Source organism: Solanum lycopersicum, chromosome 10 (assembly GCF_036512215.1).
Source record: "Solanum lycopersicum chromosome 10, SLM_r2.1".
NCBI classification, from domain to species: domain Eukaryota; kingdom Viridiplantae; phylum Streptophyta; class Magnoliopsida; order Solanales; family Solanaceae; genus Solanum; species Solanum lycopersicum.
Window position 1 is genome coordinate 54996094 of NC_090809.1, and position 60948 is coordinate 55057041.

At 30.9% G+C, this 60948-nt stretch overlaps 4 protein-coding genes and 2 pseudogenes across 4 annotated transcripts; 4 read left to right on the top strand and 2 right to left on the bottom strand.

The window, feature by feature from the left end:
• The window catches only part of LOC138338929 (probable disease resistance protein At4g27220), a 40981-nt pseudogene extending 18880 nt beyond the window's left edge, over positions 1 to 22101 (top strand).
• LOC101267070 (mediator of RNA polymerase II transcription subunit 20a-like) lies at positions 15217 to 16491 on the bottom strand. The gene is made up of 5 exons (XM_019215866.1): positions 16478 to 16491; positions 16243 to 16385; positions 15766 to 15944; positions 15560 to 15649; positions 15217 to 15348 (listed from the first exon to the last, which is right to left on the bottom strand). Exons 1-5 carry the CDS (start codon positions 16489 to 16491, stop codon positions 15217 to 15219), a joined length of 558 nt encoding a protein of 185 aa, XP_019071411.1.
• A 7756-nt stretch (positions 22102 to 29857) lies between the features above and the next one.
• On the top strand, positions 29858 to 30588 carry LOC101250552 (dirigent protein 22-like). Its single transcript, XM_004248616.5, has one exon. It carries the CDS (start codon positions 29893 to 29895, stop codon positions 30460 to 30462), a length of 570 nt encoding a protein of 189 aa, XP_004248664.1. The 5' UTR covers positions 29858 to 29892; the 3' UTR covers positions 30463 to 30588.
• Positions 30589 to 34394: 3806 nt separating this feature from the next.
• LOC138338930 (uncharacterized) lies at positions 34395 to 35786 on the bottom strand. Its single transcript, XM_069290017.1, has 2 exons — positions 35057 to 35786; positions 34395 to 34891 (listed from the first exon to the last, which is right to left on the bottom strand). The coding sequence occupies exons 1-2, from the start codon at positions 35784 to 35786 to the stop codon at positions 34395 to 34397; spliced, it is 1227 nt and encodes a 408-aa protein (XP_069146118.1).
• An 18636-nt stretch (positions 35787 to 54422) lies between these two features.
• LOC101247421 (dirigent protein 22-like) lies at positions 54423 to 55209 on the top strand (annotated as a pseudogene).
• A 4239-nt stretch (positions 55210 to 59448) lies between these two features.
• On the top strand, positions 59449 to 60225 carry LOC138338989 (dirigent protein 22-like). Its single transcript, XM_069290154.1, has one exon. The coding sequence runs from the start codon at positions 59525 to 59527 to the stop codon at positions 60104 to 60106; it is 582 nt and encodes a 193-aa protein (XP_069146255.1). The 5' UTR covers positions 59449 to 59524; the 3' UTR covers positions 60107 to 60225.
• The last annotated feature ends 723 nt before the right edge of the window (positions 60226 to 60948 follow it).

A 60948-nucleotide genomic window follows, 5' to 3' on the forward strand; every position in this document is an offset into this window, starting at 1 on the left:
ACATCCCAAATAAACCATGTCCAGACCATTACCCAAAACATATATATACAACCCACATAATGTCCACAGACCTCTAAGAGTACAGTAGTGAAACTCGACGGGACAGGGTCCCGCCGTACCCATAGACGAGCAAAATACTACACAAAAAGTTATGTACCAAAACGACTGGGCATCGGAATAGTGGCACTCTCCCAATCAGAAGAGTAGATATCCTAGGCGGGAGGATCACCGAACTGCGCGTCTACACCTACGAGCATGAAACGCAGCCCCCCGAGGAAAGGGGTTCAGTACGGACAATGTACTGAGTATGTAAAGCATAAGGTAAAGATGACAGAATACCAATATGGCAAGTCGAAACAAAATATCGCTACACATATACCCTTTTAAGTGAAAATCATGCATATATTTAACATATAAGGTGCCCAGCTTCCCTAGTAAGGGGCTCGGCAAAATAATCATCGCGTGAGGAACTCGGTGACATATGCAAGAAACTCCGCACGAACATTACCCGGCCCGGGACTCGGTGAAATGATAAATGACTCTATACACCAGCAGAATATTATGAGCAACCATATGCAATTAAAATCATTTCGTATAACTCAATAGAACAATCAACGTGAACCAGCAAGGAGTATTACCAAAGATTAATGTTTTATCATGATTATGAACCTTTAATACGATATGAAAACGTAAAATCTCAATGACTCTAAGAAGCACTACCATAGATATTAGAGATTATCATAGCCTTAGACATATTCGATATGTAGAGGAATAATTGTGGAAGCAAGAATATACGTCACCTAGACGCTCTAGAGGTAAGTATCAAACCTGTCCGTTATTCGCTTATTTTTAAAAGTCATGCCAAACAAAGAAAGAAGGGACAGCGTTACATACCGTATAATCGAGCCGCACGTCCAATATTTACTGCTCAAGCTATTAATCTATAACAAGCAACAATCTGCCACAATTAGATAAACATCGCGCTTTACTTTCTTGCAAGCTAGCTAATAATCTAACGAAAATTCGGCAGCACTTCCCCTATTTTCCTTACTTCTTCCCAATCCGACAACAACCCAAATTATCCACAGCAATACCAATAACACATATAACCCAACGAATCGTATTAAATAGCCCCCTCCCCAAAACAGTTCCATCTCGGCAACCATAGCAGCGAAGTAACGACACACCGAGGATAAATAGTTTTATAATTCGCAACACATCTAGCTTATCGTATTCATCCTTCAGAGTGTATACTCATAATCACATTTAACATATACATAATGCCAAAACAGAATTTTCTCGCAGTTTGCTTTAATCAAAACAGCCCAATCACCAACACGACACCACTAATAATCCGATTATGGTTTCCGTTCATACTTAGCACATTCAATAACTAAAACAAACTTCCTAAGCTACTGGTCACGCCCCTTTCTTAAAATTAATGGATAATTAACAAAGGTATCCTAAATAATTAACACACCAAACAAGTAGGTTACTAACCAAATTATTTGCAGCTGCTGGCCAAGATTTGCAGGGTTGGCTTCTCCATTTCCATGGCTGCCTAAAACAAGTGGTGAAGAAGAAGATGATATGCAGCAATGCATTTCACCACTTTATATAGCATAGAGTGGATTTCTCCACCTCATTTAATAGTATGAAGTGGAGGCAGCCCCCCTCTACACCTGTCCACTAAGGCCAGCTCACAATCTGATCTTTTTTTAATTTTTGCCTTGAGTGTTGGGGTCCACTGGATTAAATTAATCCTAATCAGCCACCAATTATGAGTGGTGGGGCCCATTGGATTAAATTAATCCAAATCAGCCACTAATTAATCCCTCACTTAAAGTTAATGACACTTACATTAGCCAAATCATACTTAATATCACATTTGGAATTAACATCCTTGCTTAATATTTCTTTAATCACTTGGAACTTAAAATAAAATCTCATTCCCCGGACTTACGTCTACTAGATCATGATGCGCACTACGTAAAAAAAATACGATGCATAACACATATATACCATATTTCCTTTTCGGCAAAAAAGTTTAATCTCCAAAGCTTAAAAGTCCATATAATCTTAAATAATCAATTCTTCAAACAAAATAAATCATTTAATTTCCATATAACCCACTAAAAAAGAAAAGGAATTACATTGATCTGAAATCATACAGTAGCTTCAAGATTGCTTAAATTGATGTGCACATTCCCAATTTATTTATGAAAATAACGAACTCATTTATGAAGCTACGGAAAAATCTTATAAAGTCAACAAATATTCTAACTTCTTGTTGGTTGGGATTATTGAGTTGTTGTTGACATTTGAGCCAATATGCTAGCATATTGTACAACAGTATGTCGTGAAGTGTATTGATCAGAGAGGCCAAACTCTGAAAAGTTCAGTTCATCATGTACAAAATGACCTGGTAATGATTTTTTCCCAAGAGTTTCCTTCAATATGTCGAAGAATTCACTTATAATCAAATGTGATGTTTTCCATGAGGAAATCGTAGGATATTCCATCTACAAAAAAAACATCTGATGAGCCAAGCATTCTCAGAACAATAATTATTTTTTTTAATTAGGTAAAGTACAATAATTGAATTCCTCTTCATGAAGTGTAAAAAAACATAATATTTTACAACATAACTATTTCTTTTTAATTTTAAAAAAAATGTTTAACTACATTATAAAAATTTTCAACTGAGAATATATCTCTAAAAGTATTTGCATACCTCTATAACTATTCCCCTCAATTTCTCAGAATTTATTGGAACAACTTTGCCTACTCGCACTCGGAAGTCACCAAGTCGATATTGAAACCCCTATGTCATACGAATATTTTAATGAGTATTTATAAAGACAAGATTTTGATGGTGCTATATAAGAATATCATCCTCAATACAAATAATAATTTGCAGATCTCAATATAATACAAACCTCACAATTAAGTGCTAACTTTATTATGTAAGATTGTAAGTTCTCCATTATCGTTTGCATTGATGATTCTGCTTCTACAATCAGTCGTTGCCTACTAAGTGCCATGTAAAACTTGTCGGGTTGTTCTTGAAGTGAAGCCCCCAAAAAATGTTGGGGAAATGTGATGCATTTGCTTGTTCTAGTAAAAGAAAAAAAATCATCAACAATCAAATATCGTATATGGCTACAAATGTACTCTTAAAAATGACAGGATGTTTAAGTTAAAAATGCTAGATATATAGATTATCTTACATTTAGATTTATTCTTGATCCAAAAAATTTCAATACTTCTTCATTTTTCAATAGGGATAATGCCCAAGTACCCCCTTAACCTATGCCCGAAATCTTAGAGACATACTTATACTATACTAAGGTCCTATTACCCCCCTAAACTTATTTTATTAATAATTTTTACCCCCTTTTTATCCTACGTGGCACTATCTTGTGGGTCCAACGATGGTTGACTTTTTTTTCAAACTAGTGTCATATAAGCTATAAAGGAGTAGAAAAATACTTATTATCACCCCTAAAAAGTCGTAACTAGATCTATGGTGGCATGTGAGTTTCACGCGTTTGACATGTCATCAAATTATTACTATTTTCAAACTATTATCACGCGTGTCTTATCACCCAGTGAACAATTTAAAAATGAAATAATTTTACCCCTAAAAAGTCGTAACTAGATCTATGGTGGCATGTGAGATTCACGCGTTTGACATGTCATCAAATTATTACTATTTTCAATTTTTGTATTTCTTTACGCTTTTCTTCTATTTTCTTACCCAACACTTCAAACACCCATAATATTTTCACCATTTTCACCATCACTAGAACACCATAAGTCCATGAAATTGGGTCTTTAAGGAAGAAAGGTGAATAATGATTTCAAAGCTCGTTCAAAGATATTTAGGTTTTCTCATTTGAAACCTAAAAGTCAATTTTTTTAAAAAAAAAGTTTGAAGGGCGGGGGGGGGGGGGGGGGGGGGGGGGGAAGACGAATATGATGTAATATCGTCATGAATGGTGGTCACGTAAGATAAGTAATCCTCTAAAGAATGATGAGGAAAAGAGCCTACGATGTCTTCCATATCATCATCTATGTCAACGACAATTTCAAAGAGGAAGAGACTGATTCTACAACAGTTGATGGATTAACAAGATTAATAGCGACAATTTTTTAGATATAGGTAATTGATTGATATTTTATTTATAATTGAAGAATCTATTAGTATAAAAAATAATTGTTTCGGTTGTTCAATCGGATTTAAAGTAAACCCATATTGATTTTTCTCAAATCAAATCATGAGTATCTTGGTGTGATTTAGATATATGTAAATTTATCTCAATTGATTCAAGTTGATTGGTTCTGCAAGAGTTTTATATGAGGATGAAAATTTGTTTGAAATCAACAATAGTGAGTCAACTGAAGATGGTGGTGGCTGCAAGACTTAGAGGTGGTGAAATATTGAGAGATTTGTTTATATTGATGGAGAAGAAAGAAAAAAATAAGAAAAATAATTAATTAAAAATGCATATATTTATTGAAAGAGATATTAAAAATAAAGTTTTAATAATAGTGAAAATATTCAAATTGATATTTTTGAAAAATCTTTATGTTCAATGCAAAATAACAATACAATAATTAACTAATCGGATTAATTTAATTGACCTCATGTATTGTATGTAAGGCAGGCCTCCACGAGCGATGATGCAACTCTAGATCTTCAAAGACGTTCATCAACTTTGTCAATAGTTGATGTATCAATAGACCTTCACCTTCTATGTCTGCCATACTCATCAACTCTGATAATTGCTTCTTCGATGATCAGAATATTTATGAATGCTTGTAGCTTGGCAACCCATTGTACCATTATCCAATTCAATTATACTTATATTTATTACTTGACACAAAATTTAAAAAAAAATTAAATTAAATACATCGAAATTTCTTTCATGCGGTCTTAAACATAATGTGGAAAGTTCTAATTGAAGAAATATATATAACATAAAAGATTAAAAAAAGCTATGTAATTAGTCATGTAATGATCAATTTTATTTCATTACTCCTAAAATAATAAATACATTAATCTATTATCACGAGTGTATTATAACCCACTAAACAATTTAAAAATGAAATAATTTTGCCCCTAAAAAGTTGTAACCAGATCTATGGTGACATGTGAGTTTCACGCGTTTGACATATCATCAAATTATTATTATTTTCAATTTTTGTATTTCTTTACCCTTTTCTTCTATTTTCTTACCCAACCCTTCAAACACCCATAATATTTTCACCATTTTCACCATCACTAGAACCCCATAAGTCCATGAAATTGGGTCTTTAAGGAAGAAAGGTGAATAATGATTTCAAAGCTCGTTCAAAGATATTTAGGTTTTGCTCATTTGAAACCTAAAAATCAAATTTTTTTAAAAAAAGTTTGAAGGGGGGGGAGAGAAGACGAATATGATGCAATATCGTCATGAATGGTGGTCACGTAAGATAAGTAATCCTCTAAAAAATGGTAAGGAAGAGAGCCTACGATGTCTTCCATATCATCATCTATGTCAACGACCATTTCAAAGAGGAAGAGACTGATTCTACGACAATTGATGGATTAACAAGATTAATAGCGACAATTTTTTAGATATAGGTGATTGATTGAGATTTTATTGATAATTGAAGAATCTATAGTATAAAAAATAATTTTTTCGGTTGGTCAATCGGATTTAAAGTAAACTCATATTGATTTTTCTCAAATCAAATCCAAAGTATCTTGGGGTGATTTAAATATATGTAAATTTATCTCAATTGATTCAGGTTGATTGGTTTTGCAAGAGTTTTATATGAGGTTGAAAATTTATTTGAAATCAACAATAGTGAGTCAACTGAAGATGGTGGTGGCTGCAAGACTTAGAGGTGGTGAAATATTGAGAGATTTGTTTATATTGATGGAGAAGAAAGAAAAAAATAAGAAAAAAAATTAATTAAAAATGCATATATTTATTGAAGAGATATTACAAATAAAGTTTTAATAATAGTGAAAATATTCAAATTGATACTTTTGAAAAATCTTTATGTTCAATGCAAAATAACAATACAATAATTAACTAATCGGATTAATTTAATTGACCTCATGTATTGTATGTAAGGCAGGCCTCCACGAGGGATGATGAAACTCTAGATCTTCAAAGACGTTCATCAACTTTGTCAATAGTTGATGTATCAATAGACCTTCACCTTCTATGTCTGTCATACTCATCAACTCTGATAATTGCTTCTTCGATGATCAGAATATTTATGAATGTTTGTAGCTTGGCAACCCATTGTACCATTATCCAATTCAATTTTACTTATATTTATTACTTGACACAAAAAATTAAAAAAAATAAATAAATTAAATACATCGAAATGTCTTTCATGCGGTCTTAAACATAATGTGGAAAGTTCTAACTGAAGAAATATACATAACATAAAAGATTAAAAAAAAGACTATGTAATTAGTCATGTAATGATCAATTTTATTTCGTTACTCCTAAAATAATAAATACATTAATTTGATGTATCTATTATCACGGGAGTCTTATCACCCACTAAACAATTTAAAAATGAAACAATTTTACCCCTAGAAAGTCGTATCCAGATCTATGGTGACATGTGAGTTTCACGCGTTTGACATGTCATCAAATTATTATTATTTTCAATTTTTGTATTTCTTTACCCTTTTCTTCTATTTTCTTACCCAACCCTTCAAACACCCATAATATTTTCACCATTTTCACCATCACTAGAACACCATAAGTCCATGGAATTGGAGAAATATATATAAAATAAAGAGATGTGTCAAAAACACATCTAAACTATTTTTTTTAATTTCATAACTAAACTATTGAAAAAGTATTTATATGAAAAAATAATCACATGAACAAATAGTTATCTGATTAAACTCGATGTATTATTTATATAATTCTTAAAATATATCTAATATTATTTGTAACAACTAATTATCCTTCTTTTATCCTAATGACATCTTTGTATATGTAAGTTTAACATGAATTAACAAAAAGAAAGTGTATTGGAGGACAAGCAGGAGAAATAGGTCAAGTGTTGTTTCCCTAAACAAAGAGACGTAAATTGCATATATCAAATGCATTTACTTAAAGCATAGATGCAATCATGTGCGACTATCACAATTTATAAATTAGGAAATACAAGTCAATATAAATTATTATGTCACATAAATTAAAATTTAAATACACACCCTTTATAATTGTAAGAAGTTGAACTTTCCCATATAGTCACCCAAAAATAGTCTAATTACTCTTCACAACTATCGTTTGATGATTACAATTTGTAACTACATGTTATAGGGGGGGAGAGGCGAGCGAGATTGGGAGAGAGAGGAGAGAGACAACTGATAAACGGCTGAGAGTGGGAGAAAGGCGAATTGTGTATATATATTGGTTGGATAATTATATTTTATACATATGTATATGTATATGGCCAGCAATATTGGGAGAAGGAGAAGAGAGGCGAGCAAGATTAGGAGAGGGAGAAGAGAGGCGATCAAGATTGGGAGCGGGAGGAGAGAAGCGAGGGAGAGGGGGTAGAGAGATGAATTGTATATGTATATCGGTCAGATAACTGTATATATATATATATATATATATATATATATATATATATATGCATATGTATATATGTCAAGCGAGATTAAGAGAGGAAGGAGAAAAGTGAGTGAGAGAGGGAAGAAAGGTCAATTGTATATGTATATCGGTTAAATAACTAGCTCTGGGGCTTGAACTATATGAGTTGGGCCAACCCGTGGATCAAATTAAAAATTATAATAAAATAAAACATTAAAACTAACAACAAGAATCTAAACTTAAAGTCATAAACCATGCATATAAATATCACAAATAAAGTAATTTTAATAATGCATTACGTTTGACTTTAGGTAAATTTTGGTTGTATGAATTTAATTTGAAATTACTGTATTTTTTTTAAAGATCCTAGGTATTTCAACAACAACAACAACATGCTAGTGAAACTTTACTTGGTGAGGTCTATGGAGGGTAGAGTGTACGTAGACCTTATCACTATCTCATGGAGCTTGATAAATTTGTTTCTAAAAGACCCTCGCCTCAAGAACATCAAACTCAAGTAACAAGAAGAAAAAAGTAATGAAGAATCATTAAAAAAATATAAATTTTATGTGAGGATTTGAACTTTGTGCTATTTATACGCATGGTTTAAGACTTCGAGTTTAGATTAATGTTGTTAGTTTTAGTATTCTATTTTATTATAATTTTAAATAATTTTTAACGGAAATTTTTTAAAAATGTCAATATTTTAATATTTAAGAGGGCTCATTAGCAACACTTCAATATTTAGTAAAAATGTCAAAATTTTAGTTTGTTATGTATCTTATTTATGTTTTTATTGAAGTAATACAATTCTTATATAACAGATTGGACGAATTTAGGAGAGAGAATTTTTTTAAAAAAGGAACAAATGCTTAAGAGTCTCATCTGTTACAATTTATCAAAATACACCAACTTCCATCTCTTTATTCTTCTTTCATCATGTTCTAAAAACAAGCATTTCACATTGTTCTAAAAAAATTAAATATCCAATTTTCTTAATCTTTTTTGTTTCTAAACACTTTTATTTGCCAAGAAAAATATCCAATTTTCAGTAATTATTATTATGAAAATCACGGAATTAAACAAGTACTACATCTATAAATTTTTCAATATCCAATTTTCACTAATTATTGTTATGAAAATCACGGAATCAAAAAATTTAATATCCAATTTTCACTAATTATTATGAAACTTCATGATAATACATTATATTTTTATAATTTAAATTTAAATTTTTATAATTTAGAAATTTGTACACCTATAGTTTCATATTTTATTTGGCATATTTTTCTCAAAATGTATTTTATTTTATTCTTCAAAATTTTGTAACCTTGCTTAAATTGTATCCATTCCAACATGTATACCATTTGTATTTGTATTCATTCTAATTTTGGTGTTTTATTTTATATAATGAAACTTGTATCTCTTGATTAGTTTGTATTCATTCCAACATGTATGTCAAATAAATATGTAGCTATTTAATAAACATATTTGTATTTGTATATTTTTTCAGTATTTATTTCTCTTCAGAATTTTATTTCTTTTCCTAAATCGTATTCATTCAAATATGTATATTATTTGTATTTCTATTCATTCTAGTTTTTATATTGCATTTTGTATAATGGTGTATAAAATATAAAATATAAAATATAAAAATAATATGATGAAAAAGTGAGAATGAAAGATAAAATTAAAAAAGAATACGAGAATATTTGTTACAATCATTCTTAAATAAAATAAATAACTAGTTGGCTTACCTTCGAGATTAATATAATTAGGGAAAAAAAGATTCATAAACTATAAAACATGAGATTTTGAATAAATACAAATATTAATAGCATACATAGTAGTTTGAATACGAATTAAGAAAAGATACAAAAATTTGAAGAAAAAATTGTAAAAACAAGGGAAAATGTACAAGTACCCTCAACCTATGCCCGAAAATCCAGAGACACACTTATAATATACTAAGGTCCTATTACCCCCCCTGGACTTATTTTATAAGTTATTTTTTACCCTTTTTCGGCATACGTGGCACTAGCTTGAAAAAAATCAAACAGCAGTGGGCCCACAAGATAGTGTCATGTAGGCCGAAAAGGGCTAGAAAATTATCAATAAAATAAGTTTAGTGGGGTAATAAGACCTTAATATAGTATAAGTGTGTTTCTGAGATTTCGGGCATAGGTTAAGGGGGTACTTGTGCAGTACTCCTAAAAATAAAATAAACTAATAGAAAGTTGTTCTTTCTATAAATGAAATGCATACCTAACTGACATACATTAGGGATGAATACAAGTTAGAACAAATACAAGATTTATAAACTATGTAACATGGAATTTTTAATAAATATAAATATTGATAACATACATAGTGATTTGAATACAAACTGAGAAGGAATACAAAATTCTAAAAATGAACTATAAATACAAAACAAACTAATTGAAAATTGTTCTACCCTCAACTTGGCCTTCAACAAGTTTTCAAAATCTTCTACACCTAATTCTTTTTTCTTTTATTAATAGTGATATAAAAAGATGAAAACACTAATTCTATGATCATCTCTCTTTTGTTATTATAATAATGGATCCTACATCGTCCGTTATTTCTTGAGTAATATATATAATGAAAAACGAAAAGTAGTTAGAAAATTGTTGATTAAGTTATGCTCTCGTAATCCTCTTAGATTCAACCATTAGAGAGTGATTTTATGTTTTTCAAACCCTAAACAAAAGTTGGTCGATTTAATACTCAACTACACACAAAATTTTTGAAAAAATTAAATATAAAAGTAGTAAACAAACCTATAAATGGGATGATGCATACCTTAATCAAAAGGATTGTTGTGAATATCTTTAGAGATACATTTCCCAATTTAAGAAAAAAAAAACAAAATGAACGGAAAAGAGAAGTGAGAGTTAAAAAGATGAAGAAGAATTGGAAGAATATCAGTGTGAGAGAATATTTTTTTTAAAAAAAACATATGAGAGCGAATTAATTGGAAAAGGTATAATTCAGGTGAGATAAAATAGGGTTTAAATTAAGATACACAATATTTTCTAAAATAATGACATTTTGACATTTTTACTAAAATTTATAAAGTATGAATATTTTTAATAATTATGTTAAGATTTTTGACTAATTTGCTAATTCATCTTTTAATGCACGGGCTGACCTAACTCATATAGTTCAAGCCCCTAAGGCTAATGAGCTTATTTAAGTTGGGCTAAAAAGTCCTATTTGTAAATGGGCTCCAAAAATCATGGTCTAATCCAATAAAATCAGGAGTTGACCCAGACTGAACCTTTATTGACGGCTCTACTCACTATTGATATTTTCTTTACTTTTTAAGGATTAAACTCAAGTTAGTCATGAGTTTTTTTTTTGTAGATCAATTGTTTATTGATTTTTTTCTTTATTGCTTAAGTGATAGATTCAACTTAATTTCGGTATGAGCTTATCAATTTCTAATTGATTTTTTCTTTGCTATTCAAGTGAAAAATCAATTCATGTTAGATGTTTCTTAATAATCAATTTTTAATTGATTTTTCCTTTTGCTGCTCAAGTTACAAATTAAATTTAGGCTAAGTTTGAACTTTTCGCAAAAGATGAATATATTTTATTGATTTTCTTTTTCTGCTCAAATGACAGTTTAAAATTAGGTTAGGTTTGAGTTTCTCTGAATAGATTTTTAAAAATATTGATTTACCTTTTAGTGCTCAAGTGACACATTCAACTTAGTATGATGTAGTATTTTCTCAATAGATTAATTTATTAATAAATTTTTTCTTTGTTGCACAAGTGATAGATTCAACATAGGTTAGATTTGATCTTCTCTTATGTATAAAAAAATAATTATTTTTCTCCTTTTTTGTTCAAGCGACAGATAAACTCGGGTTAGTTTTGAGTTTTTCTACATAGTTCATTATTTTAAAAAAATATTTGTGTTAGGGTTAGTTTGTGCACACTTTAAATATTCCACAGAATACCTTCTATATCTCACCAACATAGTTACTGGGTAATTTTACTAACCAAGGTTCAACTTGTACTTTTTTCTCGCTGGGATTTCAACCTTAGTATCCACGCCCTTGGATGCGGATCATTCAATCATTTAGCACATTTCTTGGTGCTAGCAATATTATTTATATTATTGTTCAATTAAACCTATTGAGTATGGTTAGAATATCTTTGGTTCCAAAATATAAATTTCAGTGATGCACTTTTACTCTAACCTTAATTTTTTTCTAATTTATCATCAACTAAGTTAAATAATTACCCCAATAAGATTTGCAAAAATTATGAAACATGAGGACCCTAACCTTGTGTTATGAAAGAGTAACAATTAAAGATGCTTGCAAACTATATAGGAATCTATAATTACACGACAATAATAGGTATAAATATAAAGATACTCTAGGAATAGACAATCAAAGCGCATCTAGTTCATTTGCGGTACAAGAGCTACTCGATATCATGATATTGAAATGCAACTATTTCCTTTCCAAATGGTTATGAGATGGTTTAGACCATGTACAAACAATTTAGTCGAATATTTTTGTAATGAAATAATCCCTAACTTGGCCTCAACTTGCTATTGAACACTCAAACTTTGACGATGCACATCTAGACACCTCAACTCATCTCAAACTTCGTGTTCGGTTGTGTTCATACTTTTATGCATCTATGGTTTCTATTGTCTTCAACTTATTTACACCAACTTATTTTAATCTAGTCTCAAAGTAATCTCCGGAACAAAATTGATTTAGCAGGCAACACAACGGACAAAATCTCTAATGGATCATCACATGTCCTCAGAAGAAACCTATGTTTTCCCTTCAGCTGCGTCTGCACTTAAGGTAGTTGTCAGCTATTTTCCGTTCGACTGCGTAAATATATATTTTGCATAACCTCAAAATAAGAGTATGTGTCTTTTGAAGATGCCCCAACTTGCTTCATGCGTATCAACAACAAACGTTGAAATATGAAAGTCCATTATAGTCGACAATATTTAAGAGCATAAGAAGAAAAAGAGGAGCAAAAACAGAAGAACATGCATGAAAAAAAAAGTTACTAGACCCGAAGAAAGAGAGCCTTCAACACAAGAAAACCAAGCTTTGGATGAAAAATTGAGAGAGCTTTCCTCTTTCTAGTTTAAAACGGGGAGGCAAGTAAGTACCAATATACCAGGCACATCGCTCCGAAGGTTGTTGTCTCAATGATTTGACATAAATTTTTTCTTTTAGTCTTGGCAGGAAGGGACTTAGATTGCCTCCCCTTGACAGACTCAATATTTATCTCAAGTAAGTTTTTGCACACACAACATTGATTTGTCTGTAACATTAGTCGAAAGAAGTTCATTGCACAAAAGCTAAATTTGAATGATCATGCTGAAGTGATAATTTTATAAGCTAAATTCTGCATTTCTTTGAACTAGTTAGTTATATAAAATTTAAGAATTAGGAATTTAGAAAATTTCCCACTTGTTTGAATAGATATATTAATTCTTACTTAACAAAGATAAAGGAACTTAAACAATTGATGATCTCTCGGATTAAAAGACAAACAAATATAAATAGCTAGGACAGTGAAACAAATTTTTATTTTATACTACATGAAGTTATGTTGAAAATATCACTACACTACAGCTTTGCCATTGAATCGTCTTTATATCATTTTGTACAGGTGAATATTGTTTGTTCTGGTGAAAAGTTTAATAGAGAAATGATGCTCAAAGACATCCAACTTAGATGGAAGTCACAGCTTCCCAATTCTGGAAAGTGAAAGACAAAATGTGAGTTGGAGGAAGCTATGACTCCACTAGGATGCATCAGAAGCAAGAAGCTTCAAACTCCACCCTATAAATAACAAGTGTGTCGCTACTGAAATCATGTCTTAAAAGAAGTGAACTACCTATATCACAACAGACTTAAAGACTAATCAGTAGACACTTTTTGACGTGCATAATAATAGTCTCAGAGCTATTAGTACCTTAATTCTCTGCTTTATTAACGGCAAACAATCTATGCTTTCGACTTGTATTGTCTAGTTTCCAACGAAATATTATGCTATAGACTTCTATATTAGCAATTTTTGCAACATGCATCCTATAATAAATGGGGTTTTATGATTCTCACTAATTTGTATTCCTTTTTAGGGAGATGGAATTGAGACTATTTTACCTATCAAACTTTATTATAAGATTTAAGCATTTAATTAGTCTGAACAGGTCTTTAATCATCAAGATCTTGAACAAAGTCTTAGAATCATTAAGATGTATTCTTTTGTGGATAATATTCATTGTCACACTCACCAACCACGACCATTAATCACTTCTTTCATCACAATGACGCAAAGCATCTTCCTGAAATTTAACTCTGAATATGAAATTTTTTGTGAACTTGAGACTTTGTACATATCTTGGTGTTACATAATTATTTGATTTACCTTTTGTAGAATACAAGCTATTGTTTGCATTTCACCAAATAACATCTAACACTGAGTTTATCTCGTCAATATCGATTTGTCTCCTATATTTTTAAATCTCATACTCATCACCATGTAAAGTGAAATGACCGATTTTGGAACATTTTGCAACTTGAATCTGAATGATTTAGACCTTAGGTTATCAAGTGCATATATTATCATTAAGATTTAACCATAACCATTATTGTTATCAATCACCAAACACCTTTGTTATCACGACCACCATTGATATTCACACTTTATACAAGCTCATTCGAAGGAAATATCGTTACACATTCTATCATATAGAATACTTACTGAACTCGATGTTTGGTGCAAACTTATATTATACTTATTGGTTTCAACTTCTACAATATGTTTTGATAAATATACACTTTGAGTTCAAAAAAGATCGTGAGCTAGATTCGCATCGTCTAGCTTCATATTACCTATCCTCTAGGAAAAGGCCTTGTAACATTATACTTGTGGTGATTAGGAATATGAGTGGGGTTACAATGGTGTTTTATAACTTGCAACATTATACTTGGGGTAATCAGGAATACGGAGTTACAATGGTGCTTTATAACTTTAAACGTTATACTTGTGGTGATTTGCTTTTCACAAAAAAATGAAATAAATGGAAAATGAGATTATGTGGAGTCATGATAAAAGTTAATGTAGCCAAACAATTGCACTAACAAAATTTCTCTTTAAATAAATTATTTACATGCTTTGTTTCCTTTATAAATAATATTAATATATATGACATATTTCCTTTTGGGCAAAAAAGTTTAATCTCCAAAACATAAAAGTCCATATAATCTTAAAGAATCAATTCTTCAAACAAAAGAAATCATTTAATTTCCATATCACCCACTAAAAAAGTAAAGGAATTACATTGATCTCAAATCATACAGTAGCTTCAAGATTGCTTACTATTGATGTGTGTATTGCCAATTTATTTATGAAAATAACGAACTCATTTATGAAGCTAAGGAAAAATCTTATAAAGTTAACAAATATTCTAACTTCTTGTTGGTTGGGATTATTGAGCTGTTGTTGACATTTGAGACAAGATGCTAGCATATTGTACAACAGTATGTCATGAAGTGTATTGATCAGAGAGGCCAAACTCTTAAAAGTTCGGTTCATCGTGCACAAAATGACCTGGTAATGATTTTTTCCCAAGAGTTTCCTTCAATATCTCTAAGAATTCACTCATAATCAGATGTGATGTTTTCCATTTGGAAATCGGAAGATACTCCATCTACAAAAAAAACATCTTATGAGGCAAGCATTCTCAGAAAAATAATTATTTTTTTAATTAGGTAAAGTACGATAATTGAATTCCTCTCCATGAAGTGTAAAAAAACATAATATTTTACAACATAACTATTTCTTTTTAATTTAAAAAAAAACGTTTAACTACATTATAAAAAGCTTAAACTGAGAATAAATCTCTAAAAGTATTTGCATACCTCCATAACTATTCCCCTCAAGTTCTCAGAATTTATTGGAACAACTTTGCCTACTCGCACTCGGAAGTAACCAAGTCGATACTGAAATCCCTATATCATACGAATGTTTTAATGAGTATTTGTAAAGACAAGATTTTGATGGTGCTATATAAGAATATCATCCTCAATACGAATAATAATTTGCAGATCTACAATATAATACAAACCTCACAATTAAGTGCTAACTTTATTCTGTAAGATTGTAATTTCTCCATTATCGTTTGCATTGATGATTCTGCTTCCACAATCAGTCGTTGCCTACTAAGTGCCATGAAAAACTTGTCGGGTTGTTCTTGAAGTGAAGCCCCCAAAAAATGTTGGGGAAATTGTGATGCATTTGCTTGTTCTAGTAAAAGAAAAAAAATCATCAACAATCAAATATCGTATATCGCTACAAAAGTACTCTTAAAAATGAAAGGATGTTTAAGTTAAAAATGCTAGATATATAGATTATCTTACATTTAGATCTATTCTTAATCCAAAAAATGTCAATACTTCTTCATTTTTTATTACATTATCTTACAAAGGCGAAAAACTTCCCAAGTCCAATCTTTATAATTCATCAAAAGGATAAAAAAAAAAAAGGAAGTTCATCTCTTTATATTGTGTTTAAAGACATGATTTATTAAGTAATGATGAAATACCTTTGAGCATGGGCTTATAGAAGCAAAAGGTATTTTTCCATACTCCTTCTTTAACACCATTAATACTCTCAACACAATTAGATACTTCTATCAGTATTTGACTATTGATTGTTGTACCTGCATTTGGCTGCCAACACAAAACCCTAACAACAAACAAAGTAACAAATTGTACACTTAAACATACACACCAAAATCATTCAAAATATTATGTTTCTAGTGAATTCAAAATCATTACCATTTGATTGACATGTTGTCGATTGCAAGTACAATTTTTTTCCCTCTTAAAGAAAAATTTGTTCAAAAAGAAGAAAAAGCTCTTGCTAATACAAGGAAAGATAAGAAAATGAATCTTAAAGTCTTTATGTTATAGTTTGAAATTTTCTGAAAGCATAAAGTTGTATTTATAGTGGACAAGTACCTTGAACATAAATCAAAGTCATATTTGACTTTTGTTACTAAAATTTCAACAAAGTTACCTTGTATGGTCAAACTTGTTAGATAATCAAAATAGTATTTCTTTTTCCTTTTAATATATTGTGGAATTAACAGTTTTTCATAATTAGCATCGAAGATAGAAAGAGAAAATAATAAATATTCATTCTAAAATGTATGTCAAGATTATATTTGTCTGAATGTATCTAGTCAATATTAATATATTTATTTCTCTTAATTAATATGCCTTTTTTATAAGAAAAAAATTTATGCTTTGAAGGACGAAAAAATCGTTAAAAATTTCATGAATGAATATGAATTATTTTTATTAAAATAAAGTTTTTACTATATTTGTTTCATTTTATATGATTTAATATTCCTTTTGTATTTTTAAGTAATTCAAATAGTGTTCTCATTCCTTGTAGAATCAATAGTTTTTGTTAATCTATATTTGTCCTTAAATGTATTTCTTAATAAAAATTCCCTAGAATGGTACTATCTAGTTAACATATTTATTTTTATTAATTAATAAGCCAATTAAAAAAAAGATGTTTTGAAGGATTAAACAATTCAAAATACTCATACACCAATATGAAGTGTTTACATACTATCTTTATTTCATCTTTTATAATACAATTCAATATTGGGAGTCAAATAATTTCTTTCAAAAGTTCTTATCTACCTTGCGTGCTTTTAATTACAAATTTCTGACTTAAGTTAAAAAAAGAATTTAGACTATTTTCCACATCACCTATCGCATTCGGAATATTACATTATTTTATGGTAATTAAAAGAATTTATTTGTGTAATTATCCTTTTATAAGTTTTCTTTTAATTCAGACTGGTGAAGGATCGATCTGGCAGGATGAAGTGCAGGTCAACTAATTTACGATCATTCAACTTCAAATCATACAAAGTGACCTTTTGGATTAGCTTAATTAAAATTAATAATATGTAAATTTGAGTGTAAAAATTAATTTTATACATAAACTGTTACAAATTTGAATAGAGGTAATGAAATCGATAATAAAAAATTGATGTGTTTGGCAAAAAATATTGTTAAGTTGTCCTACTATTAAAATGATTGAAAGACCCTAATAATGCCAAAAAATTATACATTAAAACTAATTCTCTATAGAAAAGAACAAATGGCATATACCAACTAAAGAAATTTTGTGAAGATATTAGATATATGTATTGTAATACCAAAGACAATAAATTGTTGAACCTTTTTTGTATGTGGAAAAATGTAGTAGACCTCAATTTCATGTTCGATAGAATTTTAGATTTTTTGCGTTCAGTTTTTGGACTTACATATTGATGAATGTTGTTTTATTATCAAGAACTTATTGGAAAGTGATGAACTACAAAGAGAATTCATCTTTTGTTATATGAAAAATGTTGTCATTGTTGCATTTTTTGTTAAAGGTAGATCAGAGGAAAGGGTGTGCATATGACTAGAAATCATTTCAATCAAAAGAACTTCAATCAATATATTAAAGTAGTTGTGTCAAAATAAATCTCAAGTCATTTAATCCACCGAATTCATTTAAGTTTGGTTAGATCAAAATTAATCCGTCTATTAGCTCAATTTTATTTCACCAACTCATTTCAGTTCATAAAAAATTGAATTGATATGTGGCTTAAATTAGTTCACAAGTAATCTTATCAAAAAAAATTTAAAATGACATTTCTTTATTTAATATGTTATATATAGTCATGGTAAATAAAAGTAATAATTTTGTTAAGAACTAAAAACATAAAACAACAAAATAAAGGAATTAAGTATTAGTGAGAATTGAGTGCGGGATGAGTTATTATCCTCCGCATTCTATATCATTTTAGTCAATCTATTTCAACTCAAATAGCCTTTAAATAATCACTAATTCACATATTTATAAACTAGTCTTAATTACATGTGGAAGCTAGGGAAGTAATAAGTACTCATTTCCAGTTCACGTGAACCCAATAGCTTTTGTGTTATGAACAAGTTCCAGCCCAATGTTACACAACCAATTATTTATAGGGCGGAGCAGAAGCAATAGAACAGGAATGTAGCTCAAAAAGGTTGATTTGGGACCCAAGCCCAATTAACAACAGGTTAAAAGGGACTACGGCTTAGAAAATGTATTCACCTTTGATTATGAACCTGAATTGGGTGCTTTACTAATTGAATATTGTTGAATCTGATATTCTAAGATAATAAAATTATTTCTATATTACAATTATTGAGGATAAATCTAGTTGAAATCAATAACATATCCGTTGTAGTCCACTCGCTGAATCTAATGAGGATATAGAATACACAAACTTTACCTCTACCTCAGAGTTAGAGATATACTAATATTGTTATCCATAAAAACAATATTAACTGAGAAAGGGTAAAAACAAAGGAAGGAAAACATAGAAAAGTGAGAATACGAGATGTTTAGACCATGAAATTTTTTCACTTTTTTTTGGGAATTCAACTCCGAAAAACACGTTTGACCATAAAACTCACTAAAATTTAACTTCAAGTAGAATTTCAAAATTTCTGAGAATTTGAAAAATAGCAAAAAGTTGTTTTCACTTCAATAGTAGAGAACAAGGCTTCAACATGACTCACTTGATCAATTGCAGAGAAAATTCCAAAAGCAAACATATGCTTTTACTTTTTATCTACATTTCTTTGTCTGCCATATGGAATTAGAGTTTTTGAAATGTTATCCAATTAGACAGTACTAATTTAATAATGACCCCGCTTCTTTTTTAGTTTTCATTGTCATAATACAAATTCTTCCTTATTGTTCTGTTTGTTAAGCTTTCCTTTAACAGAAAGTAGTTTCTCTCTCTCTCTCTCTCTCTCTCTCTATATATATATATATATATATAGCAGAGTTCAGAATTAATTAATTAATCAGATATGAAATTGTTATCTATTGTTGTGGAAAAGGCAACGGACTGCTTGATGCAGCCAGTTGCGCGAGGGATTGGGTATTTATTTTACTACAAGAGCAACATCAGATGTATGGATAAAGAATGTGAGAAGCTGAAGAATATCAAAAGTGAGGTCCAAGTTAGAGCGGAAGTTGCCCGGAGAAACTTACAACGCATTTCACACAATGGCGAAGCTTAGTTAACTAGTGTTGATACCACTACTGAACATATGGAAACTGTAAGGCAAGGTACAACAGAGGTTAAAAGGGTTGCTTTTATGGTCGGTGTCCAAACTTGAAGTCACGTTACTCGCTGAGTAGGAAAGCTAAGAAAATTACATTGAAGTTGCTTCAACATCAAAGTGAAGGCACCAATTCAAATTCTTTCTCCTTTGATCGTCCAGTTCAAAGTCATGAGGCTATACCTAGTAACAGTGGTGAGGTGTTTGACTCTAGAAAATTCCAAGAAGATGAGGTCATGACAGCTTTGAAAAATGAAGGGGTCACTATGATTGGGATATGTGGTATGGGTGGTGTTGGTAAGACAACACTAGCTGACAAAATCAGACAGAAGGCGAAGCAGGAAAGGATGTTCAATGATGTTGTTATGGTAATTGTCAGTCAACAATCAGACCCTAAAAGAATTCAGGGTTAGATCGCTAGAGGAGTCAGACTGACATTAAAAGGTGATGATATGTTAAGTCATGGAGACCGGTTGTGTACAAGGTTAGTGGATATGAACAGTCACATTCTTATAATCTTGGATGAAATATGGAAGGCTCCTGATCTAAAGAGACTTGGAATTCCAAGTGGAAGAAACCACAAACATCAATGCAAGGTGATATTCACAATCCTTTTCAAGCAGAAATTCGGTAATTTTATCGACAATCCTTCTATACTTGACATTGCAAAAGAGGTTGACAAAGAATGCAAGGGGCTGCCACTAGCAATTATTACAGTTGCAGGAGCACTAAAAAATCTTAAAACCAAGCCTTCGTAGGTTTTGCCCTTGAACAATTAAGTAGTGCAGAAACAAGAATTATTCTTGAAGTGCCCAAAGAGTTGTATAAACCTCTAAGGTTAAGCTATGATTTCTTGGAATGTAATGAAGCCAAGAACCTCTTTTTTCTTTGTTCCTTGTTTGAGGAAGATAGTAATGTCTGTCCTGAAGAATTACTAAGATATGAAAGGGGGCTTTGTATTTTTTCAGAAATCAGAAAGTTAGAACATGCAAGAAATACGGTGTATCTTCTGTTGGAAACATTGAAAGATTGTTTCTTCTTAGCCCAAGGTTCAGACAAAAACTATGAAAATGCATGATGTGGTCCGTGATGTGGCTATAAGTATCACGTCTGAGGGAGAGCATAACTTTATGGTAAGTCACCATGTTAACTCAGATGAGTTCCCAAGAAGAACTTTTTATGAGCATTTCACTCACATGTCTATATTTGCATATAAATTTGATGAGCATCCTAGACCAATATTTTGCCCAAACTGATGTTTTTAATGTTGAAACTCCAGGTTAATGAATATTTATTCAAGTTACAGAACGATTTTTTTGATAGAATGGATAAACTCAATGTCTTCAACCTGAGTGTAAATAGGTAGTACCCCGTTCTACCTTTGTCGACATCCATTCAGAGGTTGTAAAGTTTGAGGACGTTGTGTCTGAGTAATCTAGTGTTGGGTGACATATCCATTTTTAGGAATCTTGTCACTTAAGAAATTCTCAGCATACGATATTCTCGGTTAGTGGAGGTGCTAGTGGATATTGGAAAATTAACCAATCTAATTATGTTGGAGTTGCGGAATGAGTGTAAAACAATTGAAAGGATTTCGATTGGTGTCTTATCAAGGATAGTTCAGTTGGAGGAACTACATATGGTTGTAGTAGAATATTTTAGTTACTCCACCTTGAGTGAACTGAAATCCTTATCAAGATTGACCGCACATACATAAAGTAAATGTGCCGAAGATGTTATCTACAGTAACTTGAGCCTTTCTCCAAGTTGACACGGTACAATCTTACAGTGAGTGACATGTGGACTTCAATCATGGATGATTACGATAGGAATATTACTTTAGAGGTCATGGAGACCAGGCCATTGGGTAATTGGATCTGCCACCTGTTGAAGGAGAGCGAATTCATACATTCAACCGGAAAGGGATCTAATAATGTATTGACTGAGTTGAAACAAGATAAACTTCAGAATGTGAAATGTCTCCACCTCGCTAGAATTGATTTAGTGACACATTTATTGAAGAGCTCTGGGAGGAGACATGAAATAATCAAGTTCCCCAATTTATATGACTTGAAGCTTCAATATCTGAAATGCCTGACTCACTTTTGCAGTGACAATGTTGAGGCCATTAAGTTCACTCAGTTATGGAGAATGATCTTCGATGAGTTACCTAAGTTCCAAAATTTCTGGCCTACAGCCAAAAACTCCATCACTATCTCAAATTCTCTTTTTCATGAAAAGGTTTGCTTATTATCGTGAAATTAGCTTACTTTTTCAATTGTTATTCACAGGGCTAATTTAAGTTTTTAAATATTTCTCTATTTGTTTGTCATTATTTGAATTTCTTTATCTTATTTTCATTTTTGTAGTGCGAAAATAAATAGATATGGAAAAGGAATAAATAAGTAAGAACAAATTTAAGACTTCTTTTTAATGACCCTCTCAAGTTAACTTTGGGATCATATGAGTTCAACTCAAATAGGCTATAAAATCGAGTTTGGTTGTGACACACCCAATTTAACATATTTAATCTCAATAACTTTTAACATATTGTTATTTAACTTTTATAACCTTAATTTGAAATGTATTAAGGATTGAATATATTCAGTTTGAACTCAATTCAAATTATCTTGAGTTGAATCTATAAAATTATGGACGGATTAGACTGGTTACCTAGCTCCAAGTTTGATACATGAACATTTGCAGGTTTCTTGTCTCAACCTGAAAGAGCTAGACATCTATAGTTCTAACATAAGTTCTCTATGCTCTCACCAACTTCCAACTGCCTACTTCAACAAACTTGAAACATTGGAAGTAAAGAATTTTAGAAAATTGAGAAACTTAATCTCTCCATCAGTGACCAGAGGTGCTCGGAATCTACGAATGCTATCGATAGAAAATTGTGTGTCAATGGAAAAAGTGATCATACAAGAGGAACAACAAGGATAAGAAATCATGAATAATGAGCCCTTATTTCCCATGTTGGAAGAGCTGCAGCTTGAAGGACTGCCTAAGCTAGGGCATTTCCTTCTAACAAAGTGTCTTAGAGATGTGAAGATTGATGACTGCCCTGAAATAAAGACGTTTATCCAACAGGGAGTATCAGTGAGTATAGCGGGTCTTGCATGGGTGAACTACGATGACAGGGTGGAAGTAGATGATTTGAAGAATGGACACAAATAGAGATTCAATTCTAAGGTTTGTCTTGCTCCACTAATTGTACAACTAATCAAATCTAGTGCTCTCTTTCTATCTTTACTTTATAGTAATAGTAATATTCAGATACTTATTTATGTTTGTCAATTAAACCAACTTCCTTGTACAGTATTTTCAATTGGAAACCGTATTATTCTCTACTCCCAGGAAACAAATGCTAGTGAAGGCACTACCGAAAGTGACGAATCTGAAGCTAATGATGACGAGAAATCTGAAGTTGTTGACGACTCAGAAGGGTGAACCATGATTTTGGGGTGATGGCAGAAGCTAGTGATGTCTATGAATTCAAAGATAGCTAGGAATTAATAGTCCATGTTAATTCGAACATGACGTAATACCTGTTTTGTTGTTTGTTGATTTTATAAAGAAGGGGTGCATCTTGAAGAAGCAGCATAAGCCTAAAGTAATAGCCTATTATGTTTTGTTCGGCCCCTTTGATAGCTTATTAATCAAGCCCTAGCACCCGTATAGAGTAAGATGCTTATGATGGAGGTAACAAGCAGAGGCATATCGATATTATAATCCATGGACTCACGTGAACCCAACTGTTTTTGCCAAGAGACATTGTATTTGTATCAGTAATTTCCTTATAGTTACAGATTCGGATTGATTATTATCTGGCTTTGGTTCCTCACAAAAATACTCATAATGCATTTGAAGGATTCCTCTTCATCTTAAACTGTTGTGGCTACTTTATAAATAGTCAAAAATGTAGAACAAAATATTTCCCCCTAGTCCCTACTAATTTTAGCACAAAGTGGATACTGTATTTTTTTTTCAATTCTAAAACTATCCTAACTAAGAGCTTACGCAGAGTAATAGCACATTAAAATGGTTAGCCCGGCTTAAACAAGAAAGTGTGAATTATAGCTTGATATTCAGAAGCCTAACATTTAGCGGGATACTTATCTTGTGATTTCATCACAGAAAACAATTAGTTTAGCAACTTAAGTACAATACTATTTACTTTGTACCATAATGTTATTTGAAATATGGGTATGAAAGAACTTGTTAGGGTTTTGCCCTTATTTTCTTACCTTATTTGAAATTTATTTATTCCTAAAAAAAATATAAAATATTACCATAAATATTTTTACTTTTCATGAATGAAAATAAAGTTTTCTTCCATATTTTGTCTATTACTTCCTTAGGGGAAAAACTTGAAACTCTATATTGAAAACTCATCTTCTTATATCAAGAATACAATAGCATCCACAATTGTAGTCATATAGAGAGTCTTGTTTATGGAGAGATTTTCTCCAAAATATATTTATGTTTTTCAATATTAGTTTTATATTATGTAGGTCACTTGATCAAACTATATTAATAATATGTTTTTAATATGAGTTTATTGTCGTCTAATTTATTGTCATATGATTTGCAAATTATAAGCTTCCGCATGACGCCTTAATCACCCTTCATAACCCAACAAAACTTGTAGAGGTGGTGAATTTGATTTGAAAATGAGTAAATGTGATCACTCAGTCTTCTATCAACAATCAACTGACATTGTCCTCTTGTTGTATATGTTGATGACATTGTATCTTAGCAAGTTATTATTTACAAATCTCATCACTCAAAGTCTTTCCTACATACTAGATTTCATACGAAAGACTTGATTCACTAAAAATACATTCTAGGAGTAGGAGTAATCGAAGCAAGAATGAAATTCTTCTATCTAAGAGAAAGTATATATTTGACCTACTTGCAGATTCTACAATGTTAGCAGCCAAACCCAACAATACCCCCAATGATTCCTAATGTGCATCTACAAAAGATGATGGTGATCCCTTTGATAATTTAGATATTGCATTTACTATAAGTATTGTTAGCCAATTTATGTTCACGCCTACTGTCAAATATTGGACAACTTTGAAAGAAATTCTATGTTACTTGGAAGGAGTTCCTGGACTCGGCTTATTGTATAATAATCATGGATATATTCGTGTTGAGTGTTTTGTCGATGTTGATTGGCTGGAGCCAAAACTGATAGAAGATTTACACATGCCATTGTGTCTTTGTTAAAGGAAACTTAATATCATTGAGGAGCAAGAAGTAAAATGGTGTATCTCGATCTAGTGTTGAATTCGAGTGCAGAGCTACGTGACAATCTACATGTGAGATTATGTAATATCATTTTTAACTGAAATTGGACTGAAAAATCATACACCGACAAAATTTGTTGTGATAATCAAGATGCTCTTCATATTACCTCAAATCCAAATTATCATAAAAGAATCAGGTTGAATGTCAACTCATTCGGGAGAAGATTCAGGAAAACTTGATTTTCACTAGCTTTCTGAAAATTGAAGAGCAACTAGCTGATTTGTTCACAAAAGTGTTGAATGGAGCTCGAGTTAACTACGTACATTCAAGCTGGGCATGATCAATATCCATACTTCTGCTTGAGAAGGAGTATTATAGAATATGATAGATTGTAAATATATTCCATATCATTTGGCCACAAGTCCTACCACAAAACCATCAGGATTAATTTTAATGGTGAAGACCCTTTACTTATTTCTTTCCTTTGCGTAAAATCCACCAAATCTCACGCATGGTTTTCCTCTAAGTGCATTAGACTGTCTAGGAGAACTTCTCTCTCTCTCTTTAGGTCAAACTTTTCTTTAATTATGTCTAAATGTAGGGAAATTTGAAAAAAAATAATCAAATTCAAAATAATTTTTTTAAGAAAATAAGATTTCAAAATTGACTTAAGCATGCTGGATAGAGAAACCGCGCTACGCACGACCACTTTTCCTGTCACAGAAACAACTAGTCACTTTGGCTTGTTGCTATCCCTTGGGGGACAATCATTTTGTCTCACTCTTCTTTCTCCCTTCTTTAACGGACAAACTACATAAATTTCACTAGTTTAACTCCTAATTACTAGAATTCCTGATAGTTTCAAATATTACTTTCTCTATCATATTTCATTCTTAGAATACACGAGTTGGAAATTAATTTGTTGTAACTAATATCCTTAATTAGAGAAGTAATTGAGGATTTTTAGAATACCTGGACAAATAATTTTGAAAATTTAAATTAATCAAATCCCTTAATATAAGGCGAAAATCAAAGTATATTTAATTAATTTCATTTTATTATTCTTTGAAATACTAATTTCATTAATATTATTAATAAAAGATTAAAAAAAACTATGTAATTAGTCATGTAATGATCAATTTCATTTTATTACTCTTAAAATAATAAAAACATTAATTTGATGTATCTATTATCACGGGTATCTTATCACCCACTGAACAATTTAAAAATGAAATAATTTTACCCCTAAAAAGTCGTAACCAGATCTATGGTGGCATGTGAGTTTCACGCGTTTGACATGTCATCAAATTATTACTATTTTCAATTTTTGTATATCTTTACCCTTTTCTTCTGTTTTCTTACCCAACCCTTCAAACACCCATAATATCTTCACCATTTTCACCATCACTAGAACACCATAAGTCCATGAAATTGGGTCTTTAAGGAAGAAAGGTGAATAATTATTTCAAAACTCGTTCAAAGATATTTAGGTTTTGCTTATTTGAAACCTAAAAATCAAATTTAAAAAAAAAAAGTTTGAAGGGGGGGGGGGAGAGCGAAGACGAATATGATGCAATATCGTCATTAATGGTGGTCACGTAAGATAAGCAATCCTCTAAAGAATGATGAGGAAGAGAGCCTATGATGTCTTCCATATCATCATCTATGTCAACGACAATTTCAAAGAGGAAGAGACTAATTCTACGACAGTTGATGGATTAACAAGATTAATAGCGACAAGGGTGATTTAGATATACGTAAATTTATCTCAATTGATTTAGGTTGATTGGTTTTGCAAGAGTTTTATATGAGTTTGAAAATTTGTTTGAAATCAACAATAGTGAGTCAACTGAAGATGGTGGTGGCAGCAAGACTTAGAGGTGGTGAAATATTGAGAGATTTGTTTATATTGATGGAGAAGAAAGAAAAAAAATAAGAAAAATAATCAATTAAAATTGCATTTATTTATTGAAAGAGATATTAATAATAAAGTTATAATAATAGATTTTGATGTTCGCTCTCCCAAAGAGAGTGAAATACACTAACTAAGCCAGCTAAGCATTCAGGGAGGTAATTATTTCAGTTTTAAATAGTACATGGGGTGATAAGATTCCCGTGAAATTTAAGTGTGTAGTTGAAAATCCGAATATATTTTGAGGGGGCATTTGACCATTTTCTCAAATAAAAATAATGTTTTAGAAATTTCTGGAATAAAAAAAAGAACTTAAAATAACAGAAGAAAATAATTAAAACAAAATAAATAGAAATTTAAAAAAAAGTAACTAGGTGGTAATTCACCATGTAATTACGAGCAATTCACAGCCTCTGGCTTTAATGGAGAGTGTAGTTGCCCCCTAGCCCCTGCCAATTACACCAATTACCTGCTAATCAAATAATTACCTGTCCATTAGGACAAACATTGTAATTGCACCCAATTACACCAAATTCAATTATCAAAGTTTCCTTTCAAACATGCCCAAAATGTTATTCATTGTGGGTATGATGATCATGCAAATCACAACAAGACCCAAGGGTACCAACACAATGTTAATCCAGTTGAATGGCATATATTGAGATTTATGCCGTTTTAATGATTGACAAAGAAATTAGATGAAATATGCTAGTCAATATGGTTCAAAGGTACACTATAATGAGCAGTTGAATTTGAGAAAGCTTTCAAAATAAACAAAAATAAGAATGCAAAAATTAAAAAAAATGGATAATGTTAATTTTGTTATAGAACACAAGGAAATAATTAAACATCTGATAAATTGAAAATAAAGGATTAAGAGTTCAATTTGAAGAAGAAGCGTAAAGAGACTATGAGTTCACTTGAAGTAGAACTCTTCAAATCATTGTTGAATTGAAGAATTGGAGTTCAACCACAATACAAAAGAATCAATGAATTTGATTTGAAGGGGTTTAAAGAAGCAAGAGTTTGAATTAAAGGAGTCTTACTTGAAGTAAAACTCTAAGTCAAGAGAGTTCAAGTTAATGAGGAGTTTGAAGTGAATAATAACTCTATGAAGAATTGTGCTTAAATAGATAGCTAAAGGAATATATCGAAGAACCATGTCCTATTACAGTGTTTATGTACTAAGAGGTTTTTATTAAGTTGTAGTATAGATGAATCTTTAATTCAATATGCTATAAAGTGGATTAGAAGTGTTGTCTTCAAGTGGGATAACTCGAAGACCTGGGAACAGTACATACCTTTGGGAGGTTTACGTTGAGGTTTGGGAATTATAGTTCGTAATTCCTTTGGTTACATAGGCTTGTAATCTATTTTGTGTTGATACTGAGTGATTTGGTGAACTTGGAGTTAAATTATGTAGGGTTACAGGTCGTGATTTTTTACACCTTTTTTAGTCGAATTTTTTTTGTGTAAAATATTGTATTTTTACTTACAATTCTTACTGCTTTGTTGAAATACGTTAGACAACCTGTTTCACACTTAAACGAAAAATTTAAGTTAATAAATTACTAGGTTGTGCACACTAACAACATATACGTAACAATTAAATTTATGGGTAATTATGGTATGTCAATTATATCCTCAAAATGATTTTTTTTTTCTCCAGCAAATCAATATAGTATAGTAAACATAATATCTCAAAACTATTTTGAGAAAGATTCTTGAAATTGTATATCTTTAAAAATAATAATCTATTGAGGATTATGATATCTGAGTTGGTGCGCTTTCATCTTCCTCAATTTAGGTACAAGGTCTGAATTCTCCAGGTCATATTAAAAGAATTAGTGTAAGATATTCTTTATGCAATATTTATTTTTATATCCTTGATTTATTAGTTGTTCTGTTTTATTGATTACACTTGGGAAAGAAAATGATAAATACAATCCAACACACATTATTTTTTTTTGGAACCCAAGATAGCTTACAACCACTACAATTTCTGGCATATTATGTGTCCTCTGAATAAACACTTTATAGTGAGCATTTTGTGTATACTGAGTAAATCCTAAATTGTGTAATAGCATCCAATACAAAAAGGTAACAAGTAACAACCCTCTTTGTCAAACATGTAAACCACATTAGACGTGCCCTTACCAATTACCTAACCAAATTGCACTTATAATATACACCACAATGAAGAAAAAAGAGCAATTGAAAGAGAATCTAGAAAGTAAAGCTCACAATTGTACATAATACATACTATCTATCCGTTTTAATTAGTTTATTTAATTTTGATTTGATATAAAAGGAATTAAAAACTGAATCTTGTGATTAAGAACTAAAAATATGTTGAATATATCAAAATGCTGAGTCAATTCCAACCATCCAATATATATGAAAATTAAAATTAATAGCTGTCAAAAAAGTAGAGTAACATTCTCATTAAAATGAAATTAAAAGGGATGATAAGATAAACAAATTAAAATGCAGAAAGTATGTAGGAATAATAGCAAATTAAAATCAAAGTATATATAGGATCAATTGCAAGAGTTTGTCAACATTTTTCTGGAAAAAAAATTTCTCAAATTTTTCTTAAGTGCATATTTCTTATTTCTGTAGAAATGATTACACGTTGTTGTCACTTGTCAATGTTCTATGCAAGTGGTTTAAGGTCAAATTAATCATTGTAGTCCAAATTATACCAGCGATTAATTAAATAGCTCTGGTTAGAACGTGGAGATTATATTGAAATTAATTATTAAGTCAATTCCTAACTTATTAACAACTTATTTATCTACTCTGAATGAAAAGGAATTAAACTATTTTTAGAAAAATTAACGCTCCCTATAAATACTCATATCACAAATAATTAAGACAAGTGGAGATGGAAAAAATAAAGTTAGTTTTATTGCTTTTCTTCATGGGTTTTATGGCTCAAGGTGTTGAATTAGGTCCCAACGCTGTTGAAAAATGGTTCGATAAGCTTCCTCATGCAAAGCAAAAGGTAACTAAATTTCATTTCTATTTTCACGACATAGTTAGTGGAAAAAATCCAAGTGCAATTACAATAGCACAGTCAAATATGACTTCTAAATCCCCAACTTTCTTTGGTTCTGTTGCAATGATAGACGACCCGTTGACAGTTGGGCCAGAGCCCAACTCGACAATAGTAGGTCGAGCTCAAGGGATTTATGGTTCAGCTGATCAAAATGAGGCTGGCCTTCTCATGACCTACAATATTGTGTTCACAACTGGAAAGTATAACGGTAGCACGTTGAGTGTACTTGGTCGGAACCCAATATTTAACCAGTATCGTGAGATGTCAATCATTGGTGGTTCTGGAGTTTTCCGATTGGCTCAAGGTATCGCAACCGCGAAGACGTATTGGTTCAATACGACCAGTGGGGATGCTGTTGTTGAGTATAATGTTATAGTCCTGCATTACTCACATTAATTTAATTTGAATCTTTGTTTATTGGTGTTCATTTGTAATCTAATTTGTAGTTTCTCTATTTTGTGTTTAAGTATATAAATATGTGTGTTTTCATGAATGAAATAAGTCCTTTGTTGATGTTTTTAATATTCACCCCTACATATTTCAAACTGATGACTTGTATGAATTCAGCACGAGTCAAGAGATAACGTCCTTGACCAAATACAACTACTAAGAAGAGTAAGTAAATGACACACGATAATTACGTGAAACTTAACTTTCACTCCATACTCAAAGGTTCCTCTCGATTTGTCAATAACAATGATGGTACCAAGTTTCTCAATCGATTTGTCAATCATCACAATTAAGACACCCATTTTTTTTTTATATAATTTTTTTAAAGTTTAAGTGGAGGTATATTTGAGGGTTTGGCGTCATTGGTGGACATCGAAGGTGGAAGAAGCACCGTGGTTATGACTATTGTCGAAGCTTTTCCGAGCTTGTATTTGATTGTGCTTGATCTCCCTCATGTCATAGGTGACCGAAAGGTAACTGAAAAACTGGAGTTTGTTGCTGGGAGTATATTTGATAAAATTCCTCATGCTAATGCAATCTTACTTAAAGGTACCTATTATTTAGAATTTCATCAAAAATTGACTTGTTGAAGATGTTTTCGATGAGCTTTAAGTAAAAATATCATTTTTCTATGTTGTTGTGATGAGAATCCTGGAAATTCATGCATTATTATCATATTTTATTTACTGTAATATTAAAAAAGATGATACAACTTATTTGTTGCATTATGATAACTGGATTTATAACATGAAAATTACGCACAAACTTATAACCCATTTTAGTTTAAATTTGTCAATTTGACGAATTTATTGTTATAAGTAGGTAAAGTTTTGCGACATACTATTCTTTAGTCTAAAATTAGACAAGGTAACTCTCGTAAGAGACGAGAGTATTTGGTGGACGATATTTTAAAACAATGAGATCGTTAGATGTTCTGTAGACAAAGCAAAACACATCAATATAAACTAATTGAAATGTGTGTTGTTAATAATATGAATTAAAGAGAAAAAAACTCCATAGAAGAGTAGTTGAGAGAAACAGAGGAACAATGAGGAAGAAGAGAAGAAAATATCTGTATTGAAAAAAATTACCTCTCTAATGCTACATACAATCCTTTATATAATAATATGTCATGACTAATATCCTCTAACTAATTTACTAATATCCTCTAACTAATTTACTGACACATTCTAACTAACTAACTAACTAAACATATTTACACCTTTAACAGTGTACAATTACAACTAGTATTGTTACGAAACTTGTACACATTTAGTTAGTTCTTTTACAGTCCCTCCCCCCCCCCCCCTTCAAGTTAGGAGCTATGAAGATGTTCTTCAGCCCTAGCTTGGACATTAGATACGTGTGAGGGCCCTCCCCAAGTGACTTAGTAAGGATATCTGTTGGTTGTTCTGAGGATGGTAGATAGGCAGTGTGATAAGCAGTCCATCTTGAATCTTTTCTCTGATGAAGTGACAATCAATATCTATATGTTTCGTTCTTTCATGAAACACAAGATTAGCTGCAATTTGTAATGCTGAAGTACTATTCTGAATAAACAGGTACTGGTAGAGAAATAGCAACTTCTAATTCCTGAAACAAACCAACAATCCAAACAACCTCTGCAACAGTTGAGGCTATGGCTCTGTACTCAGCCTCAGCTGAACTTCTAGAAACTGTAACCTGCTTTTTTGACTTCCATGAAATAAGAGATTCTCCATATTTGATTAAGTATCCGATGATTGACTTCCTGCTATTGATACATGAACCCCAATCAGCATCACAAAACACATGTAAACTATTTCCTCCAGTTGATGACATTAGAATTCCCAAACCTGGTTCTGTCTTCAAATATCTGACCAGTCAGAGTGCTGAATTCATATGTGAAGCATTTGGTGCATGCATAAATTGACTTAGACACTGAACTGCAAATGATATGTCAGGTCTAGTGGTTGTGAGATACAATAACCTTCCAATCAATCTTTGGTAACTTGTAGGATCCTCAAGAAGTGTATCATCATGTGTAGAATTTATGTGATCATCATACTCTGTAGAGGTGAGTTTTAGATTCATTTCCATAGGTGTTGACACTGCCTTAGCACTTGATAGCCCCATATCAGCTAATAACTCCAAAGTGTACTTTCTTTGATGTATGAGTATCCCAGTTTCACTTCTAGCAAACTCCAACCCAAGGAAGTACCTTAGTTCTCCTAAATCTTTAATCTTGAATGCAAGATGCAATGCTGTCTTAGTTTCATGAATCATATTGGAATCACTTCTTGTTATCAGTAAATCATCCACATAAACTAATACAACTACTAATTTATTTTCCTTCCTCTTAGTAAACAAAGAATAGTCTCTATTGCTCTGTATGAAGTCTGAATCAATCAAGGTAGTGGTTAGTTTAATGTTTCACTGTCTTGAAGCTTGCTTAAGACCATAGAGGGATTTCAACAATCTACATGCTTGATCACTGTCAACTTTTCTATTAAGACCATCAAGAGGTGTCATATATACTTCTTCATACAAATCTCGCTGTAAAAAAGCATTATATACATCCATCTGATGTAATGTCCAATGATTTGTAGCTGCAATAGAAACAACAGACCTCACAGTTGCAATTTTCACCACTGGAGAGAAAGTCTCTTGGTAATCAAAACCTTCCTTTTGATTGTACCCCTTAGCAACTAGTCTAGCCTTATACCTCTCCACACTTCCATCTACATTATATTTGATCTTGTACACCCATTTACACCCTATGGCCTTTTTATTCTTGGACAATGTCACCAATTCCCATGTCCCATTGTCTTCTTGTGCCTTGATATCATTCTTCATAGCATCTACCCATCTAGGATCTTGTTCTGCCTCTAAATAATTTGATGGTCCAGTCTCAACAGAAAATTTTGAGACAAAACTCTGATATGTAGATCCTGAATAGTTTAAAGCTAAGGCAAAAGAATAGTTACACTTCTTGGAACCAACTTTGATTACATAATCTTTGTGCCAAACAGGAGGTCTAGAGCTTCTGCTTGATTTCCTTACAGGTGATGGCAGAGTGTCACATGGAATTGAATTATCTGATAAATCAATTACACAATTCTCACAATTCTGAGAAGAAGAGATACACTCATTGTCTTCACAAGTAATTGAAGATGTAGAATCTGCAACTAAGATATCATAATCAAACATGTCTGGTGAATTCATTTATTGTGTTTGTTGAGGAGTGTTGTCATGGAAAGGAAAAACTGTTTCCAAAAATATCACATCTTTGTTGATGAAGAATTTTTTGTTTTCCAAATCATATAGCTTGTATCCGTTTTGAGTTGTACCATATCCCATCAAAACAACTCTTATTGCCCTTGGACTAAACTTATCATGTGTGGTAAGATTAGTGACAAAACACATGCATCCAATAACTCTCATGTGGTCTAAAGAAGAAGATCTTCCATATAGTTTCTCAAAGGATGTATATGATACATTTCCTAAAGTTGTAGAAGGAATTCTGTTTAATACATGAGTAGTAGCATGAATACATAAACCCCAAAATTTATCAGGAAAATCAGCTTGAAATTTGATAGCCCTTGCAGTTTCTAGAATGTGTTTATGTCTCCTTTCCACCACCCATTTTGTTGAGGTGTATATGGATAAGAACTCTCATGAATGATGCCATGAAGTTTGAATAAATCATCACAATTGGTATTGAAAAATTCATTACCATTATCAGATCTTATCCTTTTGATATTTTTAGCAAATTGAGTTTCTATTTCAACAACAAATTTTTTTAACAAACTAACAACATCAGATTTAAGTCTCATTAAGAAAGTCGAAGTCCATCTAGAATAGTCGTGAGTCAAAAAATATCTCATACCATCATATGTTTAAACTCTATAGGGACCCCAAACATCCATATGTAGAAGCTGGAAAATACAAGTAGAACTACTAGTACTGTGTGGAAAATGCAATTTTGTCTGCCTAGCAAGAGGACAAACATCACACTTATGTAAAGTAAACTTGTTACCAAACTTGTGAAATGTTGAAATTTTTCTGATGACTCCCATGGGAACATATCCCAGCCTTTGATGCCACATATTTGCATTTACCTCCATACCCTGAATGGTTGTCATGCATTGGTGTGATTGTGATATCTTGTGACTATACTGACCATGCTGAGAGTAGAAAGTGTAAAGTCCATCTTCCTCTTCACCAATCACTCTCACCTTCCCAGATCCTAGGTCCTGAAAAACAAAACAATTTTGGTAAAATGTGACACAGCGATTCAAATCTTTTGTCACTTGAGATACTGACATAAGATTGAATTTGAAAGCTGGTACACATAACACTCTTCTAAGAACATCACCTCCGTTTATGTGACAATCTTCAATATGTGAAACCTTAGCAGAAGTACCAGTTGGCAACTAAAATTGACCTGCATTCTCTATCAAAACTGAATTATATAAACATGTAGGATCTCTTACTATATGATGGGATGCACCAGTGTCTATAATTCACTTCAAAGAAGCACATGAAGGCAAATGATTACCTGTCATATTAGCAGTACCACTTATGTCATCAAGTTTAGCTTCATCAAGCATTTTGAGTAGTTTTTGATGTTGCAATGGTGTGAATAAAGGCATAGGCACATGTTGTTGAGATACATTTTGTTGTGAAGAAGGAATATATGGAAATTGCACTTGCATTTGATTATGATATGATGACTGCATCTGAGGATTGTGAGATGATTGAATTGGTTTTGTTTTATCAGATTGGTATTGTTGAGATACATGCCCTGTATGATAAGTAGAGTTTCCAGCAACAATTGTATCTCTTTTTCCTTTGTAATCAGCTGGATATCCAATCAGTTTATAACCATTACCCTTAAGATGACCAGTTTTGTGACAGAAATCACATTTCAGTAGTTTGTTACAATCAGTCCTCATGTGACCTTTTATATTGCAGAAATCACAAAAAGCATTTGGATTATAAGGTCTTCTATGTTTAAGACTGCTAGGACAAGACTTAGAGGTAAACATTGCAGTAGGAACCATATCAGACATCATTCTACTTGATCCAGCTACCATTCTTTGACTTTCATCTTGATTAACCATAGCATAAGCTTGATTGATGCTAGGGAGTTGTGGCATTAACAAAATTTGGCTTCTAGCCTGACTGTAATTGTCATTAAGCCCCATGAGAAATTGCAACATTCTCTGATGTTGTGATTGCTCACAAAATTCCTTAGATCTAGAACATGTAGAAGCTGGAGGAGGCATTATAGAATCATACTCATCACATAAATCCTTCATTCTAGAGTAATACAGTGATACATATGAAACACCTTGAACAAGAGTAAAGATTTTCCTTATGCAATTTGAAAAATACGAAAGCTATTTACCTTATTAAACCTCTCCTTAAGATCTTCCCAAATCAAGTGTGAATCTGTACAATAAAGAACTCCACTGTGAAGATCTTTACTTACATTGCACAATATCCACGAAACAACTATTGCATTACATCGATCTCAAAGTCGGGTCAAATCCCCTGTGAATTGCGTCTTCTTCACTGTTCCATTGATAAATCCAACCTTATTCTTTCCAAGCAAAGCTAACTCCATTGCCTTACTCCATAAGGTATAGTTATCACTTCCAGTAAGTAAGATCCCAACATTCAATAATCCAGGTGAATCTGATGGATACAGATATAAAAGATGAAGATGATCAAAAGTAGGAGCATCTATGGAAGTTCCTGAAGCAACTCCTTGAATATCCATGAAATCGAACAAAAAGAAATTCAATTGACTAAGAAACAATGAAATTCTGCACTAATTATGTAAGAATTGTTCAAATCCAAGCACTTATGGCTCTGATACCATGTTAATAATATGAATTAAAGAGAAAAAAACTCCATTGAAGAGTAGTTGAGAGAAACAAAGGAACAATGAGGAAGAAGAGAAGAAAATATTTGTATTGAAAAAAATTACCTCTCTAATGCTACATACAATCCTTTATATAATAATATGTCATGACTAATATCCTCTAACTAATTTACTAACACATTCTAACTAACCAACTAACTAACTAACTAAACATATTTACACCTTTAACAGTGTACAATTACAGCTAGTATTATTAGGGAACTTGTACACATTTAGTTAGTTCTTTTACAGTGGTGTTGTATTTTTCTTATCTCAAAATGTGATTACATTGTCTATGTTGTTGTTGTTGTCTATTTAGTACAGATAGTGGTATAATCAACAATTTTGTTATATATAAACCCAACTTATTTGGGTGTATACAATACATCAACAGAGAGCATTCAGCTAATGACCACAACATTTAGAAGTGTAGTAGCTCAGTTGACTGCATTCCTTTTTGGTGCTATTTACTATGATTTTTAATTTATTTTTTCCAAAGCAACAAGTTATGGGATTCTTGAGCGAGTTTTCTTTTTTTTTTTTTTGCTCTTCCATTAAAGTACCTTGTGTTGAAAATAACTTTAGTAAAAAAAAATTATTTATGTTAAAACTCACTATAACAAGTGTAATATGTTTCACATTTCAGCATACCGTGTATTTTGGTTCCGCTAAGACAACTAACAAAAGTGTTAAACAAGTATAAATATTTGTTAGTGCAAATACCCCAGGCGTGCTGTTTGCAATCTATTTACTTCAGTGTTTTTTAATATTTGTCATTTATTTTTATTTCCTTAGATGCCTCTCTTCAATCTATTAATTATATCTTTTCTTATTTTTGTGATCTTATATCAGACAATTAGATTTTTGACAACAAGAATCAAAGCGTTATTTTAACAAGTGGAAAATACTTTTTTTTTGTAATTTGAAAGAATCCTTTTCATTATAAATAAATTTTGCATAAGATTTTCTTTTATAATCATGATGTTTGAACCATTTACACACCTTAATTAATTTCAATTTCTATTTCTCACTAGTAACGTAGGTAAACTTTAAAGGTTATCAATATAAGGTTAATGTGAGATTTTGAGTGTTTCAAATGTATTTTAAAAAAAAAAAAAAAACTTTGTGGCTTGTCAAACTTTGAGCTCTGAGTGTGATATTGTTGCCTTCAACAAATTTTTCTACCTGTCTTGAGCCTTATCAGATTGTAATTTTACTAGATGGAAAATCAAATCCTCATAATAAGGTAAAAATTTAGATAGTCAAATAATTAAATTGCTAAGATTACTGAGTAATATTGCTAATTTTTGAGTTGGAATACTTTATTGCTAGTATTACTACTTTATTGCTAGTATTTAATCATCTGTTTTGTATTCAAGTGCACGTTTAGTTTGAGTCTCAGGAGATGCAAAAAATCTTATTAAGAACTTTACCTTAAAAATAAATTTTGCAATGTTAAAATTTAAATTTATTTGTATTCTAATAATCAAATATAAATATCAAACTTCATATCAATATCAAAGTAAAAGTAAAGCATATGGAGCTGAGAATAAAGTCAATCCATTTTACCTTTTCTTTCTAGCTTAAATTAAAAAAGAAGTCCGTGTATGAAATTGCTAAAAACATATAAATAAATAACTCCAAGTTTTCTACTTTCCTTTTTTTTTTCTCCTCTCACATAATATACATCCATCAAGTTTAATTTCAAATCAAGAATTTCCTTCTTTAGTTAATGTGATAATTTCAGAATATTCTTTTTCAGATTTAATTTCATAACACAATAGTGTTTGTGAGTTCTGAAAAACTAGTGTAAAATTTTATAAAGTGAAGTTTGAAAAGGATTAAACGTACATAAATCTAATCACTATATTTTTGAAACAAAGAAATTATTTCTCAAAGACCATCAATTCAAGCAAATCAAAATATATTTTAAAATTTTTTTTTTTTTTTTTATAATCATACTTGAAGGAATATAGTAAGTTACTTTTTAAGTTAGTTTTAAAAAAAGTTCCATTTTTTAATACTAGAACTTTGCCTACTATCTATAAAAGTTGAATAATTTTACTTAATCTTTATATCAGATAATTAGATTTTTAATAACAGGAATCAAAGTATCATATTGTAACAAGTGGAAAATATTTTATTAACTTAAAATAAGTTTTTCATTATAAATAAATTTTATGATGAAATATTTGTTGTTACATTAAATATTTATCTCTGATGAAAATACTATAACTGTAAACTATACTATAATCATGGAAAAAATATCGAAAATATATATTTTTTCCATACTTAGGTAAAATAAGTCCACTTTATCCATCTATTACCCAACACCATTATTTTAGGTTGTTAACCGTGAAAACCTAATTAGGTTGATCAAAAGCTTTTTATTTTTTATTTTTGGTTAATAGAGGTATTTATATTGATTTATAAATTACATCACTACAAAACAGGTGGTTACATACCGAATTAGTTGCAGGATATATTTCTATATCTAATTTGTATAAAATCTCTTATTTCAGAGATTTTAATATTTTAAAATATTATATATAAAATAAATGTAAAAAATAAATTAAGTGAAAATTAAGATTAAATAAATATAGGATACTTGTAATAAAATCATAATTAATGCTACTTTAACCTTTCATATTGCTTATTTAGAAAAGCTCATATCTTAACAAGTATATTTCCTATTCTTTATAATGCAAGAAAAATTGTTGCACCGCATGGGATAAAGATCTGATTAAATATAATTAGGTAAAATAATGTTAAATGACTTTGTAGATTTATGTCATGTACTGTACTATATAATGATTTATGGTTGATATCCATTTAAAGTATATACTCATCTTAATAATAAAAACAACAAAACCATCAATTATTTTTATTTTTTAAAACTATCTAATAAAATAATTAAATGTACCCTAATTAATATTTTCAAGGAAAAAAAAAGAATGACGGAAATATACGGACTTCTTGACTTTTTTTTACCTGCCAAACTCGTACTTGTATTGGATTTTTTAAATTATTCTAATTTAAATAATTCGATACTTTTGAAGAATCTGAATAAATATATTTTTATAATTGTTCGAAAAACCCCAAATAAGTTTTTTTTAATGTATTATCATGTTCTTTAATTGAATTACTAGTTAGAACTCAATAATGTATTTAAGTTTGATTTTTGGAGATTACTTCAGAATTTTGAGAAAGCATGTGTGAAATTACTTTCAAAAAAGTTATGTCGGTAAAAAGTCAGGAAGTTTGTATATTTCCGTCAATCTCAATTTTTTTCTTGAAAATATTAGCTTGGTACACTTAATTGTTTTATTTGATAGCTTTAAAAATAAAATAAAATAGTTGACAACTTTGTTATTTTTATTAGCTATTAATATAATGAGTATATAATTTAAATGAATCTCACCATAAATTATTATATAGTACATATGGCATAAATCTATAAGGTCATTGGACATTACTTGACCTAATTATACTTGACCAGATCTTTATCCGGAAAAATTCTTCAAATCTATCGAGTGCTATAATTCTGATGATTAAATTAAAAATAACAATTAAAAAAAACTACCAAGTTTTCTTTTTAATGCTTTTTAACTACAAATAAGGTTTTATGTTATTTATATTTTATTCATATAAATTGGTTTATAAAAGATGTGGACCGAACAAATAGAAATATATATTTTTTTCTCTATAATGTAGAGATTATCTCCAGCTTATTTTACTTTATCGATCGATTTTGTAAAAATACATGTTTATCCTTTTTATAATAAATTTAGCGTTTATGTTTAGCCGTAGAGGGTGTATATGATCGGGTTGGTTCGGGTTTTTCAAAATATCAAATCAAACTATTTGTGTCGGATTTTTGAATTTATAAATCAAATTAAACCAACAAAACTCGAATTTTTCAACTTCGGTTTTTTTTCAAAATTTCGAGTTTTTTTTTAAGTTTTTCCGGTAAAGTATTCCAACAAACATATAATTTACTTGTACTTCAAATATTTCTTTAGTCCTAACATAATGCAATTATCTAAGTTGTTTTTTAAGAAAATAACACAAAATATGAAATGATTAATGACACCAACAAAAAATAATAATGAAATCGAGTAAACAAATATTACAAATTAATAAATCATAATGAAATTGATCATAATTTAAAAGTACTAAATCTTACTAAAATAAGTTTAATAAGTATTAGTTACATGATTAAATATTAAAAGAAAGTCAAATTAGATTATGTATTTAATTGTGTAAACCTATGTAAAACTAAAAAATAAATATTCAATATTATTTTCATTCTTAGTGTTGAATTAATTTTCTTCTTTTGCATTAGTATTAATTTGATTTTAATTTAAGTTTTATTATAATTATCATCATTTATGGACTATAATCTTTATTGGATCATTAACAATTCTAACTTTCAAACAAAAAATAAATATATTAAAAGATAAAAACAATGAAAAGTATAAGAAATATTTAGAAATATATCAAAATAAATATTTTTATGTATAGGATAAAAATTTAAAATTATATATATAGTATCGGGTTGATTTGATTTCGGGTTAAATTTTTTTAGTTGAAACCAACCCAATCCAAGTATAGTCGATTTTTTTTTTCTAACTCCAAAACACTAATTAATTTTTTTTTAATTTAACTCAATTTGTAATTTGATTCGATTTATAGTTAGATTTTGTAAACCATGCTTAGGTGATAAAAATATTGCATGACTCTGTAGAAACAAACAAAAAATGATTAAATGGAATTTCGTAAGGATGTTAAATTAGGAGAAAAACTTTTAGATAATAATAATAAAATTTGACACAACTTTCTCAAGAATATAAAATAATTCTGTAAAAAAATGAAAGAAATTATAAAAGTCCGTTATTACCATAAGAAAATTGACAAGTTATTATGGTATTTAATATATACATTTTGAAGAAACAAAATAACTTTTCATAGGTTAATTCGTTTATTTATTTGAAATATTTTATAACTTGAAAGATGTATGGTGTTTGAGATATGAAATTTGCACTAAATTGAAACTCATTTGACTTATTCATTTTAATTTTGTGCGTAGAACTATGAAATCTTTTTTAAATTTATACGACTATCATTTCTTCAATTTAGTGAAGTTTATATTATACACAAAAGTTTTCCTGAATTTGTGAGGAAATATACACTTATTATGAAAAAAAAAATTAAGATATAATTAAATGAAAAAGGGTCTAAAATGCTCCTTATGAATTTGAATTGGTAAAAAATAATCCTCCATCCACCTATCGGTCCTAAAATATTTCGGACGTCCACTTTCTAGACTTGATTTTGAATTACATAGTAAATTTAAAATTATAAAAAGGTTGGACATCCACTCTCTAGACTCCTTCCTCCTCGAACCCTCACTTTCTATTTCTTCCAAAAAAGAAAATCTATTTGAATCTTGTCCATCATTTAATATTTTCTTAATTTATGACAAACAAGAGAGAAAAAAAGGAGGAAAATAATGATGCATTATGTAGAAATAATAGTTTAATAAAAGATGAGTTAACTAAGCAAATATATACAAATATTACATTATTCTTTTGTGTGCCCGAAATTTAAAATTAAAAATAAAAATAATCATTTTTCGTATTCCACCCTCATCCAATCATAACAATAATACTAATTAAAAGAATATAAATATGTGAGCTCATTTTAAGTTTGAGTTTCGGATATCCTAATTAACAATAAGAGATTACAAAGAGAAATTAAAGTGAAAATGAACAAGACATTTTGATAATTGTAGGGGTGTGCAAAAATCGAACTGATCGATAAATCGAACCGAAAAAAATGTTATTGGGTTATTGTTATAGGGTTGTTGAGTTTTTAATGGGTTTATAAAAAAAATTATTGGATTATTGGTTCGGTATCGGTTTTACTATTGGGTTATTGGGTAAACCGATAACCCAATAAGATAGTAATTTTACCCTCCTAGTTATTAAATATTAATAATTTAATGCATAATTAGACACTATAACTCTATCAAATTGTTAGTACTCTAGCAACTTCACACAAGGCCGCTTTACAAGTTTTTACTATTTACTCAAAACCTAAAGATTAAAGTAAGGGGTTCACAATTGAAGCTATTTGATTTTAGTTTTAGTCTTGTTGGACTAGTTTATTTTAGTTTTAGTTTGTAATTGTAGGTTGTAGCATTTTCAACTTTGTAAAGGTCCGTAATTTGATTAACATAAAAAATTCCATACTATGTTTTGGTGATAACTTGTAATTATAGACTTCGTACTACATTTTCTCTTATTGTTGTAATTTCTCATTATCTTTTTAGTTTCACTATATCAAAGCATTTAGAGAAGTAAGAAGGCATATAATATTTTACGGACATTTTCTTATTGGGTAAACTAAAAATCGAACCGATTATGATCAAAAACTAATAAACCGAAAACCGATATAGAATATCTTATTGGTTTGTTATTGGGTTAGCATATTTAAAAACCAAAAATCGATAACCAGACCAATAATACATAAAAACAAACCAAACCAACCGATGCACACCCCTAGATAAATGAGATAAAATTTTATATTAATCAAAATAATAAATTTTTATATGGACAGTCATTCAGGGTAAGTACGGATTTTAGTTGGATCCCATTTATGAGTTGGGTTACGTTATAACAAATTGAGGTTGACTTAAAATAGTCAATAGGAAGATATCATGAAATTAATTATTTTTCAATATTATTTTCAAATGTATTAAATCAAAATATGAACCTAATTGGTTCTATAGAAAAAATATATTTTTAAAAAAATATCATTTTATTATTTGTTAGAGAAAGTTTTAAATTTGAACCAATCACATTAAGCAATATAATAAATAAATAAATAAATATTTAATAATTTTACTTTAAGGGAATTATTAAATCTAAGGGCGAAAATGAGTCAAATGATTAACGTCAAGGGTATTTTTGAGCCGAAAGATTAAGGTCAAGGATATTTTAGGGTCGATAGGTGGAAAGAGGGTAATTTTGTACCAATTTAAATACTTAAGTTCATTCATAATTTAAATCATTTTTTAAAATATTGTCCATTTGTAATATCATACTTCATCCATCCAATAACAGTTGTTCACTATTGACTTGACACAGCCCATATGAATTTAAAAGAAGTAAATGATAAGGTGATTTTTTCAAATTAATTAACCTACTTAAATATAAGTCAACTAAATATTGAAAATGAATAGTATTTAATAGTAGGGGCAAAATAGACACAAGACGAAAAAATATTCATTAATTTTATAAACGGAACAAGTATTGATGAACATCCTAAAGGGACAAATCAAGGAGTAAATATAATCTTATAAGTAGTGCATTTATCACCAAGAAAATATAGAACTTTATTAAAGGAAATGACAAATATGAAAAAATAATAATTTTTGAAACTTTTAACAATTTAATTATTTTGAACAATTAAAAAAACTCAAAAGTTCAATTAATGTTATGAAAATATAGAATAAGAAAAAGAAACTAGAGAGAAGAGAAGAGAAGACTTATTATTTCTCTTAATGAATAAATTTAAAATGAAGAGGAGTTGTATCACCCCGCAAGGCGTAACATTAAAATCCAACAATTTCAACACCTTCATCAACGTGGCCGAGGCAGATCACGATAGAGAGGGTCAAGGACACATGCCAATCTTCAGGATATTTTAGGGTCGATAGGTGGAAAGAGGGTAATTTTGTACCAATTCAAATACTTGAGTTCAGTCATAATTTAAATCATTTTTTAAAATATTGTCCATTTGTAATATCATACTTTATCCATCCAACAACAGCTGTTCACTATTGACTTGACACAGCCCATATGAATTTAAAAGAAGTAAATGATAATGTAATTTTTTCAAATTAATTAACCTACTTAAATATAAGTCAACTAAATATTGAAAAATGAATAGTATTTAATAATAGGGGCAAAAAAGACACAAAACGATAAAAATATTCATTAATTTTATAAACTGAACAAGTATTGATGAACATCCTAAATGGACAAATCAAGGAGTAAATATAATCTTATAAGTAGTGCATTTATCTCCAAGAAAATATAGAACTTTATTAAAGGAAATGACAAATATGAAAAAGTCATATTTTTTTTGAAACTTTTAACAATTTAATTATTTTGAACAATTAAAAAAACTCAAAAGTTCAATTAATGTTATGAAACTATAGAATAAGAAAAAGAAACTAGAGAGAAGAGAAGAGAAGACTTATTGTTTCTCTTAATGAATGAATTTACAATGAAGAGGAGTTGTATCACCCCCGCAAGGCGTTACATTAAAATCCAACGATTTCAACACCTTCATCAACGTGGCGAGGCAGATCGCGATAAAGAGGGTCAAGGACACATGCCAATCTTCAGACCAAGAGTCAAAAACACATGCTACTTTCAGATCAGCCATTGGGGGTTGCTTGTAGGCTAAGATGAGCAATTAATGCTCATCTTGCCAAGACAAGGACGTCCCCCCCCCCCCCCCCGCGAGGATGAGACAACAACTGATGGGGCAGTTTCCTCTTTTGGCAATAAAGCAGTCTGCTGCCATTTTGTAAAGTTTCCTTTTATAGCTTTTCTTTTTTAGTTTTGTTTCCCAACGTTTTGACTGATTTGAAGAGGGGCTTGTATAGAGTTTTTAGGCAGATTACTAAAGTAAAAAAATAAGAATAAATATATCTTGAAAAATTAGCATTTGCCTCCCAACTTAGCTTTCCGATTGGCCCCCTTGCTTGGCTGTTTTAGTGGACTATTTTAGTCGTCTTGTTGATACACCTTTGGTTGATCGTTTGGTTGTTTAGGACTGAGCATTTGAAGGGATGTGCAAGCATTCAAGGTTGTCCTACGAGGTTGAGAAAATAGCCTCGTGACAAGCGGAAGGGACGATGCATTAGTGTATCGATTACCGGGCCCTCAACAAGGTCATGGTGAAGAACAAATATCTCATTCGTTTGATTGTTGACTTGTTTGATCGATTAGGACAGGACAAGGTATTCACGAAGATGGACTTGAGGAAAGGTTATTACAAAGTTCGGATTGCCGAAGGTGATGAACCCAAGACAACTTGTGTGACTCGTTATGATACTTTTGAGTGGCTGGTCATGCCCTTTGGCTTGACAAATGCATCGGCGAAAATTTGTAAATTGATGAACAAGTTGTTCCATCCTTACTTGGATCAGTTTGTGGTCATCAACTTGGATGACATTGTTGTCTATAGCAACAGCATGGAGGATCATGTGGAACACTTGTGCAAGGTGTTCAATGTTTTGCGCGACAACGACTTGTGCGTGAAGCGAGAGAAGTGCAGTTCTGCCCAGCCTAATGTCCAATTCCTCGGACACACGATCAGTCATGGTGAGATAAGGATGGACGGAGACAAGGTAGAGGCAATTCAAAATTGGGAGGCCCCAATGAAGGTACCCGAGTTGCGGTATTTCCTTGGCCTCGCCAACTATTATCAGCGTTTCATTTTAGCTACTCGGCTATTGCTGCTCCACTCACTGAATTTTATTGAAAAAGAATTGTAAGTGGGAGTGGAGTGAGGCTTGCCAAACTACATTCGAGAAACTTAAGGCAGCAGTTACGGATGAGTCGGTTTTGGTACTGCCTGATTTCACTAAGTCATTTGAAGTTCATACGGATGCTTCGAATTTTGCTATTGGTGGCGTCCTAATGCAAGAGGGCCACCCGATAATTGAAAGCAGAAAATTGAATGATGCAAAATGGAGTTATTCGTTTCATGACGGTCGTAGTTCATCGCCTAAGAACTTGGCTTCATTATGTGTTGCGTGCTCGTTTTGTTGTCAAGACGGACAACGTCGCGACAACATACTTCCAGTCTCAAAAGAAACTGACTGCCAAACAAGCACATTGGCAAGACTTCTTGGCTAAGTTCAATTTCACTTTTGAGTATAAGTCGGGGAAGGCTAATGTTGTAGCCGACATGCTTAGTCGCAAGGCTGCCTTGGTTGCGATCGTGAGCTCGAATTGCAACACTATTGTTGACGAGATAAGGGAAGGCATGCATCATGATCCCATGGCAAAACAACTCCTCATCTTAGCCCAGCAAGGCAAGACGAAGATTTTGGAGGAAGCTCGTATCTTCCTGCGAGACCCTCGATTCAACGGCACGCTTTGGACAGAATTGTTCAGTCTATTAGGGTCGGAGTTACATTTTTCGACTAGCTTTCATCCACATACGGATGGGCAGACCGAGCGTATTAACGTGCTTTAGGAATGTTACTTACGACACTATATCATTGCAAACCAAAAGGATTGGGCCAAGCTGCTTGACACCGCCCAATTTTCATATAATTTGCAGCAGAGCAAAGCAACGGGAAGGAGCCCTTTTGAATTGGTAAGGAGGCGGTAACGGGGCAACAACCTAACACACCCCAATCTTTCCCCATTGACGTCGGCTTGAGAAGTCTTGGTGCCTATCATATGGAGAAATCCTGGGAGGAGCATGTTGACCTTGCACGGTCATATCTTGATAAGGCAGCCCGGAAAATGAAGAAATTTGCTGATCAGAAGCGGCGCCCACTTGACTAAATAATTGGGGAACGAGGTATGGTGAAACTCAATCCTGGATTGTTTAAATCATTGCAGAATGTGAGTCAAAGTTTGATTCGCAAGAATGAGGGCCCTTTCGAGATTATTGTCAAGGCTGGAAAGACTTCATATTGAGTTGATATGCCACACCACTTGAAGATCCATCCTGTCTTCCATGCTAGCCAACTGAAACCATACTTTGAAGACATGGAAGACAATGAGCGGGGGTAGCCCGAGAGAGCTCGAATTTTTGTCACACCGCTGACAGTGGACAAACAGATCAAAGCCATCATTTATCATCAACTTGTTCATGGCAAAGGTTGGAAAAAATCAAGCTCACAGTTCCTTGTTCTTGGAAAGGGACAGCACCGAAGGAGGCAATATGGAAGAAGTATGAGGACTTGTGGCAATTTCGCGGCAAGGTCCACAATTAGTTGCAGCTGTGTGGCATCGGGGTCGTCGCCAAATCAGGTGGGGGAGTGTGTACCGCTCCGCAAGGCGTTACATTAAAATCCAACAATTTCAACACCTTCGTCAATGTGGCAGAGGCAGATCGCGATACGGAGGGTCAATAACACATGCCAATCTTCAGACCAAGGGTCAAGAACACATGCTACTTTTCAGATCAGCCATTGGGGGTTGCTTATAGGCTAAGATGAGCAATTAATGCTCACCTTGCCAAGACAAGGACGCCCCCCCGCCCCCCCGCCCCCCAAGGATGGGACAACAACTGATGGAGCAGTTTCCTCTTTTGGCAATAAAGCAGTCTGCTGTCTTTTTGTAAAGTTTCCTTTTATAGCTTTTCTTTTTGGGTTTTGCTACCCAACGTTTTGACTGATTTAAAAAGGAGCTTGTATAGTTATTTTAGGCAGATTACTTTTGTAAAAAAAACTTGAATAAATATATCTTGAAAAATTGGCATTTGCCTCCCAACTTAGCTTTCTGATTGTCCCCCTTGCTTGGCTGTTTTAGTGAACTATTTTGGCCGTCTTGTTGATACACATTTGGTTGATCGTTTGGTTGTTTAGGACTGAGCATTTGAAGGGATGTGCAAGCATTCAAGGTTGTCCCATGAGGTTGAGTAAATAGCCTCGGACATTAGCCCTCTATTCATAGGAGAAATCTAACTTGGTCCCCAAGTAGGATTCATAACCATATCCTAAAAGGACTACATATGATAGACATTCACTATAATACAAATACTTTATAACACTCCCTCTGAATGTCTAATTCATAGATGATGTGCCTCGTCAAAAACCTTACTAAAAATAACTTTAAGAAAAGAAAAACTCTAGTATAAGAAAAAGAGTACACATATCTATTAATACGCATCTTGGTTGCCTCATTAAAAACCTTATAAGGAAAACTCAATGGGACAAAACCTCGTAAGAAAAAAAGATTACAACGCGTATTAATACCTCCTATGAGAACATCAATCCAGAGACTTGAATATTCGCCTTCTAAGCTTGTGCATCATCTTCTTGAAAGTTGCAGTTGGTAGAGACTTGAAAAATAGATCAGCCACATTGTACTTGAACGAATCTTTTCTACAGTTATATCACCATTCTTTTGAAGCTCATGTGTATAGAAAAACTTTAGTGAAATGTGCTTTGTTCTATCTCCTTTTATGAATCCTCCCTTAAGTTGTGTTATGCATGCTGCATTATCTTCATATAAAATAGTGGGTATTTTATCACACTACAAACCACATTTCTCTCGAATGAGATGTATCATAGATCTTAACCATAGACATTTTCAACTTGCTTCATGAATAGCTATTATCTCAACATGCTTAGATGAAGTGACTATGATGGACTGCTTTATAAATCTCCAAGATATGACAGTCCCCCACATATAAACACATAGCCTGTTTGGGATCGAGCTTTGTGTGGATAATATTAATATCCTGCATCAGCATTACCAACAAGATTGGGGCTAGAATTATTAGAATAAAATAAGCTCATATCAGTTATCCCTATAAGATATCGCAAAATTATTTTGATCTCATTCATGTCTCCTAGTAGGAGCAGAACTATACCTTGTTAACAAATTAACAGCAAAAGCTTTATCAGGCTTTGTAATATTAGCAAGATACATTAGTGCACCAATGACACTAAGATATGGTACTTCAGAACCAAGAATTTCCTCATCTTTTTCTTGAGGTTGGAATGGATTCTTATTCACATCGAGTGAACGGACAGCCATCGGTGTACTTAATGGATGCGCATCATCCACACAAAATCTTTTCAACAGTTTTTCTGTGTATGCATATTTATGAACAAAAATATCAATTATCAAATGCTCAATTTGCAAACCAAGACATGATTTTGTCCTTCCCAGATCTTTCATCTAAAATTCGTTCTTTAAATAATCAATTGTCTTTAAAACTCTATTAAAGTTCCAATAAGATTTATGTCATCAACATAAATAACAAGTACAACAAATTCCAATATTATTTTCCTAATATAGAACATGGACAAATTACATCATTTGTATAATCTTTCTTAATTAAATACTCACTAACACGGTTATACCACATGCATTCATATTACTCCAAACCATATAATGATCTTTACAATTTAATTGAATACATTTCTCAAGATTTTGAGTTACATGATTTCGGCATCGCAAATCCTTCAGGAATTTTCATGTATATCTCATTATCAAGTGATCCATAAAGGTAGGCTATAACCACACTCATCAAATGAATTTCAAGTTACTCATGGATTGTGAAACTAATGAGATAACGCAATGTTATTGCATCCATAACAGGTGAGTATATCTCTTCATAATCAACGCCGGGCCTTTGAAAAAACTCTTGTGCCACAAGGCGTGCTTTATATCTTTGTATTTAATTTTTAGCACAAAAATTTCATTAACAACCAACAGTTTTAATACCATATGATGTTTGAATTATAGGTCCAATAACTTCACGCTTGGCAAGTGAATTCAACTGTGATTGAATTGTTTCTTGTCATTTTGGCCAATCATTTATTTATCGACATTATATAATAGATTGAGATTGAAAAATTCTAATTATCTTGCATGATATTTATTGAAACATTATATGCAAAGACATAATCAACCACTATTTCTGATCGATTCAGATTAGTTTCAACATCTCTTAAATTTATGGACAGTTCATTATTTTCTTTAGTTTCAAGTTCATCAATTCTTTCATGAATATCAGATTACTCAAATTTTGAACTTCCATATAAGATTCTTTAATAGTGTCATCTTGACATTTAATTTTTCTTTTTCTAGGATTATGATCCTTAAAATCCAACGGTCTACCAAGCTTTAGACGTGCTTTTCACTCATCAACTATGACACTAGTGGATGGTCCTATAGGGACATCAATTTGAATTGGGACATTCTCTGCAGGAATGTGATTTAGTAATCCTTTTTAAATCTGTAAATGCATGTGACATTTGATTTGCTATTTTCTGTAGATGAATAATCTTTTATACTTCTTGCTCACAAATAGAAGAATATGGATCAAGATGAGATAATGATAAATTTTTTCACAAAATTTTTTCGTTTTATTTCACTATTCTCTCCCCCTAATTTTGCGAAAACTGTCTCATCAAATCGGTAATCTGTAAATCAAGCAGTAAGCATGTCTCCAGTCAATGGTTCAAGTTATCGAATAATGGAGGGTGACTCAAACCCAAAATATATTCCTAACCTTCTTTGAGGGTCCACCTTAGTGCAGTTTGGTGGTGCCACAGGCACATGTACAACACATTCAAAAATTCCTAGATGGGATATATTAGGTTCTTGACCCATAACCAATTGCAACGGAGAAACCTTATGATAACTTGTCGATCTGAGACAAATAAGTGTTGCAACATGCAAAAAATTACATGTCCCCACACAGAAGTGAGCAACCTAGTTTTCATAAGCAATGATCTTGCTATTAATTGCAGATGTTTAATTAATGACTCAGCGAGATCATTCTGAGTATGAACATGAGCAACGGAGTGTTCAACTTTTATCTTAATTACTAAACAATAATCATTAAATGATTGGGATGAAAACTCTGCAGCAATATCAAAACGAATGGACTTAATCTGATTACCAGGAAAGTGTGTCCTTAACCTTATTATTTGTGCCAATAATTTTACAAATGCCAAGTTATGAGATGACAATAGGCACACATGAGACCATCAAGAAGAAGCATAAACTAGAACCATAAAGTATCTAAATGACCCATTAGGTGGGTGAATAGGTCCACAAATATCCCCATGTATACGTTGCAAGAACTCAAGGGACTCAATCTCAACTTTCATTGGTGATGGTCTCACAATTAACTTAACTTGATAACAAGCAGTACAAGAAAATTCACCATCTAAAAGAACTTTTAGGTCCTTTAATGGATGTCCATTCGAATTTTCTATAATTCATCTCATCATTATAGACCCAAGATGTCCTAGATGATTATGCCAAAGTACAAATGTATTGGAATCAGTGGACTTCTTATTTACTATAAAATGTACCTCAATTGCACTAATATTTATCCAATACAAGCTAGAAGATAAAATAGGGAACTTTTCTATAACACATCTCTGCCCATAGACATTCTTGGTGATACCAAGATATTCAAGATTTATTTCATCCATTGGTTGAATATGATAACCATTTTCACATATATCTTTAAAACTCAACAAGTTTCTCTTAGATTTTGAAGAAATCATAGTATGATTAATGATGAGTTTAGTTCCTTGGTAAAATTATAATGGCTCTTCCAAGACCCTCAATCATATTAGTACTACCAAAAATTATAGTAACATTTATTTTTCTCATACTTAAATGAGAAAAATATTCCTTAGGTTTAAATATTGTATGTGTTGTACCAGAATCAATCAAGCAAATGTCTTCATATTTCGATAATATATTTTTAGAATTATCCATATCTTCACATGAAATGACATACATAAAATAAATACATATTAAATATTAGTGTTGTCAAAAGGATACAATATATTCAAAGTAATAAACTAATAATTGAATATTAAAAATTGAGCCTTAATTTATTGTTTCCTTTAAGTCAAAAATGAGTTGTTAGGAAAAAATAAAATAAAAATTATTATTTAATCCTAGTTAATAACAGACTACATGTTTTTATCATTAGATCAAGTTAAAGACCTAATATAATACAAACACATGATTAATTTTAGTATTTGAGTAACACTATCATATTAAAATCATATAAATAAATCAATGAAAAAATATATATTATTTACTTAAGATGGGACAAGCTAATGAACTATAAAAATATGACTAAAATAATTAAAAATACTAATACTCATGCAAACAACTATTATTACATGAAATTTATTAATAACTACTACAAAAAAAAATCACTCTTCCATGTTCACAGAACCATCACCAATTAAGTGATTTATCTTTCCTTCAGGATGTGCGAAGAAATCCGCTACATCCAAGTGCGTGATGTCGACTTGATTTTCAGAGATAAAATTTGCCTCAGAATTTTTCTTTCTTCTTTAGCGATTCTTGATAAAGCTCAATAAAGTGTTTGGGAATACGACAATCATGTGCATAATGACCTCTTCCACCACATCAAAAACAACCTTCCTCAGTTGCTTCACATTTCTCATCCTTTTTTTTTACTTTATATTTGATGAATGATTAACATCAAGAAAAGAATTACGTTCTTGACCATAATCACGATCACGTTCACGTCTACGATCGCGTCCACGATTAGGGCCGCAACCTTTTCCACGCCTAGCATGGTGAGCGTACGACTCATTCACTTCATGAAGGGGTTCAGATCTAGTAGGACGATTTTCATGATTTTTCAATAATAAATCATTATTTTGCTCAGCCACAAGAAGATGAGAAATTAGTTCAGAATATTTTTTGAAATCTTTCTCTCGATATTTTTGATGCAAGAGCACATTTGAGGCATGAAAAGTGGATAATGTCTTTTTAACCATATCAATTTCACTAACCATTTCTCCACATAATTTCAACTGAGAAGTGATTCTGAACATGACAGAATTATACTCATGTATAGACTTAAAGTCTTGTAGCCTTAGATGCATCCAATCATTCGTGCCTTTGGATGTATGACCATCTTCAAGTGGTCATATCTTTCTTTTAGGTTTTTCCACAAAACAAGTGGGTCCTTAACTATCATATATTCGATTTTCAGAATTTCGTCAAGAAGATGACGTTAGAATATCATTTCTCGTGCATATTTTTGCTTTGATGCCTTATTTTCTTCTTTTATGGTGTCTCCGAGACTCATTGCATCAAGGTAGATTTCAGCATCCAACACCCATAAGAGGTAGTTCCTGCCCGAACTTTGAAGTGTAACGAACTCTAGTTTTGTAAGATTGACCATTAAAATTAAAAATAAAAGAATAAATAATACCTTATTAATTCTTCAAACCTAACCTTCACTTTTTAAGAAAGTAGAGTCTCGTGCTGATATATAACGTGGTATGAAACTATAGAATAAGAAGAAAAAAGTAGAGAGAAGAGAATACTTATTATTTCTCTTGAAGAATGAATTTATAATAAAGAGGAATCCACTATTTATAGGAGAAATCCAACTTGGTCTCCAAGTAGGACTCTTAAGCATATCCTAAAAGGACTCCACATGATATATATTTACTATAATACAAATATTTTGTAACACTTAATATATAATAAAGAGAGTAATTAATTGTATTAATTATAATTAAGACCAATAAGCAATTTTTTCATGCTTGCATTGAATTCAGTTTTCTTTCATGAATTTATTTAATATTTATCCAAAAAAAATATTGCGATACTCCCACCATCTACTTTTAATTGTGATGATGCACTTTTCAAAAATTAATTTGATTAATTTTAATGTTAATTAGATTACATTAATTTAATATTTTAAATTAAAAAAAATTAGCTATTCAAAAACTATACGAAAAGTACAATAAATTATAATTTTTTATATATCAATATAATGAAATTTAACATCGTAAAATATTAATCAAAATTCTTATAATTTAATTCTATAAAATCGTTACAATTAAAAATGGACAAAAAGAGTAACCAAATCAGAAAAAGGATAACCTCACCTCTTCCATTTATAGAAAATTAGCTATACTATAATTATACATAAATTTTATAGAAATCAAGTTTTAGGTAATGAAATATAAGAGGAAAATACAAAATGAAATAAAATGAACTAATTAATTAAGAGTATATAGATAGTTTTGAGGACAAAGAACAAAAGAAATTAAATATTATAAATTTTTATATAAAAAAAATATTTTGTAAATCAACTGAGATCTTATAATAATGTGTCAAGATTACAAGTATTTGACCAACTATATTTAGTAAAAGTAAAAATATACCTCTTGTCCTCCATTCACCCACTATATATATAAATAAATATATTCATATTGTTGTATACAAGTAAATCAAAAATTGAGAAAATGGGAAAAACAATGCTAATTCTATTATTTTGTTTCATAGTTATTTTAGCCATACCAATGGCTCAATGCGTTGAATTAGGACCCAAAGCCGTCGAAGAATGGTTCGAGAAGATTCCACATGCAAAGCAAAAGCTAACTAAATTTCATTTCTATTATCACGATGTAGTTAGCGGGAAAAATCCAACAGCAATTACAATAGCTCAGCCTAATACGACGGCTAAACCCCATTTTTTTCGGTATAGTTAATATGATAGACGATAAACTTACTGTTGGACCTGACCCCAACTCGCCAATAGTGGGCCGAGCCCAAGGGTTTTATGGTTCAGCAGATCAAAATGAGTTTAGCCTTCTCATGACTCTTAATTTTGTGTTTACAAGTGGTGAGTATAATGGTAGCACGTTGAGTATGCTTGGTCGAAACCCTTTATTTCATGAGTATCGTGAGATGCCTATCATTGGTGGTTCTGGAGTTTTTCGATTGGCTCAAGGAATTGCGACTGCGAATACTTATTCGTTCAATACGACTAGTGGAGATGCTGTGGTTGAGTATCATGTTGTGGTACTGCATTACGAATAGTAATTAATTTAATTTATGTGTAATAATTATTTCCTTTAATTTATGTGTATTGTTGGAAGGATAAATATGTGTTTTGACTTTTCTTTAATCATTGAAATAAGACTTTGATCATGTTTTGGAAGTTATAAGGATATTTCTATTTATTAAAAATATTTGATGAAATCTTTTGCCCTTTATTACAAGATTTTGCTTTGGATGATTTTTTTATAGTTATCTTTCTTTGAATATGATACTATTATTTCAATGATTTTTAAGTATTGACAATAATTATCATATGTTTTGTTAGTCACGCAATAAGCTTTTGTGGTATACTTAGGTAAGATTTAATCTATACATACTATAATTTTTTGATGAAGAAATAATGTTTGGGTGATCACTATGAAATTATCATAGCCTTTCCTAGCAAAATATTACCATTCCATAGAATTTAGTAGCTTTAGTATAAATTTTATAATTACGCCACAAATATTAAATTTATAAAAGACATAAAGTGATATCTGAAGTTGTCCCGAATTTTCAAAAAGACATCTAAACTATGCAAGCGTCCAATTACCTCCCTAAACAATATTAAACTGATATTATTACATCATTTATTATCCACCTGGCATGGAGAGTGTATGCACTCTCTTAAAGAGCGTGAACAAACAAAAAAACGAATATAATTTTATTTTTGCAAGTATTTTGCTATAAAATACATTTTCTTATTTTTCTTATTATTTTTTTCTTTTTCTTTCTTCCTTCTTCTTCAAAAAATCATTTTCATCTTAATTGAATATCTTCACTTTAAATGTCACTTTTTATCACAATTTCGTCTTCCCTTTTTACTACTATTAGCTTAACTATCTCTTTAATTTAAAATTATATCTAAACATTATATTACATTCGAATTTGACATGAGGGGTGGGAGGTGAAGGAAAAAAAATGGAAAAAGATGAAAGATAATATGAAATTTAAAATAAATCAAAATTAAAATCCAAAAAGTAAGAGAGAGAAAAAAATAAAGAAAAAACTTAAAATGAAAAAGAAAATATATTTTTAATTATATTAACACGTGTCATGTATTGATTGATGTGTGAACACACATGCTTCTTAAAATTTGGGGCTGATCAAAAAATGGTATAATAATACCGGTTCATAATTGTTTAGTGAGGTAATAGGACAGTTACAAAGTTAAAGTGTCTTTTTATAAATCCGAGACAACTTTAATGGTTACTTTATGTCTTTTTTCTTTAGTGTATTACATTTGTATTGCTATTTTAGAATTTAGAACATAGAATGTTTAAATTTTGACTCTCTCTATATATATTTGTGATAGAGAAATATAAATGTATCAGATTATTTTTATGATCCGCATTAAGATAAGATTAAGAATGACTATATTTGATACATGGTGAGTTGCCTTTGTGGTGAACAAAATGAGGATAATAAGGTTGAAATAATTTGGATATATGAAGAGAAAATACACATCTCTAGAGAGAAGGTATGAAAAGTTGAATACAGTAAATAAAAAAAGATAAAAATAGTATTAAATAAATTGGAAAGAAATAATTAGATAAAACATAATGAAAAAATAATTTGTCGATGAATAGTGCAGATTCTATAGGTCATGGAGTAGAATATCGTTGAGCTATCTAGCCAAATTATTGAAACCTCGCAAGCTAGCTAGGAATTATATATATTTTATGGTGATTTAACTGATTATATTGTCTATTTATTGAATTAGATTAAATTGGCAATTGGGAAAAAACAATATTTTAGTGCGATTTTTTTTCTCGGGGGGGGGGGGGGGATGATGGCCAACATGAGGAGGTTTTTTCTGAAAAAAAAAAAATTTAAATTGCTATTAAAGAAATTAATTATTCATGAGGTCGGTATAATTAAAATAATTATTTTAAAAAATAAACAACTCTGACTCATCGAGTCGATTTTATTAAATAAATAAATAACATACCAACCTTTTTTTTTATATAATATTTTTTTGTTTCAATTTATATGACATAGTTCAAATTTAGAGAGTTAAATAGTTTGTTTTGATCTGCATAATCGGGCATGAAATTACTAAGTTTTTAATAAAACTTACATATTTAAAAATCATCAAAAAAATATTATAAATAACTATAATGAACGATCGAAGATATTTATAACACTAAACAAAATTATTATCAAAAAAAATTATTTGAATCTCAAAATTTGAAAGTTATCGTAAGAAAAAGATCAAATAATGTTGTTGTCCAAAAATAAGTTGTTGTCACGTTGTTCACACAACGTGGTTCAATCATCAATGTCAAACTAATCATCCTATGATCCTGTCTAAAATTAAATAACCTTTTGCTGGAACATGCAGATTAGTGTAATCCATATTAATTATTTAGAGTTTACGGACAGTACATATATCTGAGCTGTATAGGATATATACTTTCCACGTATCAGGATTGTGGTGGAGTAGTAATTAAATGCTTTATTAAATTAAAAAAATTCATATTTTAGTTTCCATGAGTATGAAATAGTCTTTGTTAGGAAATGCGGACTCTATTGTTTACTAGCTAGCTTACATATAACATCTGTGCAGGGGCGGATCTATGTGGTGTTATTCGGGTGTTCGAGCACCCATTAATCTCGTCTCGAAATATATATATCTATATAGAGATTAAGAGAGTTTTTGACCAAAATGAGCTATTTTAAAAACCAATTCACTAAAATAATATGTTTTTAATTTTTTTACAAAACTAGTATAAACGTACTTTATGGTAACGTTTTAGAATATTTTCATTATAAAAATTCAACGGACAAAAAGTTAACGGGTTGACGACGTTAAACACATAAACGTACCTGTGAGTAACGTTTTAGGTGTAAAACGTTACTCAAGAGTACGTTTTTGGAGAATCCAATCATGGGCCACTGACTCCAATCCTGCAAAGGCGGAGTCAAATCATTCAACTGTAAAACGTTATTACGAGTAACGTTTTACACCTAAAATGTTACTTTGACTCCCGTTTCTTAAGAATCTAATCAAGGGCCTTCGACTTCTGCAAATGTAGAATATATTTAGCTATAAAACGTTACTCACAGTGACGTTTTACTTTAAAAACGTTGCTTTCAATTACAACACTCTGTTAAAGACATATTCCTCAATTTTTCAAACTGACCAAAATGATTATAAATAAATGTTGTTGTAATATTTTGCATGTTCAAATATAATTCAACAAAAATTTTCCTTGTGCGGTCCATTTTAAAAATAATATTCACAACCTTTGATTTACATGCAATTGGTATTATGAAACGCGTACCTATATATATACTTTCAACAGTTCAATTTACATGCAATTGGTATTATGAAAATCTTTGATTTTATTTATATGATTTATAATGTTATATAAAAATATTAATTGGATTAACATCAATATGACATACATTTAAATGTATCATACCCGATGAAATTTTGTGAATATTATTTTTAAAATGGACCACACAACGAAAATTTTTGCTGAATTATATTTGAACATGCAAAATATTACAACAACATTTATTTATAATCACTTTGGTCAGTTTGAAAAATTGAGGAATATGACTTTAACGGAGTGTTGTAATTGAAAGCAACGTTTTTAAGGTAAAATGTCACTGTGAGTAACGTTTTATAGCTAAATATATTCTAAATTTGCAGAAGTCGAAGGCCCGTGATTAGATTCTTAAGAAACGGAAGTCAAAGTAACATTTTAGGTGCAAAACGTTACTCATAGTAACATTTTGCAGTTGAATGATTTGACTCCGCCTTTGCAGGATTGGAGTCAGTGGCCCGTGATTGGATTCTCCAAAAACGTACTCTTGAGTAACGTTTTACACCTAAAACGTTACTCACAGTTACGTTTATGCGTTTAACGTCGTCAACCCGTTAACTTTTTGTCCGTTGAATTTTTATAATGAAAATATCCTAAAACGTTACCATAAAGTACGTTTATACTATTTTTGTAAAAAAAAATTAAAGATATATTAATTAGGTAAATTGATTTTTAAAATAGCTCATTTTAGTCAAAAACTCGAGATTAAGAGGTATTTGTATAAAATTATCATAGAGCATCTAATAACCAAATGATTTAACTAGTCCATTATCTCTTGTGTGAATGCTTAAGGCTCTTATGTGTTGCTAAATTTGAGTTCGAATCTCACACTTGACATGTACTTTTTATATTTTTAACTTGAGCATCCACACACTTGAAATCCTAAGATCCACCACTGCATCTGTGCGATAAAATATAAAATTCACTTATTTTTTAAAGAAAATATTTTCTTTTTGTACCAAACACAGGTACCTAACAACTTATATTCTACTAGTCTAAATGAAAAGGAACTAAATATTTTTAATTTTTTAACGACCAAGTTTCCACTCACACACCACATATATAAATACTAATACTCATTTTTTCATATCTACAACTAATTGAACTCTTCTCAAATAGTTAAGACTTGGAAAAATCAAGAGATGGGAAAAACAAGTTTAGTTTTATTGTTTTGCTTCATAGTTGTTATGGTCATGCCAATGACTCAAGGTGTTGAATTAGGACCCAAGGCTGTTGGAAAATGGTTCAAGAAACTTCCTCATGCAAAGCAAAAGGTAACTAAGTTTCATTTCTATTTTCATGACATAGTTAGTGGGAAAAATCCAACTGCGATCCAAATAGCCCAGGCCAACATGACTACTAAATCCCCAACTTTTTTTGGGTTTGTTGCAATGGCGGATGACCCATTAACGGTTGGACCAGAGCCCAACTCGACTATAGTGGGTCGAGCCCAAGGGATTTATGGTGCAGCTGATCAAAATGAGTCTGGTCTTCTCATGACCCTCAACTTTGTGTTTACAACTGGCAAGTATAACGGTAGCACGCTGAGTATACTTGGTCGAAACCCAGTAATGAACAAGTATCGTGAAATGCCTATCGTTGGTGGTTCTGGAGTTTTTCGGTTGGCTCAAGGAATCGCCACCGCGAAAACCTATTGGATCAATATGACTAGTGGGGATGCTATTGTTGAGTATAATGTTATGGTCCTGCATTACTCACATTAATTTAATTATTTGAAGCTTTGCCTTCATTTGGAATATTTCCTATATAGTTTCTCTACTTTAGTTTGTGTTAAGGATTAAGATGTATGTGTTTTGAACAATGAAATAAGATATTTAAAGAAGGTGTGATGCACACGTTGTCATATATATATATATATATATATATATATATATATATATATATATATATATATATATATATATATATATATATATTTAAACTCAAATTATTTTCAATATAGTTGATTACTTGGAACAAGTTCAAGAAGGTGTGATGCACACGTTGTCATATGAATAATATTTCTATGTAACATTTCTAAATAATATATATAAACTTAACTTTTACTAAATTCATTCTTATTTTAGGTCATATTTTCAGGTTAAATTTATTTTTTAAATCATGTTTAGAATTACAAAAAATATTATTCATCCAATATTTTTTCAATTTATCTGTCCAAAAAGATACACATACAGTTGAAATAAATTGTCATTGTCTAAAGATAAACTAAAATGAATTGTGCAATAAAAATATTTCATCATATAGACTAAAGAAACATAAAGTTTAAGGAGTTCATTAAGCAAAAACAAAGAAGTCACTAATTGTTCCTCACATGGGAATGCGATGGGCAACAATAATTAGGTGACCAACCTACTCTACATTTCTAATAATTGGGCCGAAGATAGTGCTTTCTTCGTTTTAATTTACTAGTTTCACGATACGTGTATTGTAGGTGTATATTGTCTAAATAGTATATAATGTTATCAAATAGAACTAATATTTTTAGTAAATAATTATAATTATAAGAACATATGACAAATGCTTTAAAGTGATTAAGACATACTGT

Coding starts and splice junctions, on each gene's coding strand:
- LOC101267070 (XM_019215866.1), bottom strand. Junction 15,650..15,765: donor AGTTAGCACTTAATTGTGAG/GTTTGTATTATA, acceptor CGTATGATATAG/GGATTTCAGTATCGACTTGG. Junction 15,349..15,559: donor TGAGGGGAATAGTTATGGAG/GTATGCAAATAC, acceptor TTTTTTTTGTAG/ATGGAGTATCTTCCGATTTC.
- LOC101250552 (XM_004248616.5), top strand. CDS start 29,893: ATGGAAAAAATAAAGTTAGTTTTATTGCTTTTCTTCATGGGTTTTATG.
- LOC138338930 (XM_069290017.1), bottom strand. CDS start 35,786: ATGCCTCCTCCAGCTTCTACATGTTCTAGATCTAAGGAATTTTGTGAG. Junction 34,892..35,056: donor TGGTACTGCTAATATGACAG/GTAATCATTTGC, acceptor CACATATTGAAG/ATTGTCACATAAACGGAGGT.
- LOC138338989 (XM_069290154.1), top strand. CDS start 59,525: ATGGGAAAAACAAGTTTAGTTTTATTGTTTTGCTTCATAGTTGTTATG.